Genomic DNA, 61,035 nt, shown 5'->3' with positions numbered 1-61,035 from the left:
CCAGAGAGGGCTTAAGGAAAACGGCCTTCTTGGACCCAGATACATGGTGTTTCTCCTGCCAGTTGGTCTGAGAAAAGATATCACATCTACCCAAAGAAGCTTGCCTGTATTACTAGAGTGTGGGTAGTGTTTAGAAGCTAGCCTTGCCTCTTGGGTGTGGCTCCAATGCCCCACTGGATAAAGGAGACTAACTTTGCACTTTGGCTGGGGGCAGCCTGTTTGGTCAGACAACCTACCCTACCCCTCTGCCTGAGCTTAGCACAATAAGCAAGGCAAGGCAAGCAAGCCTGGAAGGTCCAGCTCCTCCCTGGTCTGGTGGGCTCTGTCCTTGGCCTTCTTCTCTTCTCCTTCCAGGCCAGTGAGGCACCCTGAGGCAGCATTTCTCAACCTATGGGTCACAACCCAAAAGGGGGTGGCAAGAATATATGAAAGAGTTACAAACAAACTTTAAAAACAGATTTGCTTTTATAGGAGAAAAACATGGCTTTTCCCTTGCAGGCTGGCAGTCCCAGCCCAGCCTGTGAGGGGCTGCTTAGGACACCCTATGCCCCAGACTCCTCACCCCCCGCTGCTCCACACACTGGGGGGCTGGGAACAAGGGTCAGTGGGTCAGTACTGGCCATTGACGTTTACAAATGGGTCCTGGTACCAAAAAGTTTGAGAACCACTGCTCTAGGGTGCTTTGAGATCCTGGCAAGGATGCTGAGCAAGGTTATGCTGAGCATTGCTTCATCAAATAAGGCAGGATAGTTAGGTCAGAGCATCAGGTTCTATCCAGGTAAGCAAGAAAAGGGGCTCAGAGACAACCATACTGCAATCTAGGTAACTAATACAGGTGGGCCAATATGAGGCATGGAATAAGCCTGGAGGTTTCAAACAGGAATCCAGTGTTAAAAACATTCTGCCATACTGTGGGTTTTTGGAGTTCTTTGCAAGAGAAGAATTGTTCGTTATCTTTCTGAGGCAAAAATGAGTGAAAACAAAGAGCTGGGGTGTCTTCAGTCCAAAAAAGGGTTGAGAACCACTGCTCTAGGCATTAATACTGGACAACCTCTTTAACAAACTAATCATGCTGCCCACACTCTTCCTCTCCTTCCTCTTCTCTCTCAGCTTCCATTCTCAATCGCTGAAGGTAACACCATCATCCTGATTGTCACTTTGGTTTGTAATGTGGGCTCAGACCAGTCCCCATGCTTTCACATCCAGGATTTAAGTTCTTTCTGCATGATACCTCTAAGATACAGCCTCCCTCATCCTTCCACATAGTACTACAATTTAAGGTAGTGATTGTAGTGAATTACACTTTGTTACAAAAAATAAGCCAGGCAGGGAAAATGAGGGGGGAAAAAACATTTCTTTCTTTCTACATTATTCCAGTTAATCGCAGCCCATCACAGTGATGTTTTTCATTTGTGAGGTGGGAAACTATTTTTCTTCTTAGCATACAACTGCTGTAGAAAGTAACACAAGTCTTGCTTTTGGGTTACAAATCAGAATACCCAGTGACACTTCTGAGCCAAATTCATGTATCTCAGTAAAATAGATAAAGAAAATATTAACAGATAAATCTGTAGCAAACTGGCATCATTTGGAACATATGTGAGTAAATATAGCCTCAAGCCATATAGCCACAATTGCAACTACTGCATTCAGGTTTATCATGTAAGCCCAACTACTAATATCTGTGGAATATGAGGTCTTGGTCTGTCTGAAAATACACCTTTTCATACGAAATTTAAATCAAGGCAAACTCTCACATTTCAAAATTCCTCTTTATTGTTTTTTATCCCTTATTCCAAAATAAAACTGGTTATGAAATCCTGAATCTTTAATTCTACCCAGTTTTGACAATCATTTAAAGACCTCCTTACCTTCATTCAAAAGTAATGCAGTTAAATGCTGCACTTGTGGTCGCTGAAAGATTCCTGTATTACTGAAACAATATTCATTACTGGTAAGAGAAAACATAGCAGGAAACCCCATCCCCTTTGTTGTCCTTTATTAAGAAAACCTTACCTTCTAAAATATGTCTTATATCTTTTTTTAAGGATTCATTCCTCCAAATAAGCCATGATTAGCTACAATGTAAGGTACCTTATATATATAATAATACCTTTCAGAAAACAACAGGTTGTGAATTTTGCAAATCTTGTGTTTTGTAAAGTGCAAAGATGAGAGAGACAGACTTTCCCTCTTAAATAAAAAAACAAACTCAAGTGCCATAAAAAATTATGAATCCAGTTACATAATATTAACGCCTTTTTTTCTTGGCTTTACACTTTTTGTATTTTTGGTCATGTTCTCTTTGGGTTTTTTTGTCATTTTCAAAGCTGCTATCACTATCACTAGTTTGCTGCTCTCTTTTTCTTTTACGTGGGCTTTCATTAACTTGGTACAGTTCACAGTCACTTGATTGTGGAGGGACCCATTCAAAAGAGCTCTGCCCAGCTTTGAAGTCCTCAGCAGTAGTCAGATATGGTGAAATGGGCAACTCTGAGGATGGTGGAGGTGTCATCTGATAGTAAGGATGTTGGTACCCCATTGGATTGCACGCAGCATACTGTTGTGCTAAAAAATGGCTCATCTAGAAAAACAGAAACTTAGTTATTAATACAATACTTTAGACTAAGTTCTGACAAGGAATTGCTGCATGTTTAACAGCATTTCTATTTAAATTTTTACTATGTTACAGCTTTAAAATCTGCAGTGCTTTCCCATTTTCAAATATCTATACAATATGAATATTATGCCATGGTGGAATATTTTAATAATATCTTCAGTCAGGGCTGGATTAACCCGTTAGTGGGCCCTAGGCAAACAAACTCATGGGTCCTGGGCAGGTTGAGATCCCTCTCCCCACCCCAGTGCTACTGCTGGCAAGGAGCAGGGCTCTGAGCCACTGCTAGAAAGTCAGCATCAAGGCCCGAGGAGGGGAGGGGAAGGGTAGGGAAGCGGGGAAAAACAGAGCAATTTGCACTGCCACCACAGAGGGAAGAACTGGGACCCCCCACAGCTCAGAGCCCTAGGCATGTGCCTATTTGCCTATGTGTTAATCCAGCTCTGCCTTTAGTATCTTCATATCTTCATCAAATTAGGCAAGAAAGTTAAATCAAAGCATCAGGTTCTATCCAGCAAGAAAACAGGCTCAGAGACACTACGGCAATATAAGTAACTAATATAATAATATAATCACTAATGCCTTGTGGGAGCAGGGAAAGGATGGTAGGTTGAATGATGCGACCTTTGCTCCTCAAGATATATTCAATGTGATTCCAAACTAAAGGCAGCTGTACATTACCAAGTTTTGCCAACTGTATTTATGTTAATCAGATGTGTGAACAGGAGCAACATAATTATGCCACCCACAGGCATTACTGCACACATGGATACATTAGCAAAATCACACTTTTGCTGATATAAACTGATTACATTGAAAAGGCTACAGTAACAAAATGTTCCTTGTGTAGGCCTAGCTTGCCTAAAGGTAATATCAACGTATATCTAGAAAGGCTATGGAAGTTAAACTGATGCAGCTACACCTTTCCCTTGCTTATGATTCCTCTACCTCATCTGAACAAGCCTGTATAATTTAGGATTTTCCTTGGTTTGGGAGATCCATTGCTCTTATGGTAGCAGACTGACAGCATAAAGTGGCCGTAGAAATTGACCCAAATGGTAAAAGTTGTCAGCTTAAAATCTATACTCGGGTCCATGGACAACTGGTGCCTCCCGAGTCTGTGGGGGCAACAGTGGGGCACAACCGGGGGGCGGTCCCCCAGCAGCTGGTTGCCAAGCGCGCCGGCAGCACAGTGGCGATGGAAGTGATGGTACTTCTGTGTGCAGCACGGCGGAGCCAATTGGGGAGGGGGGGCACAAGTGCCCGCTGTGCCCCCCCTACCAGCCAGAGCACTCACTGTCAGGGGGGGCACAAGTGCTCTCAGGGGGGCACGTACCCCCCCATACCCCACCTCGTAGCCTATGCTCAGGCACCAGTTTTCTTCATAAATACAGGGTAACCTCAATGTCAGACACACAGCTTTACAGCAGTGGTTCCCAAACTCTGACAGATTGCATACCACCAATTTAAAACTGTACAACCAGGTAGGGTGTGGCAGGGTGCGTGTATGGTAGGGTATGGCTGTGGGAGGGGAGCACAGGGTATGTAGGGGGTTGTGTATATATGTGAGGTTGTAGGGGCAGGGTGTGGGTTTGTGGGGTATGTAGGGTGTGTGGGGACTCAGGATGTCCAGCGGAGCATGGCTCCAGCCAGCGCTGTACATCACAGCAAAAGACACATCGTCTGCTGGGCAGTCTGTATCGCTGGTCCTCCCCATTCTCACCGGGCATGGGAGGGAAGCCCCACACACTGGAGCCAGCTTCTTTCCCCACCCCACAGGGGAAGGCACCTGGGACTTCCCTCCTACCCTGCACAGCCCTGGCAGGGAAAGCAGCCGGCTCCAGCTCGCAGGGCTTCCCTCCCATGCCTTGTGAATGCAAGAGCTGCACATGCACACAGGGAATGCTGGTGATACAGATGGCCCAGCAGAGGCTGTGCCCCTCACTGCAATGTGCAGCGCTGGCCAGAACTTTGCCCCACCAGGTGCCTGTGCCAGGCACGAATGCCCTAAGCACCCCCTTCTCCGCTGCTGCCATGTACTGCTGACAGGTTGTCTACATACCACTGGTGGTACGTGTATCACAGATTGGGAGCCACTGTTTTAGAGCATGATTCAAATCCTGGCTTGGAAACCAGGAACTGAAATTCAGATCATGTTTCTAATGTAATCTGCTGTGATTTTCATTCTCCCTGATAAACTGAGAATGTGAAAGAATGATATATTAATACAGTGACCAGGAAAAAAGTATATTCAGAAAAGACAGCACATGAATTGTTGTCTTTTATTTCACATGTAAGTCATTTTGCTTGCATTAAAGGAATGGCAGTAGAACAGATTTGTAACCTTTAAACCAAACTTACCATCTTCTGAAAGACTGAATAATCCTGAGGTAAATTATTGCTCATTGGAAAAGGGGTAACAGGAAATGGAGGACTGCCATATAACTCTTGATTTCTATGAAAACAAACATAAAGCTGTGACTTCTGCCAAGACTGCTTATTTTTGAGGAATATATAACTGGTGAATAAAATGTTAAAAGTTGAACAAACTTCTGTTTAAGAGCTATCGTTTCAATGAAAGAAATTAAACCAGGGGACTAGAGACTACTTGATCCCAAAGCCCTTTGAAGTTCACAGATTCTAAAGACCTTTGGATCAGGCCTGGGAATGTCTTTTTTCCCTAAAATTTTTTTCACAGTTTTAAACAAAAACACTGAAGAATTTGGTAGAGTTGTTAGAGGTAAGTGCTGGTAATTTAGGATTATGTGTTCTTATATTCAGGTAATTTAGGATTATATGTTCTTATATTCAGGACTTCTATTTGTACATGAACAAGCAAAAACCACCAACCAACCACAAAAAGCCCTAACATCTCACTGAGAGTTTAAAAACTGATTCCCTTTATGACAGTCTTTTCCTAAAAATTCCCACTCTAAATGTCACTCATGTGAACACAACTTCAAAATTTTGCCACATCTCAGTTCTTGTGGAAAAAGAGAAGCATAAAATTTGTGCTACAGTCGTTTTGTGAACAACATAATATTCATTTTAAACATCAGAATATTAAGAGTAAGTAATAGGAACCAGGCCTAATGAGTCAGCAGAGGGAGTCAAACACATTACAATTTTTATTTCTGAGGCATCTACAGATTGATATCATGTTCTAATATTGTTTGCAACTCTTAAAAGCAAACATGCTTCACCCCAACAGATTCCCCATCTACAATATACTAGAAACAGCAAAGGTCTGGCAGAAAGAGTTTCATATATCTTGAAACTAGTTACAGCAATAAATTACATGCTTGGGTCCAAAACCAATGCCACATAAACATCATGTCAAAAACTGAAATCTTAGTATTCTAGGTATCTTTGGTACTTAAAAGTAAGTGATTAGGAAAGCTATTTCAGATTCCTCCTTTCTTCCCCCACAGATCGACTTAAGCTAGTATGCCAATTAAGTTTTAAATTACATTTTCTTTAACACTATGCAATGACTATTTCAAAGTTCTTTTTTGTTACCTATACGTTGGTGAATGTATGTCAACACAGTTCTCAAAGCCTTGGATAGGGCTGTTTACCTCTGGTGAGTAGGAACTCCCTGTAGAGAAAATAAAAATGCAATATTTGTTTCGTTTCCTGTTATGAAGTAAGAGCTAAAAATTAGTAAGTTGTGAATCCCATCATAGATGATGAAAGCAGTTAAAAGATTAGACATAGAATGGCATTTTACTGACTATAAACATTACAAAGTATGGTTCTGCTGCAAGGAAATAATTCTGACACTTACGTAACTTCATTTGTTTCATTATTTGCATAAGTGTAATTGAAAGCAGAATCTATAACACTTACAAAATGAATTTTTTCTGTTCATTGCTAGGATTTTTAAAAGTCCTTATGAGAGTTCAAAGCTTACATCCCATTTTCAAAAGAGACTTCTGCACCCATGGACCCATTTGTTAAAGACCCTTAGGCTGTGTCCAGACATGCATGAATGTTTGGTTCCCTGGGGACAACTAGTAGTGGTGCACCTTGTGCTGCCACTAGTTATCCCCAGGAAATGCCTCTGCCACACACCCTCAAGTTACCCGGTGTGGGGTAGGGGAGGCTGGAGTCAGCACTGGCCTGGCCGCAGCAGCCTTACCTGGGGTTCTGCAGACCTCTAGGGGCTGCAGCAGTGCTGGCAGCACAGTGCAGCTCTGGCTGGCCAGGCTCTGGTTTTGGGCAGTGCACACTGCTACTGCATGCTCCGCTCTGCTTTTTTTTCCATGGTTTTTTTTGACCCCTGGGTATCCATGCTGCTCCACGCTGCTCTCTTGTATTGTGGAGAACAACTGAATGTGCAGACATGTCTGCGGGACCAGATTCTGCACAGCCACGCTCGTTTGGACACAGGCTTAGGTGTCTAACTCCTTTTGATTTCAACAGAGGTTTTAGGACCAGAGGAGATGAAATTTCATTGATGGTCTATCAGACTATCACTTTTGAAAATTCCACCTCGTGCCAAATGCACTGTTTAGATTTAGTAGCTCATACATTGAATATAATAACTCTAATCAATGCCAGAAATATATTAGGATTGTAATTGCATAGTGGTTCGTTACTAAGTGCATGCTGGCTAATTATTCTGTGTTCAAAGGGAACAAGAAACACTGTGCTTAAACTGCAAGGGAAATTTCAGTCAGATAGTATAACCCTCATACTCTGAGAATGGCTAAACACTGCAACAGAATATCTAGTAAGGCTGTGGAACTGCAGTTATTTTTAAGTTCGGCTCAGTCAAACATTTGTCTGGGATTGTTTAGATTGGGGAGAGCCTACCTTTCAGTGTGGGTTTGAAGATGACTTTTAAGATCCCTTCCATATTCATTTTTCTATTATTAGAATTTATATGCATACAGTCTACTTCTAATTATCCTTCTCTTTCTACTTAGGGTTCCAATTATTTTTGCCTTCATTGTTTGTAAACACCATCATAATGTCTTGAGCATCAGAACAGGGAAAGCTAGTTAGAGACATCTATTTGCCAAATATATATTTTTCTCTTTTTTATGCCCTTTCTGGAGTCAATAAATATTTTGTTTAATGTACGTACAGTCAAGTCCATTACAGCTTTCAGTTTAGTTTATTTATAATACTAAAGAACCGTGCTGTTAACATGTCATGTGTAGATGGTTTAAGTTTTGGTAACTTATACAAAAGATGACTGGGTAATAGATGTCAGGTCTTCTGGAAGGAAATGTCCCATTGTTAGAATATTCTCTGAAATACATTTTAGAATATTCCATTTTGAATATGAACTACTGAAAAGTCCATTTCTATTCAGCATAAGAAAATTAGAAAATCCATTTGAACTCATCATGGTACAGAGTACAACGTAAATTTGAGCCCTCTGACTGACCCAGGGTTAAATCCAGATACTACTGAAGTCCCTGCCAAATCTCAGTAGAACCATAGTTTGGGCCTATATAAATAAATCCTATGTACTTGCAAAAGAATATAGGGTGAATGCTAAGGGGAACAGAGAAAGGGGCCTATGAGATCCAGAACTACAGTTAGCCACATTTTGAAACACTGCCTGGAAATGCTCATTTATTTCACTGGGCGGGGGGTGGGGACAGAAATCAATCAAATGAGTAGAAGCATTTTACTGATCCCAAACTTTATTAATTTTTTTTAAAAAAACAAACAAAATAAAATATAAGTCTAACTTAACTATATTCTTCCAACTACGTACTTGATTGAATGCTTGCTTTTATTTTACTTATGGTCATTACTTCCCCCCAGTATAAAATATGTATAAAACGTGTACAAAAAAGGTGTAAAATGTCTTAGTATAAAACTTGGTGTACAAACAACTAGTAAAATAGTCCACTGTATGCACTCATAGTCAAGTTCTGAGTTCATTTATACATCTCCAAATTCAGGTTGACAGCTAGATGTTCACTGCTGCAATGAGAATTTGTTGCCAAGCTGTTCTTAATGTATTCTCTAAGGTCTTTTATCAGTTACATTCTGAATCCTCCCATCTTCCTTATTTCACTGAGAATACAAATATTTGCTCCTTTACTATATGGCTAGAGATAGGCACCACAAATAAAGCTGATTGGCTGTGCCAGGATGTGTGCACAGAATCTTTGGGATGTGTCTCTTTTAGTAGGGAAGCTCCAGTTTTCCTTGCTTACAGGAACATGTCCTGGAACTGCACCAGAGTGAGCTAGACACTCTGGTGCAGTCCTGGGAGTAGGGCTGCCAATCAGCTGTTTCGTGGTCCCAACCCTGGGACTGCACTGGAGTGTGGCTGAACGCTCAGGGAATCCCAAACATGGGAACCTATGCAAGCACCCCCATGGCTTTTTGAGCCTGATCCTGGGGTGCACAGGATCAGTCCCCTAAAGCCCTGGGAGTGCCTTCCTGGGGCACTTGATGGACATGGGTAACTCCAGCTGATTGCACTCTCCCTTCACAAACCTAACAGGTATCTGCCTCAATTAAGTAGCACTAATTGGTACCATCTATATCACAGCCAGAAATTTTGGGTGTTTATGGTGTGACAAATGTTATGGATGCCTGTTTGCTTGGCCTTTGTGACCATAATTTTTATGGTGACAGAAAGGCGACATCTGTTTCTACCCTTTGAATATAGAAATGCTATTTCTTTTTAAGAAAATATGATAGATTGTAACACCCACAAGGGGAGTAAAATATTGGCAAGTTACACAGCCACTAAATTCATTTTATAGAGAAAAATTGCATTAAAGGACAACTAAGTTGTTAATAACTGAAATTATTAAACTTACCAAATCGATACTGTACTTTAATTGGTCTTCCATATAAGCGGATTCCATTCAGCAAAGCTATAGCATAAGGCACTGATTCTGTGTGCTTAAAGCAGACAAATCCAAATGATTTTGGTTTTCCTTCTTTGTCCTTACAAATGGTCACTTTGGTTAATGGTCCAGCCTGCAAGAAACTTATATTATTTTTTTTCATAAATCCTTAATAGAAAATCATTTTTTACTCATCTTGGAATTTTTATTTCACATTGATGAGTATTTCACCATTGCTTGATTTAACAGAGTACAAGTGTTTCATGCCTAAGACTCTACACAATTTAACAATGCAACTTGTTCTTTACTGGCATCACCCAACAAGTTTAAGTCTCCCAGACTTTTGGCAAGTGAATGATAGCTGTGCACATTTTAAACAGTAACAAAGCACATTTTACATATGCACCTAGCATCTTTTTGATAACCTCACATATTAATTTACCTTTTTAAATTATAAACTTGTCACGACAGGGACCGTTCTGTGCATATGCAACAGACAGCCAAATCCTGATGAAGGCCTTTGGGTGCCTCCAGCACAATTCAAAATATCAGTAACATAACTCTGCAAAAGTGACCGGCTCGTCTCTAGCCTTTCATCTATGCTGCTAGCCACTAAAATTCAGATAACAAGAAGTATCATTAGATTTTTTTTTAAGCCAAACAAAACTAATGGTAAAATAGGTGGATCCGTTCCTATCTGTGATGGAATTAACATGCAAAACTATCAGTTTTCTATAAAGTACTGCCCATTCCTCATCATAAATATGTAACCAGAAATTAGTGGACACTGCCAGGTGATTAGGCTGTATTACTGCTTACAAAACACATTGGGTCCATATATCTCCATTGGGAAGGGATCCATCTCTGTGCCATTTGTACTGCTTCAGTATTGGGGTAGATTTGTAGCAGAACCAAATTAAAAGTGGTTCCACTTACAGAAATCTTGACTCCATTTTTGAAAAAGTAGTAATTTTCATTATACAGTATCCAAGACCATAGGTGAAGCAAGGCAAAACTGAATAAGCCAAAAGAGCGTGCTATTTTTTCATTGTCACTACATAATGAAGACCAAGAAAAGCTGTCCTGTGCAGGAGGTCTCCAGAGAGATGATCTTGCTTCTTCAAATATCTTGAAACATTCGGTTTTACAAAGAAAAGAAAATTCTGCTGCAAATCATGTGCACTCTTTTCACCCAAAATATAAATGTGCCATTTTTTCCTGAGTTATTTGACTCTTCAAGGCAGTATTTTTCTTCCTAATCTGCAAGTGTCCTAAAAGTAACGGGTATCCGTCTGCTGCTTCATTTTGACTAGCGAAGATAACCTGGTTATTCAAGGTCTCTGTGTATGTAAATAAAAAAAAAATAATTTGATGCTGAACCAAGTTCACCATTTAAAAAAGTTAAAAATAAACAACCCCATTTTTATTTGCTCCTTATCTGGTAGGAAAAATATTATGGTACAGAAGAACTGTTTGGGCCTTGGAACTTGCTTTGGACTCTCAGGTACAAGAATATAGAAGTCTAGTCAGCAGAAAAGAATTGAAGACAGCCTTGAAGTGAGAAGGATATCCTATACAACAAGAATAAGAGAAGGAAAGGCATGTCTGGATGAAGATAGAATAAGTATGGAGAGGAAGGATATATCAATTTGGTATCCTAAGGACAGGAATGATGGAAGCTAAAGTGATGAGGTGAATGCAGACTGGATCAGATCAAGATTCATAAAAGACTGAATTTTGGGAGAATCATCCTGTTTTTTTCTTTGGAGAGAGCACATTTGTTTTCATTGTCAGAACACAAAGTTCACAACTTTTATAGGGAATGACATATTTATTTATAATATCAGACAATAGAATGGCTTATACTTCTGGAAATATGTAAACCTGACTTGACTTCTCTGTATAGGCCAACAAAAGTTAAAGACAAAAAAAAAAGACTTTATTAGTCTACATAACAAGGCTATAATCCAATGACTGCTGACATCATGTCTGGAAAACAAGGACGTGTGGGACCAGTAACCAATGGGAATCAAAATTGGTGTACCAGAAGCTAGACCTAATTGATGAATAAAATAAAGCTGAGATATTGGGTTTATTCATCACCCTTTTTTGGTATCCAGAATTTGGCATCACACCAGCCACATGAACTGCTTGCTGGGACTCTGGGATCCACGTGACATTGATAGGCCTTCACTGCCCTCATTCTGCAATATATCCTCGCCAGGCATTCAGGGAAAAGGGAGAAATGACATCATCACCTTCTCATCATTGACTTTGGTTAAATCTTGAATCCGACCTAAAATATGGGCCTTGCCAAATAGGATATTTAGTATGTTTTATTTAGACCATAATAAGCATTATCGTGCTGTACTAAAAGCTAGTATGTGTTTTGTGCAGTTACACAGTAATCTGATCTTGAAGGCTAGGGACAGACATTACACATAAATCAGTTTAAGTGATCAGAAACTGGTTTAAACCTGTAACAGATCAGATGTTCAGTGCACATAAACCAGTTTGAAAATGGCTGAAACAAATTTAAGATAAACCTGGTTGGATGTAGTATCAAGACTTAACTGATTTCGCTCAAGTTTATTCAATGTCTGTCCCAGATCGCTTGCTGGTTGAAGTTAAACCAGACTCCCCCAGCATCCTGACATGGTCTCTGGGCTGGGCAGGGCTCTCTGCTCCACAGCAGGGCTGGCCTCTCCCCTCTGCTCCCTGGCTGCAGCTTTGCCTAGATTGCAGGCATTTGTCTGGCTTCCCTCTGCTGCCCCTCTCACCTCCCCAACCCTCTGCCTTACACAGACACCTCTCACCATTAGCTAACAGACCACATGCTGGCTACGGTCCGTACTGTGGCAGACAAGACAAGGGCAGAATCAACAGGTAGCTGGTAATGTCCCTCTGTTGTTTTCTTAATGAGGTGATAAGCACTGAGTTAGGAGTGATAAACACTGTGTTATCAAGTCCCTGCTGGGATGGAGGTGGGGCAGGGAGAAGAGAGGGTCCCCTCGCTAATCAGAGCATCCTGCCAGGGCCTGGCCACACCCCTCTCAGTTCAGCACTGTAGAAGGGGAGGGAAGGCTACTCTAGCACCCCCTGGCTTCTAGCCTAACCCACTGCAGGCATATGCCTGCATTTCTGGGATGTCTGTGCCTTTAGAAACTTATTTTAGCCTAGCCAGTTTAGACTAACCTGCAAAGATTGAATCAATTCAGGCTTTTTGAATGTCTGTTCCTAGCCTAATTGTTAAGTGCAACACAGTGCAGGGCCCTAGCAAGACTGGTGTGGTGCTGGGGCCAGGAGAACAATCTGCTGATTGCTCGTCACAGCCCCAGCCCCATACCAGAGCTGATTGTCAGTCCCAGCTCTGGCACTGCATTGGAGCTGTGCTGATATTATCTCTGTAAAGCAGTCAGACAATAACTGTGATCATGTATTCCTTAATATATAATCTGGAGATACTCCTCCCCGAAAAGGTCCCAACTTTGTCACGATACAATTACATTTACTGCTTGAACACAGCAGTATTTTCAGCATCAAAAGCAGATGCTTGTATTTTAAGTGCAGTTAACATATCCTAAGTGTAATGTGAAACAATTCCATATATATCTTTCACTCTTGCAGTTATTCTCATTCTATTGCATCTGCTATGTTGCACACCTTATTGCTTCTTTCTTCCCATCTCTTTTTGTCTTCAACTTAGTAACAGCCTTGCTAAGATAACCAAAACTGAATCTTATTTCAATTCTGCTACTGTGACTAAAAAAAGGCAGTTAAAAGCAAGGTCTTAAACAACTAAATGCTGGTCTATGTTTTTCAGATCTCCAGGCACATCTACCCATGCACTTTAATGCACAGTAATCTATTTTACTGCACATTAAAGCACACGTAAAAATAAAAGTAACATTATGCTAATGTTCAGTAAGAATCTACTGCGCATTGAGTCACTAAAAAAGTACAAATGCATTACTGCATGTTAGCACAACCTCATGCACATTAATGCATGTGCAGACATACCCTCTGAGTGGCTGGCTCACAGGCTGTGTGTTATATTTGTCTTTCTCTAGCAGCAAGGCTGCAAATAAAACTCAGCAAAGTGCCTATACATTCTATCATTGCTGCTTCTCCCTCTCCTCCCGTTTTATGTCTATATCATCAAGGGAGCAGGACTAGACTCTAACAAAAGCCTCAGAAATAAGAGCTCTAGGGTAACTAAATCTGCCCCCTTCCTCCCCACTCTCCTCCCTCCAGGACCATCTTTAATACCCTTTAAGACTATCTAATGTGGTTTCTTTATAAAAAATGTCTGCAGCTAAAGGATAAACAAGCAAATATATTTTTTTAAATTTAAAGCTTTAATGCTTAACATTTTTTCAGTGTTTCCAGTAAGTTTTCCCCTTTTCTAATAAAAGTTTAACGTGTAAGTGGTAACTGTTGTCTTGGGAATCAAGTTGAAGTCACCATGTATATCACTCTGATCTTCATTTCACTAATTTTTGTATGCTGATTGTGACATGTGAATCTCTGTCTCTCTGAACCTATTATTTCAAAATTAATATAGAGTAAAAGAGAAAAAGAAAAGTTGGAGATGAGTCTGGAAAAGGAAAATGAAAGAGACAATTTCATTCACCAGCATCTCTGGAAAAAGCTAATTCAAATATCAAGCAATGAGACGAGCAATGACAAAGGATTCAACTTCTTGATATCCGAAAGAGCAATACTCATCTGTAATGTGTTCTTCCATAATTAATCTTTTTTTATTGTGAGAAGGCACACTCATGCCCGTGAATTTATCATTTATCTCTTCCACCAATAGCAGAGATAACCACCACCCATCCAGCTTAACATTTAAAATGCCAGAAGTACTGAATGCATTTACAATAGACAAGCAAGAAAAGAAGCTGCTTAAGACGCTCACTGGCAAGGCAGGCAGTCATTTAAATGTCTGTGCTTCATTACGGCTCACTCCTTGTTACTCCACAGCCTTGCCTCTACAGCAGCCTCAAAACTGATAGCACCTTATCCATTTCAGAGCTACGAGCGAAGTGGTTGTCCCAGCTTAGAAATTACCTCTTGGGAAATTTTCCGACTGGCCAAATGAACCCACTTTGACTTTATTTAAAGAAACATTTTAAATTGTGCAGCTATCAGCATGACCCAAATATAAGAACCATCTCCTTTCCAGTGCTTTGAAGTTGGGAGTTGAGACCAAGGTGTCACCAAGGTCTCATGCACAACCCAAGGATTAATGAGGCTCCAATACTGTTGTTGCAGTAATGGTCCAGGAAGTAGGAGAAGCAATGATTTTGGGGAGGTGATCAACAGCAGAAGTGGGAGAGATGTTAGACAAGCTTCTGGACACAAAAAAAAGCCCTGAAGATGAGCACCCTTGGGGTACAGCTCCCAGCTGTAACTCAGAGTGCTTTGCAAAAATCATTCTGGGTTACAAGTTACCCCATACCAAACAGAAGTTCAGTGTTGGTTGCGGGGGAGGGGACGGGGAGAGCGAGCAGGGAATCTAGCAATGGCCAGCTCTCTGCCAATACTCCCTGTTATCAGAATGGGAGAGGGGAAAGACAATTGAAGGAACTCAAGTCTTGGGGCTCCCCAGCTGGCGCTGAAGAGTAAGATGGGTGAACTGCAGTCCCCTTACCTGGGAGGAGGCTCCATTATACCCAGCCCAACCTCCAGGGAGGCTGAACTCCCTCAGCTCCCTTTCCCCTCTCCCATTCTGAAAACAACAATAGGCTGGGAGCTCACAAGCACAAGTCACAGAGGATGCTGCATTTTGAAATGTCTTTATCTGATGCCTCATGCAATGAGGGTCCAGATTTTCACATGATCCTCTACTTTCAAAGCTGCATGCAGCCGTGCACTTGTATTTGGTCACAGCTATAGACTGCATCCTATGGCCAGACTAGGCAACAACTGTCACTTCTGCCTGGACCCTTCCTTCATGCCTGACAGCTCATCTTCTCTCCCAGTTATGCAGCCAGCTCAGCAAAACCCGATTGCTGGAACAATCCCTGCCCATGGGGTAGCATCACTGGCTCTCAATCTCAGCAGGATGCCTGCCAGCGCTAGCCTTCTGCTCCATGCCCACAGCTCCTGGGACTCACAAGGATCACGATTGCAACTTTCCGGGAAGAATGGACCCTCAGCTCTCACAGGGAAGAGACCACAACTCTGGGCACCTGAAGATTTATTCCTGGTCTCATGCAGGTGGGTAAGAAACCAGGGCGAAGACTGTGGGTAGGAAACAGGACAGCAAGGGGGCACCTAGGGGTCCAGAGGGGCTCATGCCATGCAAGCTACACCACGCCTCTACCCTACAGGCCAGGAAGCCTAGAGGCACAGCCCCTGCTCCAGGCAGCACCCAACCACTGCAGCCACCCCTAGACCTGGCCCCGCCCCCCTTCACACCACTGGCTGATCCTTTGTGAGGCCCCTCGCCCCTCAAAACCCGGCTCTAGCCCACTTATAACCCTGTACTGGCATAGCTCCGCCCTCTGTCTTGGCCCCACCCTCTTTGGAACCCCGCGTGGAAGCAGCCGCTTCCCTTCCCCCCCCCGGTTTCCCTCAGACACCTGAGCTGACGTAGCCCCGCCTCTCCCTTGGCCCCGCCCCTCCGAACCCGCGCACTCCTGTGGCCCCACCCCCTCGGACTCCTTGAGCTACCTGGCCCCGCCCCCGCTACAGCCCCGCCCCCTCCCGGCGGCGGCCCTGTTCCCCGCGCGCCGCCGGCTTCCGCCACCTGGAGGAAGAGCTCGTAGAGAATCTCCTCCCGCACGCGGCCCTCCAGGTTCCCCACGAACAGGGTCCGGTCCGCCTCCCCAGCCCGGCCCGGCGCCGACATGGCGGCGCAGCCCGGGATCACTCAGCCAGCGCAACAACCCCGGCCCCCTACCCCGCCCCTACCCCACTCCGCACCGGCGCGGGGCGGGGCCAGAGGCAGAACAGGAGTGGGGGAAGCGTGTAGGTGCGAGCGACCGTAAAACACCGCCCATGTCGCATCGCTCCGGCAGCGGGACCGGGGGTTGCTAAGAGACGGGGTGGCCACGCTCTACGGCAGCAGGGCGCAACGAGTACCAGCGTCGTAGCAACGGCGCGCGCCGCAGAAGCGGGCAGCGCTTCCTCCTCGCGGGCGTAGAGGAGGCGGAGCTAAAGCAGGGCGGCTTCTTGCAGGGGGGGAATGAGAGGCAGCGCGCCCTCTGCTGGGTGATTGCCAGCGTACCGATTAAAGGGGCAGCGATATTAAAGCCCCTCCGTGCCCCCAACCACTGAAAAGGGGGAGGAGAAGGCAATCAGCCCTTGAGCTTTATTCATCATGGATCTTGGTTTTCTCTGATAAAAAAAAATAAAATCCGCAATTTTTGGATGAAAAAAATGTAACCCCAAATATACATTTTTCTGTGATTAGAATCAAATACTGCTGTATGTTTCAGTGATATTTCATTTTAGTTGTGGGAAAAGGTGGATTTGGGGTTACTGTTTGAAATCTGAAACTTGGGGATTTTTTTTAATCCACAGTTTCCAGGATTAAAATGAAACACCTCTTTCTCTATATATATCTATATATTAGTGGTGTTTCATTTTAATTGCTGAAAAGTACAGATTTGGGGTTACTTTTTTAATCCAAAAATTGGAGATTTTTTTTAAATGGGAGACAACCAGGATCCCTAGTGATCATGAATGTGGACTTAATGATCTAGAGCTTAATGTGAGTATTTGTCCATAGCCTTTGTGGGAGACTTTATCCCGTTGCTTTGCCCTGTGTATTATTAATAAACCTGTGTTTCATTCCCCCTCCACCAGGATGCTGCACAGAAGTTGGCAATATGGCAGCATTCATGGGCTCGCATGACAACGGCTTCCCTCCTCTGGTCGGATATCACATCCTCCTCTCTGCAAGGCATGCAACGTGTCCTGAGAAACACGTGTGAGTAGGCTTACACAAGAGCCACCCTGCTTGTGATAGCATCGCCATGTTCAAGCGAGCGTGTTTCATGCTGTTGTGGAATTGGGCCTTTGTCTCTTTCATGCTTTGGGGCATTTGGGTCTTCTGTAGGTCACAGGGCTGTCATTATATAGTTCAGTGACAGTTCAGACATTTGATAGATGTGAAATCTCAGAAGCTGCTCTCAGGGATGCAGGTTGTAGCCATCTTGGTCTATAGGCAAAAGGAATAAGAGCTCTGTGTAGAGGTGTTTTCTTTTATTAGACCAACTAGATTATTTGCAAAAAAAATTCTTTATTTGCAAGCTTTTGGGCGCACACACCCTTCTTCAGGCATAGGAGAATGCAAAGATTGTAAAATTTCTCCAAGGTGGAAATGAAAATTCATATTTCACAGGAGAGCTGAAGGTTTTGTATTATCTCCTGATTGGAAAAGTTCATTATGGGCAAATTAGGCTCAGATAAAAGTTACAGCGTTTTTCACTGATGTCTGGCTGACCTGCTGGTGCTGCCCCACAGCTGGTTGGCCATGTCGGTGGGGGGAAACTAAGGCAACTCACAAAGCCCAACACATTTTACATTTATATTTCAGAAGAGATCCTAATTAGTGTCCTTCTCTCTCCTCTCCCCCCTGTGAAGGGAGTGATGCCTTCACTATCAATAGAGAACCTTTAGCTCAGGATGCCCAACTCAATAAAGGTTGCTTGTCTGCCCATCTTGATTTACTGATCTGAGTGAGGGGCAAAAAATAATAATGTTCACAAAGTCAATTGAACAACAAAACCAGTTATTACTGAAAGATAATCTGATAGAAGAACACCACGGTAATAACATCAACCAGAGAAAAGAGTAGAGGAATAGCATATAAAGGGTTAACTAACAACACAATTAAGTAGAATATGGCTATTTACAATAACGACTATATATACATACAAGCTAGAACCAAAACACAAGTAAAAGTGAGAAGAGTGTTGCACCTAAAGTGAATATAGCAGCAAAGCTTTTGTCTTTCATAGAGCTGGGTTTGGTTGGCTGCCTAGTAACCACAGCGTTCACATAGTTTCTAGGGTCGGAAGGGACCTCAGTAGATCATCTGGTCCGACCGCCTGCCATGGCAGAAAAGAATACTGGGGTCAAACGACCCCAGCAAGGTGTTCATCTAACCTCCTCTTGAAAACCCCAGGGTAGGAGCCTGCACCACTTCTCTTGGAAGTTGGTTCCAGATCCTAGTCGCCCTGACCGGGAAGTAGCGCCTCCTGATATCTAGCCTAAACCTGCCCTCTGCCAGCTTGTGACCGTTATTCCTGGTCACTCCTGGCAGTGCTCGGGGGAACAGGGACTCCCGCAATGCCTGCTGATCCCCCCTGACTAGTTTATAACAGGCCACTAAATCCCCCCTCAGCCTTCTCTTGTGGAGGCTGAACATGTTCAGGTCCTATAGCCTCTCCTCATAGGGCCTGCCCTGCTGTCCCCTGATCATGCGAGTGGCTGTCTTCTGGACCCTCTCCATGCTGTCCACATCCCTCTTGAAGTGCGGCGCCCAGAACTGGACACAGTACTCCAGCTGCTGCCTGACCCCCACATAGAGGGGGAGGATCACCTCTCTGGACCTGCTCGAGATGCATCTGTGGATGCATGCCAAGGTGCGGTTGGCCTTCCTGACTGCCTCCCCACACTGCCGGCCCATGTTCATCTTGGAGTCGATAATGACTCCAAGATCCTTTTCCGCCTCTGTGCTGACAAGAGGGGAGTTCCTCAACCTGTAGGTATGGTGCCGGTTATTTCTCCCCAGGTGCATCACTTTGCACTTGTCTGTGTTGAATCCCATCCTATTCTCATCCGCCTACCCCTGTAACTTGTCTAGGTCTGATTGTAGCCTGTTCCTCCCTTCTAGCATCCCCCCCATCTTAGTGTCATCAGCAAATTTGAACAGGGTGCTTTTTACCCCCTCGTCCAAGTCACTGATGAAGATGTTGAACTGTGCGGGCCCGAGGACAAAGCCCTGCGGAACCCCACTGCCCATGTCCTTCCAGGTTGAGTAGGACCCATCCACTACCACCCTCTGGGTGCGGCCCTCCAGCCAGTTGGTGACCCATTTCACTGTGTGGGCGTCGACACCACAGTCCCCCAGTTTCTTAATGAGAACGGGGTGATAGTGTCAAAAGCCTTCCGGAAGTCCAGGAAGACTATGTCCACTGCTACCCCTGCATCTAATGATTTGGTGATCTGATCGTAAAAGGCCACCAGGTTGGTTTGACAGGACCTGCCACTGATGAACCCGTGTTGGTTGCCCCTAAGCATGCAGTCACCTGCAGGCCCCTTGTGGATGTGTGCCAGCATAATTTTCTCAAACAGCTTGCCTAGGATTGAGGTAAAACTAACTGGCCTGTAGTTTCCCAGGTCCTCCTTTTCCTCCTTTTTGAAGATGGGAACCACGCTGGCCCTCTTCCAGTCCTCTGGCACCACACCAGAGCACCACAAGTGCTCGTAAAGCTGTGCCAGGGGTCCCGCAATGACCTCGGCCAATTCCTTTAGAACTCTAGGGTGGAGATCGTCTGGACCGTCTGACTTTCATAGATTTCATAGATATTAGGGCTGGAAGGGACCTCGGGAGATCATCGAGTCCAGCCCCCTGCCCAAAGGGCAGGAAGTCAGCTGGGGTCATAGGATCCCAGCAAGATAAGCATCCAATTTACTCTTGAAGGTGTTCAATGTAGGTGCTTGAACCACCTCCGCTGGCAGACTGTTCCAGACCTTGGCGGCTCGGACAGTAAAGAAATTCTTCCTTATGTCCAGTCTAAAACGGTCTTGCAGGAGTTTGTGACCGTTCGACATCGTCATCCCTTGGGGCACTCTGGTGAACAAACGTTCCCCCAGATCCTGGTGGTCACCCCTGATAAACTTATAGGTGGCTATCAGATCACCCCTGAGCCTGCGCTTTTCCAGGCTAAAGAGTCCCATGGCTCTCAGCCTGTCATCGTAAGATCTGTTTTCCTGACCTCTGATCATGCGCATGGCTCTCCTCTGGACTCTCTCAAGCTTCTCCACATCCTTTTTGAATTGTGGAGCCCAAAACTGGACGCAGTACTCCAGCTGCGGCCTCACCAAGGCCGAGTACAAGGGGAGAATGACGTCCCGGGATTTGCTCGAGAAGAATCTCTGGATGCAAGCCAGCGTTTTGGTCGCTTTATTAGCCGCAGCATCGCATTGCAGGCTCATGTTCATCTTATGGTCAATGATGTACCCCAAGTCTCTTTCTTCTGTAGTGCTAACCAACGTAGCACTGCCGAGCCTATAAGGGTGCTGCAGGTTTTTCCTCCCAAGGTGGAGAACCTTGCATTTTTCGGTGTTAAACACCATGAGGTTCTTGCCTGCCCATTTACTGAGCTTGTCCAGGTCAGCCTGGATCACCTGCCTATCTTCTGGCGTGCATGCTTTGCCCCAAAGTTTGGTGTCATCGGCAAACTTGGCCAGTCTACTCAATGTCCACATCGTTAATGAAGATGTTGAACAGTATGGGTCCCAGGACAGAGCCTTGAGGGACCCCACTGGTCACAGGGCACCACGATGAGTGACTGCCATCAATCACAACCCTCTGGGTCTGACCACGGAGCCAATTTCCCAGCCAGCGGATCGTGGTGGAGCCAAGGCCACAACTGGGCAGTTTGGCCAAGAGGTGATCATGGGATACCAGATCAAAAGCTTTTTTGAAGTCAAGATATATGACATCAATCTCTTCTCCCTTGTCCAGGTGATAGGTCACCTGGTCATAGAAGGAAATGAGATTGGTCAAACAAGACCTACCCGCAACAAACCCATGCTGGCTATCCCTTAGAATGTTAGCCTGGGCCAGTCCCTCAAGGATGGCCTCCTTAATAAACTTTCCTAAGATCTTCCCAAGGATAGAAGTCAGGCTAATGGGCCTGTAGTTAGCCGGATCCACTCTCCTCCCTTTCTTGAAGATCAGCACCACATTGTCCTTCTTCCAGTCTTCGGGCACTACAGCAGAGCGCCAGGAGTTTTCAAAGACCCGTGCCAGGGGCTGGGCTATGACACTCACCAGCTCCTTGAGTACCCTGGGGTGCAGATTGTCAGGGACGGCTGACTTGAAGGTATCCAGCTTCTCAAGGTGTTCCTTCACGAGGTCAGCATTGATGGAGGGTAGGGGATCCCCCTCACCCAGATTTCCCTGTCCCATAGCAGGCATGGGCATCCCATGTGACTGATGAAAGACTGACGCAAAGTACCTATTTAATAGGTTGGCTTTTTCCTGGGCGTCAGTTGCCAGTTGCCCCATCTGGTTTAGCAGGGGTCCAACGTTGCCCTTGCTTTTCCTCCGGCTCCCCACATATCTGAAAAAGGACTTTTTGTTGTCCTTGATGCCTGAAGCTAGTTGGAGTTCAGTTGCAGCCTTGGCTTTCCTGGTTTGCTCCCTGCAGGACCGGACCAGCGCGGAGTAATCCTCCTTGGAGGTGAATCCCATCCTCCATCCTTTGTAGGCTTTTCTTTTAAGCCACAGGAGGTCCGCTAGGTCCGTGGAGAGCCAGGGGGGCTGCTGTGCCTTCTTGCTGCCTTTCCTCTGTGTTGGAATAGATTTAGCTTGTGCATTGAGGATTGCTTCCTTGAGGAGCAACCACTCTTCTTGAACTCCCATCACCCTGGGGTCATGGTCCCTAAGGGCCTGACCGACAAGCCTCTTGAGCTTGTCAAAGTCGGCTTTTCTGAAGTCAAGGACTTCTGTGTTGCTGACTGACTTGCCAGCTTTACGGCGGATGGTGAAGGTGATCAGCTCGTGGTCGCTGTCACCCAGCTTCCCATCGATCACTAGGTCGCCGATTAGGTCGTCCCCCGTAGCCAGTACCAGGTTGAGCAGCGCTTTGCCTCTCATTGGCCCATAGACTTCTTGAGTCAGGTAGAGGTCACGCACACATGAGAGAAAGCTTTGCGACCGCTTGGATTTAGCTGAGTGATCTTCCCATGAGATGTCCGGGTAATTGAAGTCACCCATGACAACCAAGGTCCTGGAGCAAGCGGCCTCAGTCAGTTCCCGGGCGAACTCCTGGTCAAGCTCAGGACTTTGAGTGGGAGGTCTGTAGTAGACTCCCACCATTGTGTCCCCTGTGCCGTATTCCCCACGAATTTTTACCCAGAGGGTCTCTAGCTGTCCATGCCGGTCGCCAACATCAGCTTGCAGGGACATGTAGCTTTCCTTCACACAGAGAGCTGCACCCCCGCCCCTTTTGTCAATACAATCCCTCCTGTACAGGGTATAGCCCTCTATAGCCGTGGTCCAGTCATGGGTGGAGTCCCACCAGGTCTCTGTTATCCCAATGACATCGTATTTCTTTGCACTGAGCAGGAGGATGAGCTCGTCCTGCTTGTTGCCCAGGCTGCTGGTATTAGTGTACAGGCAGGCAAGTGTCCCCTTGGGGGCTCTTGCCTTGCCCACAATTGTGCCAGGGCTGAGGCAGGGGTGGGCTCCCTTAAGTGCCTTGGTCTGCTGGCTTTGCAAGGGTCGCTCAGCGGGCCAGCAGTGGCAGTAGTCCCCCCATCTCCCAGCTGGCTTAGTTTAAAGCCCGGTGGAGCAGGTCAGCCAGCCTGGCTGAGAAGAGCCTCCTCCCCAGGGGAAGAGAGGTGGAGGCCATCTCTTCCCAGCAGCTCACTGCCTCTCTCGCCAAGGAGCGGGCTGTGGTCATGGAAGCCAAAGCCTTCCCGATGACACCAGCGCTGCAGTCTTTGGTTCACTGCGTGGATCCTCCTCTCCCTCCTCAGCCCATACCCTGAGGCTGGGAGGATCGACGAAAACACCACCTGAGCTCCCAGACCTCTAAGCCCCGCTCCCAGCTCCCTGTAGCGCCTCATGACCTGGCTGGGGGTGCTCCGAGCCATGTCATTGGTGCCCACGTGAATAAGGAGCATGGGGTAGTGGTCTGTGGGCCTGTCTCACCAGGCACTCTGAAAATGCATCATAAAATATGACTTCCTCCACAAAGCATTTACAATCTGTATAGACAAATCAGGCTAAGGGACTATTTTCATCTTCATTTCGCCACTAAAAATGTGTTTCAAAGACATTCAGGATCATGTAACCTCCTAGCATGATCAAATAGATTTCTCTGCAAGAGCAGAGGGAAAAGCATAGACAAATTGCCCTTCAAGAGAGTGTAACAGGCCTGTAAACTCGTGATTCCAGATGCTTAGTAATATCTATTATAATTTACAAGCATTTTTTCAATGAGTAGCCTTGTAGAAGTAGTGATCAGGATGTGCAATCCATGGGAAATTGAATGAGCATAATTTTGGCAATTATATGTATTATCTGCATAGCAATGGAGTAAAACATGGCACATTACACATTACATCCAGTCCCTCCAGAAGTTCCCTAACTAGTTCCTCACTAACCCGTGGCCCAAGTGTGCCTCCCCAGGGCCCGAGGGGGCCCCAGCAGGGAGGTGACTGTTCTGGTCCCTACTTAGGAAGATGGAGGCAAAGAAATTGTTAAACATTTTAGCTTTGTCATCTGGTGTGACGACCAAATTCCCCAATGCGTCTTGCAGGGGCCCCACATTACCCAGAACCTTCTTTTTACTCCCTATGTATTTGAAGAAGGACTTATTATCCTTAATCTGGGAAGTTAGCCCTAATTCCATCTCTGCCCTGGCCTTCCTGACATTATCCTTAATCTGGGAAGTTAGCCCTAATTCCATCTCTGCCCTGGCCTTCCTGACTGCCCCCCTACATCCCCAAGTGACTGAAGTATAGTTATCCCTGGTGATGTTCCCTTCTTTCCAGTGGGTGTACGCCTCCCTTTTAGCAAGGAGACATTCCCAGATGCTTTTGGTGAGCCATGGAGGCTTGTGTGCCCTCCTGCTCCCTTTGATCCTTGTTGGATTACCTTCCTTTGGGTTTTGAAGATTGTCTCCTTAAGGAGTGACCACTCTCCCTGGACACCTGGCTCCCCTCCCCTCTGGGACCTCAGCAGTCTAATTGATTTCACACAGACGGCTCTCTTTGAGGCACTTAACTTCTTCACTTCCACATGAAACTTCTTCAAACACAACTAGGGCATGTCCAGACAAGCGGAAATGTCCGTTTCCCAAGAGACAAGTAGTAGCCACACACCTTGTGCCACTGCTACTTCTCCCTGGGGAACGCGCATGCCATGCGCTCTGGTGTGGTAGGTTACTCTGGGTAAGGTAAGGGAGGCTGGGGCTAGCAACTGTGCTGGTCCCATCAGCTTTACCTGGAGTGCTGGGGGCCTCCAGGAGCTACAGTTGCAGCACTCCTGCAGCACGAAGCCTGGCTGGTAGCTGAAGCATGGCTCTGGCCAGTGATGCTCCAGTTTTGGATGGCGTGTGCGCTGCCGCCACGTGTGCTGCCCCACTTCTTTTGACATGCGTTTTTTTTGACTGCCTGCACAGCAAAGTAGCAGCGCAGGAAACACTTGCATATGCAGTGAGTGGCATTGGAGATGGGTCTGCAGTGCCACATACCACGTGTCCGCACTCGTCTGGAAGTGCCCTTATAGTGCTAAATGAACTTAAAACACCACAATAGCCACAACTAGCCAGTTTTGCCAAGAGGTGATCATAGTATATCAGATCAAAGGCTTTTTTGAAGTCAGGATATACAACATCAATCTCTTCTCCCTTGTCCAGGTGATAGGTCACCTGGTCATAGAAGGAAATAAGATTGGTCAAGCAAGACCTACCTGCAACAAACCCATGCTGGCTATCCTGTAGGATGTTGGCATCAGCCAGTCCGTTAAGGATGGCCTCTTTAATAAACTTTTCTAAGATCTTCCCTGGGATAGAAGTCAGGCTGATAGGCCTATAGTTAGCCAGATCCACTTTCCTCCCTTTCTTGAAGATAGGCACCACATAGGCCTTCTTCCAGTCTTCAGGCACTACACCAGAGCACCAGGAGTTTATAAAGGGGTAAATCACCCCATCTAAACTGACCAGTCAAACAACACACACAGCTCCTAATCATGCATCAATCACTCGAAAAGATACTTTTTCAATAATGGACCCACTTTATCTTGAATCACCTCAGGAGTGGGACAACTTCACAACTGTCACTCAACCTCACTTTCCTGCCACTCCTGATCTTACACCCACGTGCGCTCAAACTTGTCTTAAGCTCATTTACTTCAGTAGGGTTGAAAGTTCAGATTTTATTACAAATTTCCTTCACACTTAAGCAAATCAACTAAAGTGCATTAACACAAGAGAGGGGAAACATAACTCAAACAGTGTAACAAAACTACTGAAGAGCATGGTGAACCAACTTTCCATTGATGCATAACACTGAAGACCTGTGAAGTTGACAAGAATATTTCCAGTGACTTAATAGCCTTCAGAACTGTCTTCTGTTGCTTTCTGCTGGATCACTGACAAAAATGGCAGATTACTTCTGAATTTATATGCACTCCATGGCCATATGTAATGCTGCTACTATCCTGCCTGTTGTTTTGCAAATGCCTTCCATTTCTACCAGTGCATTTCATAGGGATTTCTAATATTTATTGCACCTCACTTGTTTCACCATGATTTGTAGGATGAAGATTGTATTGGAAAAGGAGATACACTAGGAAGAAATTATGGGAGACTGTCTTCACAGACAGCAATTTTTCCTGAAACTTACACAGTAAAAGAAATCGAACATAACAATATAGTGTTTGAGTTAGCAGATTTGTAACTAAATGATTTTGTTGAGCAGGAATTGAAACCTACTTAAAATAACTCATTTGTGCTAAACAATGGTTTGAGATGGAGGGGAAACAGGAAAAATAAGGCAGACTAATCAACTTCAGTGACAATAGGAATTTGGTGGAGATATCTCAGAAACAGAGAACAAAGAAGTTGGGAAGTCAGGTCATTCAGGAGAAACCCTGTGAATATTATCAAGACTTCCAGTATCATCTGTCCATGTGTGATCTAGGACAGGAAAAGGTTACATTGAACAGGATTCATATTTTTTTAAATGATAAACATGCGTGCATGTCAGTGCACAAAGGGTCCTTCTGACTGAGACCCTTTTGCATTTAGAAAATTTAAAGCATAAACTGCAGACATTTCCCCATCTTCCAGACATGAGTAGTTCCATTTGCTATCCTCTGTCCATTGTGTTATTTACAATAGAAATGTAATGTAACTGTAGAAGGGATTCTTAGGAGCAGCTACCAGTGGCAGAAATCCAAACAGTATAGCTTTGTTAAGAGTAGGAGCCTTTTCATGGACATCAGGCCGTGGTTTCAGAGATGTGGTTTCTCATTGGACTTTAATGAATTGTTCCTGTGGCCTGTTGTAATGACAAGAAGAGGAGGCCAAGAGAATAAACATGAAGGAATCTTCACATGGAAAATGTAAGTTAAGATTTCTCCCTGTGCACATACTTTAGCTGGTTTTATGAGTTTTCCTGAAGCCAAAAGGCTTAACTAAGTTCCACAATACCCTCATGGGATGCATATATTTTATCTGTTTTATAGGTGGAGAAACAAACAGAATGATGTTAAATGTCCAAAATAACATGGCAAATGATTATGTCAGAAATATAAGTCCGAAGTTCTGACTTCTAGATGCATGCTTTATATTCTTTGAAAATGTATAGGATTAGATTAGAGGGAAAATCTTCAGAAAGATCACAAGGCAATCTTTCTTAGGGGGCATTTATAGGAATGCAGTTACTAAAATTCCATTTTTAGCCCTAAGAGAGAAACAATTTCCTAACCAAAATAACATTTTTCTGCTTGTTTCTTTGCCCATTGTATAACACATCTTCAAACACACCACAGGGTGGGTTGTCTTGGCATTTCATCAGAGCAGAGAGGGCAAAAAGAGTGATGTACATTTAGTTCCTCTCCTCTCAAGGATTCCACATATTTGATGGATGGCAAAGTAGAGACCCATGTTCAATAGTTCCTAAGAACAGAGGACAACTGATAATTAAAAAAAAAAAAAAAGGAAGAAAGAGAAACTGCCTTACCTCCTTAGTTATGTAAATAGGTGGAGCCATGAATTGCAGAAGCTTAAATATAAGCTCGGCAAAGTAATTTCCTGCTCTTCGTCACATCTAGTTTATCAATAGCATTTGTCACAGTAAAGGGAAAGCTAGTGTGTTCTAAAGGACAAGTCAAATCTTCTCCGTTCCATTGTGAACGTTCACTATTTCCATATGCTGAGGTCCTGTTTCTTCATCTGTTTGATGTGCTGGGTGAGATCAGGTAAGGGAACCAGTAAGAGTTACTTCTGACCATTTTCCAAACAAAGAACAATAACTTTTTAAACAGCAAAATATAAATGATCAATTATGATTAACTATGACAAACCTTCCAATTATAATTCATATAGCAAACTTAGTCAAGTTAACCTGATTTCTTTCAATTATTACAGAGGTTTTCAGCTTAAAGTAAATATTGAAAAGCATGATACCTTATCTCTTTCTGTACTTTGTACGCAAACTGGTATGACTACATATGCTTTGTGTCCTGAAGGTAGGTGAAAAGTGTTTTACTTATTCTGAAGTAATTTGATATTAATCAGCAGTTGTTTACTAAGGATGAAGACTTTCAAAGTAGATAGATAGATAGATAGATAATGAGAAGGCAGGAATCAGTGTTTTTTTATAAGCACTATACATTTGTTTGTTAAAGTCCATTTGATCAAAATATGATTAGTTTAATTAGTTATGAATTTCTTTGTCAGACCTGCAAAAGTTATTACCCGTAAATGAACGTGAAGAAATATCACTCACAGAACTAGATGAAATGATAGATTTATAAGAATTAAACTAATTGCCCAACTGATAGCTCTAATTTTTTCTTCTATAAAAATTCCTGTTTGAGTACTCATGTGTTAAAAAGCAATGTAAGCAATACTTATCAATGAATGTTAAAGAATTTGAAAAACTTCCTGTTTGCTTAGCTGTTACTGCTGAACAGTTAAAATTATTTATTCATATTTCAAAACCACCTGCTGTAGTTTTCATTTTATTCCACTATGTAAAGTACATATCTTTGTACAAACCAGGCAACATATTTTTTCTCTGTTTACTTTTCAGTGAATACCTTTGTGTTAATTTCATACTTTTAAATAAACACCTAAGTTATAAGTACCTTTTGTGTAGCATGCTGCTCAGTTCTTAGATTTCAGCTATATCTGATTGTCCCAAAAGGAGAGACTTTTATATTTCCATAGACCTGTTTTCTAAGCCTATGCGAAGCAGCTAGTATTGGCTTTGGATTCAGGGGACAGGGATTCAATTCAGTGATTCCAATTACTGTCCTGAATCGATTCGGCCAAATCTGATTCTGAGATTTGCCAGCAGCCAAATCTCCAAATCAGCCAGGCCAGGCCTGTCCCCCGCCCACTCTCTCAGCCCGGCAATGGCTTGTATAGACATAGACATTAGGGCTGGAAGGGACCTCAGAAGATCATCGAGTCCAGCCCCCCATAGGGATAGGAATAACTATAGGAATACAGTTCTCTACAGGTAAGAGCAAACTCATCATCACTGACCATGGCTGTATGTGCAAGGCAATTTTGGCACAAATCTCCATGAAGGTTACACTTCTGCATGTCCATTGCCTATCACCTAAGGTGGCCAAAACAATCTGCTCCTACCAGTTGCTGCTTATCTCCTTGGCCCAGAAACACTGCTTCATGACTTGGAGTCGACCCCCTATCCGCTCAGCCAGATGCCGAGCTGCAGCCAAAACAGCTTTAGGGGAGCAGTATCTACTGCTGCCCAGTACAAGCCAGATGTAGACACAGCCCCACCCACTGTTTGGCAGCAAGTACACGTGAGCTTCTCCCCTAACCTTTGTTCTTGAGGGCAAATGAAAGTAGCAGCAGCCATTGAGGTCCCACAAGTTAATGACACTGGGCCAGCTAGGCTATGACTGTATACAGATCCACAGCAGGTGTTGCTGGTGAAAGCTCTGACTTATGATCAGTGATGGCCACACCAGTGTACCAGAAATAAGGGCAGTTATTCAAAGGCACAAGCTACACAGTGACCAACACGAAAGTCAATCCTACCAAAATGTCACCACCTACGCAAAATGTAAAAGCAGGTGCTCTGTCAGCACTTGCAGTCAAGGGATCCTATGGAACTTGACCAGGCACGCTGCGATGTGTGCTCTCTCCAGTCACCTACTGGTGGAAAAGCAGCAGTGCAATCAGCCACTTGGAAGGGAGATGTGTAGAGATGTCAAACCCATACCTTCTCCATTCTAGATGATGGGGCATAACCAGTCCCACAAGAAATACCATGTCTTGTTTATAGCTTTAGTTACTTCTCCATGTGGCATGGGGCAGTGGGGGACACTGGGAATTGTCCCACTGCCCAGGATCACCCTCTGAGTAAGCGCTTTTTTTTTTTTTTAAATCACTGGGAGCAGGGGCGGGCGGAGCAGCCATGGCAGGGCTGGGGGAGAAGGCACGGGCTGGGGGCTGGCAGAGGTCCCCCCATGGTCCCCTTTGCCCCCCTTCAGCCCCCTTACCCCACCCCTACTTATCAGCTCCTAGTCTGGCTGCAGCTCCCTGCTGCAGCCACCAGGGACTGTCCGAATCATCAAAGCTCTCTGAATCCTTTCTGAAGATTCAGAGAGCTTCAAATTGATTCAGACCTTTTAATTGGTACCCTAATTCGATTCAGATTTGGAGATTCAGCCACCAAATCAGGCCAAATATCCTCCAAATCGAATCAGCCCCCAAAGCTTCGTGCAGCCCTACTGATTTCCTACTCATACGAGGTCCCTGTAATTCCATTTGCTTTAGTGAAGTGAATCTTGATTTATACAAACAAGTGAGGCAAGACTTGAGCTTTAATGATTAGAATGCAAAATAAGCCCACAGATATCAAGAAGCATTTAAACTTTTAAGGTGTCTTAGCTTAATTCACTAAGTTAGTTGAAAAATATGCAATAAAATATAACGCTAAGGTGCAGCAATACAGAGAGAGAGAACAGTTGGTTTTTGTGCATAGTAGAAAAAGGTCATCTACTATTTGTATAAATTAGGCATGAATAGGGAATATGTAATGAAATGCTTAAGTAAAATTACTCTTCAGCATGTTGCTGTGGGTGTGTGAGTGGCATGTGTGAAGGAGATTTTACATTTAGTTATCTCACCTTGTATATAACATTAAATCATGATTTGAAAGCCGGAAATTAAATTTTACATGATATTAAAATTTCAGGATCTTTTTCATTGTCAGATTTTTTTCCAGGGTCTTTTGATACTGCTAATGCAAAGTAACTGCAAGAGAACAGTTCAGAATTCCTGATTTGGCTAACTCTCAGCTGTCCATCAGCATGCTAAAGACTACATGTGGAGTTGTCTCCTCTTATAAATTAATCTATTTAGTGAGTCATATTATCCCAGAAGGAGGTAGCTTGGTAAATCATTACTTTAAAAATAAGTCATTTTGAATTGAAAAAAAATAAAACATTCAAATGTCTTCATTCTAAAGAGATTATATTTACTTAAAACAATCAGGAATCCGTAGTATTCCAGATGTACAATATTCATAGTTACAGTCACTTTTATGAATAAAAGAAAGAGAAGGTAGAAGTTTTGTGTCTTCCCAGATATGTTAGGGTAGAAAGTTAGAGGACATTTTCTGAGTCTGTTCTGTCACTTCCACCTTCATTATGGTTTTCACTAACCCTGAAAATATTCATTTCTTTTTGCAGTGTTAAATCTATTTCTTGCAATAAGATGGCTTTGTCCTGGTTCTCATATATTCTACAAATTATCTGGTCTCGAATCTCTAAATTGTTTAAGTCTGCATGATTATCTTGATGTAGATTTGGAAAATAAGCTCTCATCATCAAAATGGTTTCTTGCCTTTCCTAAGTGACATTTTTTTATATGGATCAAAATATTCCTGTAAATTTTAATACCTTTGTAAGATGGCCTGTTATCTTCATGATTCCATGCAGTGCACTGGAGATTTTCAGTACCTCTAGATTTGTGTCTAACAGTATGGAGGATATATAATCCTGTGCAGTGTCTCAACAATGCACTTGATTGCAAGATACAAAAGTGCTGCCACCACTTCTTCCAAATGTCTGCTACATCCTCTCTGTTTAGGGTAGTTTTTTTTGTTGTCAATTTACAGAATTCTAAGTAAACTGATAGCGTGAGTAATTCACGCGAGCTATTTATGGGAAACTTACATGAGAAACTACCATTTAGGAACTGAAGAGACACTGTTCCTTTTTCTGCTTATTGGAAGAAGGATTTGACAGTTTGTGTTCTTGCTGCTCTATACAAAGCTCTTGTGACCAAAGAAACTGAGGAAAACTTGTTTAAATATAAGGGGCCAGATTCTTAGGCAATATAAATTATCTTTGCTGAAGTCAAATTATATAACAAATAGCTATAACAGATGATACTCAGTAGGTGTTGGGCCTGAGGTTAGCTTCTCAGAACTTTAACACAGTTGAAATCAGGATGTTTCTCAAATCTGATTATGAATGTGTGCGCCATTAGGTCAGTGATTCTTAACCGGGTGCTGAGAGCCCCTTCCAGGGGTGACAGGATGTGGGTGCCACTGCAGCCGGGGTGAAATGCCCTGCATTTCCTCTGGAGACAGATTGGGGAGCAGCTGTGACTAGAGTCAGCGCTCTTTTTGGAGCCCTTCCCCATCTGATCCCACATGTTCTTCCAAAAAATAGAGGTGCGCTGAGCAGGTGGGACCAACTGTACCCTCCTGTATCCAGAAGGATTGTACAGAGTCAGACCAGAAAGGGCCATGGCAAAAGCATGTGTTCCAGCCAAGGCTCCAGCCCTGTCCATCAGGAGGGGTCAAGCTGGACTGCAGAAGCCCTTTGCACTGCACATCTAGAGGAGTCCTGCTGTGCTGAAGCAACTGTTTGCACTGTCCAGCTGGAGAAGCTGGGTGTGGGGACACAGGGCAGAAAAGACCACCCTCTGTTCCCTCACTCCCCATACCCCAGCGGTACAGGGCACAAAACTCATTAGTTACATGTCTGCTCCTGCCTGCTTTAGATTTATCAGAAAAGCCTAATGCAGTCAGGAGTGTGGGGCAACAGCCTAGATGAGAACCACTGCAGCAAGCAGAGACAGAACAAGAGTGGTTTTCAGTTGGGGTGCTGCTAAATTCAAAAAAGTTGTGGAGGGGTGCCCTGACTGAAAAGGTTGAAAACTACTGAATTAGCTTAAAAGAGACCATGATGGAAAGTAGAAATGAGTCCACATGATTCTCCTGCTTGTTTAGATTATCCTTGCATACATAAAACAATTTCATACTTAGGCACTTTTGAAAATCGTCTTTGCAGCAATGAGTGTTTATTTAAGTTTCTGGGGTTTAGTGGTGTGAAAGATTTACACTTAAACCACCATACTCAGTATACCTAACACCACCAGCTGACTTTGAATTTGTAAAATCTTGTCTTTCACTGTTAGGTTCATAAGTTGATGTCTGCATTCAGTCTTTTAATTCTCAAAGTAGACAATACATAAAAGTAATCTACAATTATAGTATTAGATCACTGTTTAGGTATTTTGCTAATCTGTTCAGCTGGAATTTAAGAACTGCAGTAATGTTCCAGAAAAAGGAAGAGTCAGGCAGTCTACTCACAGTACATGCACTCTGAGTTCATTGACTTGCAGGTTTCTTGGGAACAGGCTGAGCAAGAGTTCAGTTTTTCACTTTCAGGCATTAATACAAAGAAGTCAACACGTTCCTTTTTTCCTGGGAAAAACTATTTGAAAATAACACTGTACAGGAACTACTGAAGTAATTTAAGAAGTGGTATCTTACTTATGACTCCAATTATTATAAATTCCACACTCAAATGGAAAAACCAGAAAGTGCCCTACCCACCATGAAGGACACTCAGGTTTGCTCTGCCTGAATCAGATCAAGAACTGGAACTTTGGTCTCACATCTCTGGGAAATTCTGAAAGAGTTAGGTCTTACTGTTACTAGGATGGGATGTGAGAAATCTTACTGGCCTTACTTCCTAGGACCCTGGATGTGAGAAATCTCTCTCAACAAATCTTATGTTCCTCTAATAAGTTTCAGATTCTTGAACAGGATTACTAACAGTATAATTATTCCCAATTTACACATAGGTAACAGTATTTTAGGCAGAATGACCCGGTCTACATGAGACACTGAGTGCACAGTTGTTACTGTGTTGTAACTTGTGTTACATACACAAGTACTAAATGACTGCACAGTAACCAGAGTTACTGTGAAGCAGCATGGCTTTTTGGTGATGCTGACTATGCAGTAGCTCCTTACTACTGTGCAGTAGCATCACATCATGCTTTGTGCCATGCAATACTACTGTGCAGTAGTAATGAACTACTGTGCAATCAGCGTTTCGTGTAGATGTGGCCACTGTGAATTGCCAGAATCATACTGGGATCTTGTGATAGGGTTAGGAATTATACCCAAAGCTCCTAAGTCTCATTCTATTGACAGAGAACCATATAGATTCAGTTGCAGCAGGTGATTGACTTGCTTAACTAAAAGCTACTGAAGTGCTGGGCATTTCATATTGATATTGAAGCATACAGCAAAAAATGAATGGTTCAACTCTCTTGAAGATCTTGGCCATCGTTTAGAACCTGAGCTAAACTGCACATTGTAGTACTTCCCTACAACTGCATCGTTCAAGCAAAGAAATTACAAACATTGCCATTTTCTCACATCTTTCATTCACCTTTCCAGACTCAATTTAGGATCCTTTTGGATGTTCTGCATAACAGTGGGATTTTTATCTCAAGTCCAAAACCAGAAAGGAACAATTGATCTGTAGGTGCAATAATGGAAAGTTGTCTGGTTTAACAACCAGATCTTATTTGTTTGGGGGTTTTTTATTTGGCCAAGTGACAAAGGATTTTAACTCCTTAGTTGGAATTAGAAGTCAAGTTCAGTTATCCTCCAGCTTGTGAAATAGACATTGGCTTTGCAGGAATCTAGAAAAGCCAGCACAGTAGAGGTGCTACTTGCCCATGTTTCATAATTAGGAAATGCACTGAATTCAGAATGGTAGAGTAAGTGGAAATACTTTATTCTTTGTGAACAACAGGAAAGAAAAGGGTAATAGAAAGAAAGAAAGGGTAACAGTCTTTATCATAGTCTAACTGGTTAAATAGTTGTCTGATGTTTTTATATTTTTCAGATGCAGAGAAAAAATGTCCTGAATTTACAGATCTTAGTATAAGCAATGCTTTAACTGGAACAGACCTGGAAGTGCAACTACTGTTGTATACAAGGCAAAACCAAAATTGTTCTGAGAATCTCAGTGAACATAATGTAACAGCATCTACTAGCCTGAATACGACCAAGAAAACTGTCTTTATTATCCATGGCTACAGGCCAACAGGATCTCCACCAGCATGGCTAAATGACATAAAGGAACTTCTGCTGGCTGTAGAAGATTTTAACCTCATTATAGTAGATTGGAACCGGGGTGCTACTACTCTAATTTATCCTACTGCTGCTCATAACACCAAGAAAGTTGCATATATCTTGAAGAAACTTATTGACCAGATGTTGGTAAGTCAGACATTTGCCCTGGAAGTAAATGAATTAAAATAGCATAGTTTTGGTGTCTTATAAAAAGGTTTGATATAGAAGGAACTGCAGGAGGAACATAGTAAACACGATCATTTTGTCTGAATCAAGATGTGAACATTGTATGTACTTATGCTGTATATACTTTCTGCTGTATCATACATTCCACCTTTCTTCTCCCATCCACTGAAGTGAATGACAGTTTTATTTCAATGGAACCAATATTGTGTCTTGAATCCCTTGTTTTGCAATGAGTTTTAGCTATGTCAAAAAAACAGCCGCTCTTTCAAATGAGTGGCCAAGTGAAACATACAAAAACTGGTGTCAATATATTGTTTAAATAAAATATTGCAGATGTTACTTCTCTAACTACTAAATAAGGTGCAAAGAACATTCACTTATGAAAATAACTCATAGGAAACATTTATAAGAAACAACTGACATAAGACATTTAAGAACACATCTCCATTGTAGAAAGCATTTGATAAATCTGGTGCTAACAGCAGCTGAGAAAACAGTTTTCTGACTAAGGGTCTAAGCCAAAATCAAGAAAGTCAATGGAAAGGCTTCTGTGGATTTAAATAGTTTTTAAACAAATGGACAAATAATTAGAATGTTATGTAAGGGAGTAGTGGGGACCATAGGAGACCACAAGAGGGCATATTATAGCTTGGCTGTTGGGATCAGCTAGTATTGACTATAGCTATATTTCATACCTTGATAGATGTTAGGGGCTGAAAGGGACCTTACAAGACCATTGATCCAGCCCCCCTGTACTTGGGGAGGAAAGACTGTTAATTTATAAAAATATAATGGAAGACTAAAATAACTTTAAAAACATAGTTCCAACTCTGATGAAAACTAATGTTAAGCACTTACATTTGAACGTAGTAGAACTGTTGCTGCCCTTCATGTGTATAGTTCATCTTCCTCTGAACTTGTTCCTCTACCAGTCCCTTCTTGGTACAAACCAGATCACAGGTCACAACAAACCAGGTCACAGCAAAATGATCACAGAAGAGGTGAAAAGTCAAGATGCAAAACTTCAAATACCATATTTGAAAATTGATTGTCATGGAACTGTCTAACTATTACTTCATCTCCAGACTTAGAGTACTATTTCAGATTCCACTTGCCTTTGGGACTGACAGAGAGGCTTCCAAATCATGGTTGTAGATTTCCTTACACTGGCTTTGTGTCCTGCAGTAGCTTTAATGAAAACATTATCTATTACACATGGTAAGCATTTCCTCCCTTCAGGATTCACTGCAGGTATAGGCTTGGCAGCCTTGCTCAGTTAGCTGTGTTGCTTAAGTGCTTGTAACTAGAATTTTTTTATTTTATTGAGAGTAGGGGAAAGGGTTGCATTTAGCTGACAGTTATAGTTTCCTTTCCTGTATTTTTGTAGTACTTTCTATCTTCTTCAAATAAATCAGTGAAGAAATACCATATTTACCCAAATATAAGATGAGGTTTTCTCTCACCCCATTCAGCATGGGGAAAATAGCTCCTTGTCTGATATTCAAATACAAGCAAACTTCATTAAATACATTATCTGTTACTGAACTGCTGCCAAAAGCAGCATGTGCTCAGTAATGGCAACCACATGTGAAGTGGATTAAATGCAGCCAACGTTGAGCATGACTATAAAACACTCATAGCAGGCAAGCGGATTGATGGGAAACTTTGTATGTATGTGTGTGTGTGGCCTTTAAAGACAGGTGTTCCATCTTCAGGGAACTGACACCAGACCTAGAGGTACTGCTATACTAGGCTGGCACTGGGAGGGCTAGAGCCATCCCCAATGCCCTCCCCTTGGTGCCAAAAACAGATTTAGCTTTATTAGGAAATGTTAAGGATCATAGAAAAAATGACAGAGCCATAAGGGAAATAGAGTGCCAAAGCAAAGGACTAACATAAGACGGATGGGGGTGGGGAGGGGAGTGCAACTAGGTTACATACTTACAATGTTAGTCAGCTAAGCCCAGGGGTGGGAGGTGAGGTAAAGGAGGGGGAGGGGGAGGGGAAGGGAAGGGGTCACTATACTGAGAAAGAAAGAGAATAGATACAAGCCAAAAAGACCTACCACAAGGTTAAGTTAGCATAGCCCATCTGAATGAGATGCATGAAAATGTCTGTTGTGCTGACTCCTGCTTAGTGCCAACTCTTTCCCAAGTCACGGTGAGCCCATTACACTGAATATGTTTTGATATCCTCTTTACTCCCACAGCTAAGCTGTGCTTCTCTTTCCCATTTCCAATAATTTCTGTTTCTTCACTAGCCTTAAGTGTTTGGCGAACATCACCAAGCAGGGCCCCAAACAGTTTACCAAGAAGGCCTCTATTGCCTCCTCTCTCAGTCTGTCACTGATGATTAGTGTGGCTCTACCATCGGGAGTAAAGCCATACCAGGTTGACCTGCACCTTATACATTTTTGGAGGATCCCAGGACTCATAATTAAAACACCTGGCTCCAGTCCTGAGTGGGGCTAATTAGCACATGGATCCTTTATAAACACATATTGAGAAGTGCTGAGCTGTGGAGTTAAAATGCCATTGACTCTGCTGGGGCCCTACCCAGTGAACGATATGGTAAGTCATGAGCCTTTTGGCTTTGGGCTAATATAATGCATAGTTTATACTATATGTAAGTAGGTACAAAAGCGTTGTTTAAAATTGTATTTATGGAGTACCTATGCTATAAATTGCAGCAGTTACAAAAGTGAAACGCATCAATCCTGGATTAACTTAATCTATGGGAACTCATAGTAATTTGCCTATATGCAAATTACCACAAGCAAATTTATTTCAAAGTTAGTGGGCACATCCACATGAGACGCTTATTGCAGTTGCCTAATTAGCTCCACAGTGAAACGTCACAGGTCTACACATGTGGAGCTATTAGGCTGGAGTAAACTAATTAACTCTGTCATAGGTTAGTACTGCCAGATACAAGTACTGTCCTACAGAGGAGTTATTTACTCCATTGCAATGCACATGTAGACACTGACAGACTGGCTAGGGAATGAGGCTAACCCCTCACTGAAGTAATCTCGTCCCCCAGCCAGCCCTTCCACAGCATGATGTGCCAGGTTGGAGCAGCCCCAGGCTGGCAGGCTGATCTGCTGGGCTTCCCGCCAGCTGGGGCTGCTCTACTCTGCTCTACTCTGGCTCAATGTGCTGCAGTCCCAGGCACATGTGTTAATGCTGCACCTGGGATCAATAAACTCTGGCACAAAGTGCACCAGAGTTTATTGTGTCCCATTAATATTCACATGTAGACATGTCCAGTTTTTCAGATTTTCCCCTCATTCCATGTGCTTGTGGAGAGAAGGGTCTGATAGTAAGAATGGAAAGAAGAGGCTGCGGAGGGAAGAAGGCAGGCCAGGACAAGAGCTGCCACCCTGAGATTTATTTTCCTTGCTGTAGCAGTAGGAAGGGGACATGTTCAAGGTCTCCAGTAATTAGATTCAATACCTGGAAAATTATATCAAATTTATAAATTTCCCATATATAGAATCTAATTAGTGCGGAGGTGGGGCGGTCATCTTTCATTTAGGGTTCTCTTATATTCAAGCAAATATGGTATTACTCTATCCTTCTTCATGCATTTATATAGTCAAAAAGTTTCATAACTGCTGTACTGTATGTCTACTATAGAAAATGTAATAAAAAATATTTTTTTGGAATTTCCAGGGGGTTTCAAAGTCAGAAATAAAACTTACAAGTCTGAGGAAAAAGTGAAGAGTAAATCATAGTTTACTGAGGTCTGTTCAACTAACCATATTGCAGACATTATGGTTAACATTTCTATAACCCATAATCACTGGCTTTTTTTCTTTCACTGACAGGCAGATGGAGCTTCTCTTGACTCTATTTATATGATTGGAGTTAGCCTTGGGGCTCATATAGCTGGATTTGTTGGACAGATGTATAATGGCAAACTTGGCAGAATTACCGGTAAGGCTTTTAAACTTGGTATGCATGTTCTTGTGTATATTTTCATCATTATTATAGTTACTTGCATACCATATGGGTGCCAGGATTTGAAAATTCACAAATCTGATGTGATAAAACTATATGGTAATAGGGAATAAGCCAATGCATTCTTGATGTAAATCTAGAGAGGATTTGATATGATAGGGAAGCATCATAACAAGTATTTAGAAATACCTGATCTTTCTAAATTTATTTAGTCTAGCACAAAAATTCTGCTTATACTTTTAGAAAGAAAATTGGCTAACATTTTCTAATTTGATTGTCTAAAGCTAAGTTCCTAAGTGAGAGTTACAGAGATCTACCATATTTGCTTTAAGAGGTTTTTAAGTGTGGATTTGCAAGTCTAATGTTAGGTGCAAGGTTTGTACTTAACAGTTTTAGTCCTACGGCTTTATCCAATATTTCTTACAAGCTTGAAACATCTGTTGTCTTCAGTGAGAATTTTGAATACAACAGGAAGTGGGGTGCATAAAGAATACAGAACCAAGGCAGGGTCTGGGGGAATTTTTACATGTGTTCTGGCATGGGGAGGCACTTTAATTAGAGTGGATCCGTGAAGTCTCATGTACCAACATCTCCACACTTCAAAATGGCTGTGGGGGTGCTTTAACTAAAGCTCATTGAACAAGCTTCAGTTAACGTGCCCTCACTGCCATTTTCAAGTGCTGGGACACTGGTGGAGGAGACATGGAAGCTGGCTGAAGCACGCTAATTAGCATGCTCCAGCAGACTTGATGAATTAAGTACATGCCAATGCACTGTAATTACAGCATGCTGGAGCAGCTTCCGGCCAAGTCTACAGGTATCTACAGTGCCTAACTTTAGAGGCCTGGTTTCAGGGGCAGAATCCACAGGTCTGGCTTAGATACATGGTATATGGCAAGTACGCGGCATGTGAAGAGTTAAGTGTTTCAGAATAGGATTCACTGAAGCCAATGTACAGAATGAAATTGCCTAAGATAACCAATAGGAAATGCTGATTGGGGGTGAAAGTTAAATCCTACCATTTTCAAGAGTTGAGGTGCTTAATACAATAGTCCAGTAGGACAGTCAGAAAACATATTGGAGATCTGGTTTCATTTCCCTTCTTTTTGTGAGGATATTCAAACCCTATTTCTTCCGTCTGGCCAGTGTCCTAGTCATCAGAGAAGAGGCTATTCTGGATAAGGGCAGTGTTACAAAAATGGCATAATTTTGGGCTGCTGCAGTTATGAAAACCTAGCAGCTTTATATCAGTTGTTATGTCAGCTGAGGGGAAATAAATGAAAGTGTGTAAAGAGTTCTAATTTCCTTCAACAACAGATTTTGCTGAAAATAATTAAAGAAAAAGTCTTGAATAACTGGATTACTAAAAACAAAATTAGGCCCCTGGCATTTGATACGTGACAGGACACTGAAACAGGAAATTGGGTTAACAAAATTTGTTAGACTGTACTGATACCAGGAGAATGGGTGAACTGAATGGAGCAATCTTCTTCATCATGTTTGTCATGATTATCATCTTTGAGACCCCAAGATCCACCATCTCACTATTGGACCCTTTTTTTTTTTTTCTGGTTCAGAGTGATAACATGACCCGACTAACATAGGAGATGCTTACACATTACAGGGTACCTATACATGTGCCCAATGCCTGCTAATTAGTATGGGGTGGAGGAGACTCAATTAATCAAGTCTGCTGGAGCATGCTAATTAGCATGCTTCAGCAGCCTCAGCATCTTGTGCATTCAGCATCCTTGTGCTTCAAAATGGTGGTGGGGGTGCTTTAACTAAAGCTTCTCGAATGAGTGTTAGTTAAAGTGTCTTTGCCACCATTCTGAAGCATGGGACGCTGAATACACAAAGCGTTTCAGGTGCTTTAATTAGAACGGCTTCTGAGAGCCGCTTTAATTAGAACGGCTTCTGAGAGCCACTTTAATTAAAGCACGTTCACCCCAGAGCATGTGTAACGGTGCCCGCAGTTAGCACCTGCTAACTTTAAGGAGTGTTAGGGCTTGCTATAGTGATCATATGTTGTGAGCACATTTTGGGTTAATACCTTCTGTAATGTGCACAGCTCTGAGATGCCACCAAAGGGCTGGCGAGAAGGGGTGTGGCAAGGAAGTGACAAGGCTGCTTCATGCCTGCCGGCTCTCTAGTGGCAAAACACTCCATTATCCCTAGCACAGCATTCCTTCCCTGCCAGCACAGCATGCACACACACAGAGAGCCCTCAGTACAGCCCTGTACCCCATCCACAGACTTGCCTTTGGCTGCCACCAAGCAGCACAACTAGGCCACGTGTGCAGCAGTGGAGGAGCAGCCATCTCTGACTGCACGGAGCTGTGCAGAGCCTGGGCATGTGGAGAGCTCCCTTATTGCTACTTGGCAGCAACTAGAGGCTCACCATGTGAACACCACCCCCCCCCCCCACCCTGCCACTCTCGTGTGTGTATTTTGCTGTGATGTGGGTGGGTGTGTTGTGTTGTGCTGTGTTGTATGTGTGTTGTGCTGCGTTCTGTGTGTTGTGCTATCAGTGTGTGTGGGTTGTGCTGTGTACATTGTATTATTATGCTGCGTGTCTTTTGTTGTGCTGTGTGTATCCCCCATCCCAGCAGCCCAGCAGTTCCCTTCCTTCCTCCTCTTCTTGACCCACTGCTCGCCCTTTTTCCTCCTCACTCACCAGCTGCTGCTTCACTGTTCAGGCTGTCAGGGGGGAGGCAGGAAAGCGTCAGAGTCCAGAAGGACAGCTAGTCTACCTGGGAGCAATGCCTTCTGGCATACTGTGCATTGGTCATTTGATCTCCTATAAAGAATCGGAAGTTAGGCAAAGCTGAGCTGACTAGCACAACTCAAAGAAAATCCTCACGTCAACTTGTGTAATTTTAAGATGCCTAGGGGGCACCTACCACTTGTTAACAAGCATGAATGTGTGATGCTTCATATTTTAAGAGTTGTTAATAAGGTACAATTGTAACTTCTAATCTCACCCACAGAAAGAGGGTGAGAATATGCCACTATCTCACTGGATCCAACTAGGTTTTGAACAAAACTTGGAGTATGATACTTGGATTCTTTCTCTCAGCCTCTCATGTCTCCTTTTCCTTTACGCCTTTTACGTTCTTTTCTTTCTCTGCCTTCTTGCCTTTGTTTAACACATCCTGCTTCATTAGACCAGAGTGAGACTTTTGCAGCACTGCTGTGAGTGTCATCAGAAAGGTTGCTAAAAGTGATGTTGTCAGTAGTCCAACACCACTACAGATTAGGTCTCAGAGCAGCTCAAGGGTGACATGCTGTGCCAGTTTTTGCTTACAGGTTTATAAGCAAGATTCAGCATGAGACACAGAAGATGCATTTTCTAATTTTGCTGCTGTTTTCTCTCTAAGTCTGTTTGTCTTATGTTGTCTTTGGGAATACAAGATTGGACCCCAATAAGTAAATTCTTCTTTTTACCCCCATATAAAGGACATCTTAAAAACTATTTACTAGGAGAATTGCCCTCATTAAAATGCTTTACAGGTTTGGTGAAAGAGGACAAGGACGGTTGTTAAAATTCCTGAAACAAATTATTTTGTCTTTCTTTTCTTGAGATGAGGGAGAGTTTCTAGGGTATAGGCTAAGTAATCTTCTGGTAGATGCTGCTAAGCTTGGCTGAATGTATGAGATGAATTAGTTAATTTAATGTTAATTTATTTATAAAGGGTGAGTCATTGATGCTACGCTGTGTATGAACATTGTTTTGGAGTGGATTGTAGATGCACCTGTTCAAACTGTGGTTTTGATTATAGAAAGAGACCTCTCAAAAAGTAATTGCCACATGACTTTTTTCAGGTCTTGATCCTGCAGGCCCTTTGTTCACTGGGAAACCTCCAGATGAGAGGCTGGATCATACAGATGCACAGTTTGTTGATGTCATTCATACTGATATTGATGGTAATAACTCAGCTTTTGTTTTCCTTTTTGTACTGAGGTGGAAACAGAAAAAACAGAATGCAAAAGTGAGGGAGGAGGTAAATTAGGAAAGGAAGGGAGGAGGTAGATTAGGATCACCTACTTAAGATTGCCTTGGTTCATCCTGTTAATAAGGAGAGTTTGTGTTGTATCCTTAAAAGTGTCTGACCGGTGCCTGTTGAAGTCAGTGGCAAGAAATAAGTCTGATGAGGCTATTTGAATCTAAAATGGAATTGAACTAATGACAGTCGTTAGAGGTGAAGGACCTATTCCTTCTGCTCTTACATGAGCAGTTATACTTTCATCAGTGGGGTTAAGTAAGTTAAGAGCTTCAGCATTGGGCCTACAGATAATTGGAATCGCATTCTTAAATTTTAAAAAATCAGTACATTTGTAGAAATAATCATTTCACACACAGCTCCACTCGAGATTACGATTCACTGGAGTGTAGACCTCTTTCAGTCTTTTACTTGTAGAATGAAAAGAATATAATCTCCCATTGCATGAAAATATATGTGACTATGCAATCAGTTAAGTCAAAATAGGGTTCTTTGTGGAATAGTTGAGCATGACTGTTAGTTTACAGTACTCACATGCTGTCCACACACACTTTAAGAATTGTGAGCACTTTCATATGAAATTATTTTGTCAGAAAGGCAACTGCAGTTCCACCATTTTAAAGGAGTAGCTTTTGTACATGTGAAGATAGATTTAGGTCCACTGTTTAGATTCTTGTGTAGAACCGTATTCATATGATGCTAAAATTAATAATTTCATTGTCAAGAAAATGTCTTGGTATTGGCAAGAAAAATCAAATCAGGATTCCTTTCACCAATACCAGAATTCTGCCAAAATACAATTCTCATGATTTTCAGGAGCTCAACGTCAATGGAAATATTGTACAAATATCTAGTTAGGACAACAGATATTTTACATAAGATTAATTCTACTTTTTAAAAAATAAATAGTATATATTATAATACAAATATATAAATTGCAAGTCAAGTGCCAAGGGATTGGAACAGGCCCCCCCCCCAGAGGTAATACAGTTGCCCACCCTGATGATCTTCAAAAAGCATCTTGACATGCACTTTGCTGGGGTAATCTGATCCCAGCAGTCTTTCCTGCCCAAGTACAGGGGGGCTAGACCTGATGATTTGTAAGGTCCCTTCCAGCCCCTAACAACTATGAAACTATAAAAATTACACCAAGGCAGGAGGGATTCAAAACAGTCCTAGGGCTACTATGGTTGATTCATGTAAGGTTTTATTGGCAGTGGCATAAAGGGACTGAAGCAGGTGGCACCACATTTAGCCAGTTTTTATTTCCCATACTAGCTGACTTGACTGCTGGTGATGTTTAACATCAGTCTGGACTGAAGCTCAAATTTAAGCCTCGGGTACCATATGAAGTCACTTTTGTCATTCTGGGCACTTATATATATACATTGAGATTGCTCCGATGCACTGTAATTGCAGCGCATCAGATCAGACTCGATTAATCAAATCTGCTGCAGCATGGTAATTACTGCACTCCAGCTGACTCTAGCATCACATGTATCAGGGTCCTTACATTGAAAAATGTCAGCAGGGGCACTTTAACTGAAGCTTGTCAAACAAACTTTAGTTAAAGCGCTTCCACCACCATTTTTCAGTGTGGAGATGCTGATACACATGATGCTCTGGGTGCTTTAATTCACCCTCTCCCACCCTCCAGAGCATGTGCATAGATGCTCTCTATGTTTTTGCAGAACAGGACAACTAGAAAAAGAAAGAACATGTTCATCTGATTTTACAGAACAAAAGGAAAAGAAGCTCAAAAGAACTTTTTTACCTTTTGAGACTGTATCTTCATCATTTGAAAATTCCCATTATGTACTTTACTGTTGTTTATGGTGTTTCTCCTTTAGCTTTTGGCTTCAGGAAACCCTTGGGAAATATCGATTTCTACCCAAATGGAGGAGCAGATCAACCTGGCTGTCCACAAACAATCTTCAGCGGTAAATAAAGATATGTTCATTTAAATTAGGAGGCGATCATGTAAAAAGTTATCTATCACCAGTAAGGGAAGGACTGAATTCAGTAGAGACTGTATGTATATAGGCTGCATACATTCATACAGATAATCTGGGAGAATTCTCCCAGGTTTTTTATCTTGGTAGAATAACTTACCAAGAGCTGAGTGTACAGACATTCAAATATTGAGGCCTTGAAGAGTGGCGAGCTTGCAGTGTTGATACTGTGCTGCCAGGGGAGGCCGTGTGCACATTTCTCAGTGTACTCTGCAGACTCCTTTATTCTGCCTAGGGAGAGATGGCTGCAATGAATAGGGAAGCTCTGATTGGCTGACCAAGACTGTCCATGATAAGCTTGTATTTCCCTGCAGTACAATGTGGGAATTGTGAAGGGAGTGTATTTTGCTCCCTGTTTGGAGAAGCAGAGTCCACCAAGTGAAACTTTGTCTCCCTGGGGACTTGTGGGGGTGGTTCTGGGTAAAGCTGCTGGAAGACTGTTATCTTCTGAGAGAAGCACAGGAAGTACAGACACTCACTCTTGCAGAAGAGAATCTCTCAGGAGTTTCTGCTAGGAGTGATTTAACCCTGGTTGTTCCCAGGTTATTTTTCTCCTGGAGTGACCATTTTTACTCTGAGAGAAAAAGCTTTAATATCTGTACACTCATATAATTAGTGCCTGATAGAAACCAATGCATGCTCTCTGTTTCTTATCCACGTTGCTATTGAATGAATGAGAATCAGTGAGTACACACTACTGCTTAGATTTCACAGAAATCCTTTTCGTATGTAGATGGATATTTTGTCAGCCTGTAGGTGATTTCAATACTGAAAAATATATCTCCCTGCTATAACTTATCATTATCCTACATATAACTATTTATGGAATGTATAGTATGCATATGACATTAACTATTTGTGTATGTGGAGAATCTATGTAGAAAAAGGCATTGTATTGTATTGTAATATTACAGACTTCTTTTAAGTTCTGTCTACAGTAACTAGAGCAGTTGTGGGAAGAAGAAAAATTCTGGGTAACATGATTCCAATACACCCCTGTTTTGAAAGGGTTGGGAGATCAATAGCAACTAGAATTTGCTGTGAAGGATACAGGGCATCTGTCTGGATGGTCCTGCAGGATTCCTGGGAATCTGAAACCTGTTCTGTGGGGAGAAGCAAAACTTCTTCCGCAAAAGAGCTATCTGAAGGAAATCCCATGGAGCAGTCCTCATGGAAGATCTCTCCCAGGGGAAGGGTGGTTTGTCGTATCTTACCATGGCCTTGTATTTGGTCATGGTGTCCTTGTAAATTTGTGGGAGTATACAAAATGCCTCACTATGTCATTGAGCAGTTCTGTATTTTGACTCCTATTTTAATTCCTTGCCTTTTCTTTCCTTGCATAAGTGTAAATCAGGTACTCGCCTTTTCTAAAGTTGATCATTTGGTGTATGTCCTTCCCCCCTTTTTTTTGTTAAAGGAAGTAAATATTTTAAGTGTGACCATCAGAGATCTGTTTACTTGTTCCTATCATCCTTGAAACAAGATTGCAACATAACCACATACCCTTGTGATTCATACTCAAATTTTAAGAAAGGAAAATGTGCTAACTGTGAAGATTTTCATCTAGCATCATGTCCAGTTCTGGGTAAGTGTTATTTAGCATGTATTTTGTAAGAGGGAACAAAATAATAAGATTCTTCTTAGAATACAGCTGCTTTTAAAGTGGATTGTACTAACCATAAATATTGCAGGACCACTGCCAAGAATCTGTGGAAAGTGCTTGTTTGAACAACTGCCTAACGTTCAAAAGTAATATCAAGTTTTAATGCTTTGGCTCATTTTTAAAGGTTTCTGTGTTGGCAAGTGCGTTAAACTCTATATAACTCTCTTCATTGGGTCAGAAGTAGATTCACAACATGCTTCCTGTGTAAGCACTAAGAAGTTGCTTCTGTGTAACCTAATAAATCATCACAGTAGTTTATATTGCTGCCTATCATCATATTCTCTAAGTGCCTTTCACATAAAATCAATAGTAATACTGAAATCGCTACCACACTTAATGGACACTCTGGCTCTTTTCCCCTTTTAAGCTGAAAGGTCTGCTTGGGAAACATTTTGTTTGGTTTGGTTTGTTTAAAGTAAGTAGTGGGAAGCAGTGGGAGACTAAGGGAGGAGTGTTTGAGCAGAGCCCTTCTGCTGGAAAAGTTTCTCAGAGAGAAATGCTTCCTGAAGGTGGGAAAACTCTGACTCCACTTGATGTGTTGTGATATAATATACATCAAGAGTGTAGCCTTACATTAGGGTACAATTAGGGAACTGTTTAGTTCCTATTGCCCTACTTCAAAAAAATACAACAGAAAGAACAGACAGACAACAAACTAATGAGCAGCAGTATAATGAAGATGGAGCAACAGGGAAAACAGTGGGGGTTTGGGAGTGAAGAAAAAAGATAGCTTTTGCTGTGGCTGTCCAATCATGACAGCAGTGGCAGCCAGAAATTGCTGCTGCCCCTGTGTGTGGCAGTCAACCCAGGTGCCCAGCCTATTATTACATGGCTGCTAATTAGAGACCGGGGAGAGATTTAAAATATTTGAAAATTTTAGTTTAGAGCAGACAGGAATTAGAGGGGATATTACTGAAGTATGCAACAAATTAAAAAAGGAGACTCACATTGAGTCTGGGGATTTGGCAGGATTGAAAGAGAATTAAGCACATCACAAAATTAAGAGAACATCCACGAATATATTTAAAAAGAGCATGGCAATGATGGTAATTAAAAAGGGCACATTGACTTTTGCACATCAGTGACAAGTAGGAGAAAATGTAACCTATAGATATGTTATTCCATAACAGCTCATTATGAAGTTTTTTGCATCTTGATGTGAAGCAGGTAACACTGTTTGCTTTTAATGTTTGGATGCCAGATGAACCACTTTACTCCAGTGTGGCAATTTGGATGATTCTAGTACAGCAAGAGAAATTTAAGAAGTCTGTTGGAAACTGAAGAGGGTAGGGAAATATATGTCACCTGCCAGACTGGCTGGATTATTCCTATATTTTCCATTTCATTTCGCTTTCCCAGTGAATGCACTAAAAAACTAAAGCAAAGTTTATCACCCTCTGTAGTTTCCTGAAAGGGCAATAATAATAATTTGTCATTATTTTGCTCAGTTTCCTCATGTCAAATGTACAAAATTTGGATTTCAGGTTATTATGCAGATCTGTGGAAAAAACAGCTCTGCAAAAAGAACCCTCCAGAAACAACAGCTTTTTTTGATACCTTGGACCAAGAACCATACTGCAGTGAGTGACTATCTTTTATCTATTTCCAACTTACCACACTTCCTTTAATATTATTATTATTGTTTATTAACAGAGCTAGAAATGATAGTACATGCTTGATTACATTTTGAATGTTGTTGCTATATATACCACATAAAATAATGAAACAAAAAGACTCTAAACAATTAGTTAAATGCCACTGTATAGTGTAACGAACACAGAGGGATGGTCTCAGCAGAGTGGGAAGTGATGAGCAAGTAGAACTTGAGAGAGAAAGAAACGAGGCTGCACTCGGTGAGAGGCATAGCTGGACTGCCAAGAGAAAAATGGGAGTCACTGAAGAAACTAGTTAAAGTAAGAAAGAAGACGCTGAGCTGAGAAGAGACCCTCTTGAAGTGGGAAAAGCAATGTAATATGTTTGTGCAGGAAAGACAAACGAATGCAAAGGAATAAACAGTCTGATATGACAGGCAGAGTGAAAAGCTAATAAAAATACCAGTTAAGAAATTAGATCAGTAAGCAAGTCAAGAAGACAGGGTAGTTATTGAGTGAAGAAGGGTAAATATTTAATCCCTAGGATTTGAAATAGGGAGAAATAAAAGCGACCTTAAAACCAAGTAAAACCCAAGACACTCCAGGGTTAAACAAACTAAAGGCATTTATGTAAAGTTTGGCTTGGTTTCTGAGCAAAGAATAATTAAAAACAAAAAAGAAAAAACAAGCAAGCAAACACAAAAAACCCTGTCTCTTAAGTAGAAAAGTTGCCTGACAGTGCAGGACACTGAAGTCTTCTTTTGGTTAGCCATAGAACAAGCATGGTATTGGCATGTTAGCAGCTCCTCGACTATTTTCTGGCACTCATTTTCAGGAATGACATGATTGTTTACAGCTCTGTCATCATTGTCTTTGAAGGCTGCCAAAAAAACAAAGGGCAATTAATGAATGCAAAATCCTACCCTAGGTAGGGTCCTCAAACTCTTAATTTTGTTTCTAAGAGTGCTCTGTGATTGCACACTGTCCTGCTAAGAACTATGAGAAGCCATGAATTCACTTCACAGATCGCCAGATAGCTGTTGTATGGAAACTACTTTTAGTCAATAGCCTCTTACCTCTGATTTGAATCAGTAGCTGAGACAGGAAGAGAGGTAATGAGTCATCATCATTATGATCCAATGAGTATTTTTAATGGGGAGATAATGAGAACTGTATTTGTCCTATTGAATTCTGTGTTTGAATTTTAATATTTTCTGTGTCTACTTTGCAGTGTACAAATACTTTGTAGACATTATTACCTGGAACAAAAGCATTAGGAGAGGTTTAATTAAAATTAAGATAACAGATTATTCTGGAAACACAATAGTCTCACAAATGAAAAGGTAAGTCATGTTTTTTCCCCGCAGTTTCTAAATCTTTCATTTATCTAAAGTAGCTACATATATGAGTGATTGGAACCTGGTTCAAATCTTTAACACAACAGAAGTATATAAACTGCTTTCAGAATGGCCCAAACCAGTTTAATTTAAATCAGTTTTGGTCATGTAATATGAAATATCAAACTTAACCACATGTAGTATCAGACTTAACTGATTTAGGTTAAAGCAGCCTATTGAATTTCTGTCCCAGATCCCCTCCAGATTCAAGTTTAAATCATAGTCCCTCAGCACTCCAGGCTGCTCTGTGTGCCCCCACACACACACACAAGATAGGCCAGCTAGACTTGACCCAAGCTGGTAGCTCCAGCTAAGCAAGGAGGTTCTGGCACCCCTTGACTTCTGGCTTGGGCCACAGCAAGCATGTGACTGCATTTCTGGAACCAGAAGTTAATGTCTGTTCACTTGCATATCACAGAATCATAGAAAGTTAGGGTTGGAAGGGACAATCTATGCAGCTAACTTGCAAAGATTGAATCGATTCAGCCTCAGGCTTTTTGACTGTCCATACTTAGTCTTTGTGTGCTGTTACCATTTTCACACATATAACTGGGGTAATTATCTACCTAATGGCCAATTAAATAATGGAATTGGCATTTTTTGGCTTCAGTGGTAATCAGAAATATATGAAAGAGAAGCAAACGTGGTATGAAGTATACTTTATTGTGTCTGTGATGGCATGGACCTAGTTTTGAATATCAGGCCCTAAATGTTGCACACCGTCACAACATTTGTGGCAGAAGCAGAGGTAGACTAAGAACCAGCAGCCAATGCTGAGTCCAGCTTTTCTGTACAGTTCATGGAACATAAAGAATTCTTGCCTACTAAAAGGTGGATTAAAGCTTAATTCTGGGGTGCATGGCATCTATTGCAGCTCTGTGCAGGATTCATCATAGTAGGACAGATTAAAGCAACCTGAGAGTTGCTCTAACTAGCAGCAAGTGTGAACTGTCTCATGTAGTTGATAACTTCATTAGTGATCAGTGTGACATAGTGATGTCTTGGCCACCTTCTCCTCTGAACACAGCTCATTTTTGCAGTCCCCATGGTGACCTTTATTCCACAGGAATAGAGCCTCCTAACACTGAGACAATCCTTCCCAGCCACATGCATACAGGTAAGGGCCCGTTAACACTGATAGTTTATATTGGGCTCAGGGTCACCAGACCCCCAGTTACAAATATTAACCACCAGACAGCACATCATATCTAAGCCTAGTTTGTTAATTATATTGCATTTGACTTGACTAACAAGACATTTATTATTTTCTCTTTAGTGAACCCACAACTTTTCTGCAATATAGACAAGCCAGCGTACTTGTTGGATTTAACCAGGATTTTGATAAAATATCAAGAATTTCCTTAACATTTTCTACTGAGTCTTTAATAGGCCCCAGATATAAACTCAGGATTATCAGGATGAGACTAAGATCTATTACAAATCCAGCCAGGTAAGTGGGCAGCTTCTAATAAAACTTTGTAAAAATTCTATTTTTTGAAGTGTTTCTGGACAACTATATATTAGGCTTCTTGTAGCAAATGGTTTGCTGTGCCTATTCCTATTTACATTAATATTGGCATCCAAATAAATTACTTCCTCAGATTACTGAGATTTATATCAGAATGTGAAGACTTGCACGTAAGAATTAATTGCAGGCTGTGTCCAGCAGGCATCACCTTCATATTTAAATCACAAACATATGGCTTGTGGTCAGAGGCGACCCGAGCCCTGTGTGGGACCCAGGGCAAATCAGCCCATGCGAGCCCCTGCCCCCGCTCTGATCCCACAGGCCCCAGACCTGAAGAAGCTGCCACCGCCATCGGCAGCATCAGCATCAGTGGATGAGGGGTAGCGAGTGGCTGGATGCAGAGCCACCACTCCGCCCAGCTCCAAGGGGTCCCCCAAAGCGTGGGGCCTGGGGCGGTCACCCCAATTTGTTCCATCCTAGGGATGGCCCTGCTTGTAGTGGCTTATTGTCCTTAAGCTTGTGTGTGTGAGGATGACTTAGCAATGGAGGGATTGCACAATTCAATTATTTAATGGAAGAGAAATTTTAAAATCATTACTGAAGCACTCTTCTTCCTTGGACAGTCTTATACTCAACTCTGGACTAAATCTGTTGACTTCAGTTCTGCTACTTGTAGGAGTAAAGCAAACAGGTTTTGTCCCTGCTAAGTAGAAGAGTAAAATGTGTATACAGTGCTTACTGATACATGCACACAATGTTTAAATGCCTACATTTCATTACCTGAGAAGCTCCAAATATTATTGCCATAGAGGTAATCTTAAATTGTCCACAGAAAAGTATATAACACCATGACATAGAAGGTTTGACTTTCCATTTTGTGAAAATAAAACATTCACTAGCAGGACATTTTACTTCCCAATTCATCCCACATTCAGTTGAGCAATCTTTTTGCATTTAGTATATCCTGCACATTAATGCCTGGTCCAGCAAAGCCAGAATTTCTAATATTGGTAACAGAATGAGTAATGAATAGGAAAACTCCAATATTTTATGAGTTGCTATCAAAATCAGACTATTATAATAAATTAACAAAATCCCAAACGCTCCACAACAAACAGGTAATTCGCTACTTTGCTCTAATGAGTGGGATACCCTTTACAAATTACTTTGTGCTTTCTTTTGTGTTAATGATTTGTCTATAGAGACCCAACTCACAGTTTACAGAAGCCTGTCTCAGACTTGCTTTTCTGTTCTTATGCAGTCTTGAGGTTCTCATTAATTTTAATATTTATGGTATATTTTGCTGTATTTGGTCTATTGTTTTAATGTAGAATCTAGTATAGTCCCATTTCCAGATACTTATGCCTGCCAAAAAAATTAATTCTTTCATTATCTTAAAATATTTAGTGTTGAATTAAAGTGTCATAGGAAAGATTTAAGATTTCAAAATAATTAAAATTCAGACTTTATGACACTATTATATGTTATAATTATGTAATTGTGCCTCGTAATTCCATAAATTCATGCAATTAATGCAACTACACATATTCACCTTATGCAGTTAGGGATAATTACAGTAATTATATAAATACACAATAATCAGCTAAAAAACACAGGGGGTAAAAGAAAGCTCTAAATTATTCATGTAACAACAAAAAATAGATTAAAGGGCACAGGTGCAGTAATGAGAGATAATAGCAACTTGGTTTCCCAAGCCAGTAGCATTAGTATAGAGGGAATATCACATATAGGGTGGATTGCTCTGGAATCCACACAGATGGGGTCTAAACCTACACATCCTGCTAGACCTGCTCAGGTTTTAAGCCTCTTCCTCTAGCTCTGTGTGAATCTCCAATAAATCTCACTTGCAGAGAAGAAAATCCAAAAGCAGCATAACCATGTCTTTGCAGTCCCATGGGTAGGCTAATCAGCATAGGGCAGGGCTAACTGGTACTGTCATTTAGCAGTGCTAATTAACTTGTCCCAAACCCACCTAGGTAAGCTGATTCCAGCAACTTGGGTGCATGTACACAAGATATTTACTCTGTAGTAGACTATACAGTCACCCCTTTTAGGCTGGAGTAAACTAGTTTACTCTGCAAAAGGATAGAACTTGTAAATACAGGTACTATCCTCCTGTGGAGTTTTTTACTTTGCAGCAGCTCATGTTAAGATGCCAATGTGGCTGGCTGGGGCATGAGGGTGCTTTAGTATGGGGGCCACCTGCTGGGTAGCGCTGCATTGAAGCACCTTTGTGCCCCAGCCAGCCCATCTACAGCACGTTGAGCCGGGGGGAGCAGCCCCAGACTGGCAGGCTGACCCCCAGGCCTCCTCTCAGCTGGGGCTGCTTTGATGCATCTCAACATGTTGCAGTCCTGGGCACACATGCAAATGATGCCCCCGGAGCAATAAGCTCCAGAATTTGTTTTACATTAATATGCACATGCAGATGCAACTCTTGTGTGGTAACATGGCCAGCATAAAACCATCATTGTCAAGTGTTCCTGGTTTATGTAACTCTTTAGCAAGGGGAACAGTGCTAATGGCTACCTAAGAATTGGTTACCCTTTTTGAGCCAGTCAGTCCAAGACTCAATCTAAATCTATTACAGACTGAATAACAGGATACTTTTACTTTGAGATAGGCAAGATACTTGTCTCACTTACCATCCACTTGATGTCCTGGTTGCTACAAAAAGCCTGGCAACATTTTTCTGATGATCTGTGAAACAGGGATTAAACTAAGAAAAAGAAAAACCTCTCCCTTTGTCCTGATCATCTTTTCTTAAAGATTTCAGATTTTTAATTTAATAATTCATAATCTACTGTATTTTGTATGTGAATTAAAAATGGAAAATATTTTTATGCTGAGATAATTTTCTCTTTCTTTTTTCTATGTAGATTGCACCTGTGCAGATATGATTTTGTATTACCAGAGAACACTGAAGTCACCTTCAAACCGATTCCATGCCAAAAGAAGGGCGTAACAGCCTCAGAGAAAGAGACTTTACTGACTTGATTTCCTGTATAGAAAATCGAACATTTAATTCTTTTTCTGGACAAGGAATGCAGCAGGAAGGGAAAATTATATAAATCAGGCTCATTTTGAGAAGTTTATCTTTCGTTACTTTGTCTGAGTGACACTGAGTGAAGGCCAACAGGAAGTTCAGATATCCATGTGCAAATAACGTTGACAGAGAAATGTAAGACAAAAAAGAACATGCAGTAATTTATGAATTATTACTTTTAGGCAGCGAGAATATTTCAAGGTACCACCCAATTAAATGTGACTTACCTCCTCTGATCCTGGCAAATGAGTTATGTAATGCATATAGTTAATTATTTATTCTTTAGAATAACTTTCTTGTCAAGGTATAATTATCTGACTATTGAATGAATTTATTATACTATACATATGATATATAGAGTTACTATACAATACTTTTGGCATAACACATTACTTGAATAAATAAATTAATGCTATTTCATTATATGATGCTTCTGCTTGTGAGAACCAGAAAAGTAAGATATGTGAATGCATTGGTCAACTTGTTGTTTGAAGCAATAATCTCCAGTGTCTGCCATAAAGGAATAGTACTAGAAACCACTCGGTCTGTTAATAGACCATGACAAGGGACTGCCATATCAGATATAAAGTTGCTGGATAGTCTGTTCTGATAGGGTTTGCTTTTTTTGACATCTGTATAATTTTACAAGAGCACAGGCCTTAATCTGCTCACACTGAAGTTGATGAGAAGTAGGAATCAATCCTGCCTCTGCAACCACAACAATAGCTAAAGTATTCCCACTTGCTGTAATATGATTATATATAATATAATTATATATTATATTCCACTATAATAATGGGATTTTATGAATTTTTCTGTATTTTTTTTCCCCTTTTCTCACCCTGCCTCCTTAGACATTTATCTTATATTAGGTAAAGGCCCCTTCAGGTGTTCTTCCTTCATTCCATGGTGTTCCTTGTTCCTCTTCTGCATTCCTTTCTCTTCTAAGAGAGTCATTTGGTTAGGTATGGAGTTTTGTGGGTGGAGTTGGAAGGGACATCCTCTGTATTGTTTTCCCTTTAACAGTTTTATCTTTTTTTCTACTTGCTGCTTCTTGCTTGCTCTCATTTTGTGGATTTTTTTCTTACGTTGCTCCTATCCCCCTTCAATTCTCCTTTTACAGGTCTGATGCACTCTTCCCTGCATTTTCTCATGCCCCCAAAGTATTTGTTATAATTGTTAGATTTCTTTCAAATTTATGTACGAAGCGATAAGTAAAGAAACCAGGATTACACAGTCAGTAAATTTTACTTGAATTAGAATCCATGCCATGTTTGAGTTTCTCACCTGGTGTTTTCCAGCGCTGAGTTGTAAAGAATAGTCAGCAGTATAATGACCTGAATTTTTCTTTGACCTTATTCTCTTTCACTTCTGCGCCGACATTCAGTTTCACGTTGCTGTCAAATGAAATATGTGACAATGTATTAACTGTAAAGTGCCCAAGAACACAAAGGGCACATGTACCACTTTTACTTCTTGGATATGTTATTTTAGGAAAGCTCTAACATACCTAGAGCACTGGGAGGTATGTCTTTAATGACCAGATTTCATTAATGTGAAATAGGTATAGAACACTAGATAAGCAAAGATTTCTGGGTACCAGTCTTTGCGAATAATGGTCACTGAATGCCTGCATGTGGCTGCTATGATTAATATTATGAGTTAGTTAAATAGCCTCAGTTTTTTTGGGTGCTTTGCAGAGGTCAGGCTAAATTAATCTATGGTCTTATTTTACTGAAAGTTAGGCTGCACCCCCTGAGTTGTGGCTATGAAAGGCACCTTGAATGGGAAACACAATTTCTTCCCTGCTCCTCTTTACTGCAGTGGGTAGGCTAGAAGGCAGTTACAGTGGGCCATGAAAGGATGAAATGTATGTTGTTAGTACATGGTGTATATGAGGAGGAGATGACGGAAGACCATTAGTTATGGTGAGGGGAAGTATCTCAGGACCTTTGGTGCTGTGTACCAGACCTGGCCCTGACATCCTGGTAATCCAAGCAAGTGGATTTATTCACCTTTACCTCCTGGCTATTTAGGGAGATAATTTATTTCTAATAAGAAATGCATCTTATAAACTTTATTTTAGGTATTTGTATTTCTTTGAAATAGTCAGGCACCAAGGCAGGTGGAGACAACATGGGAGTACTTCCCACTTTTGTTGATATGGCCTATATCATATGGGTAATATGCAGGATAAAAGAAAGGCTGTAAGTTTAAATTTGAAGAAGAAGAACACCATGATCTGGCTCACAGAAAAGAGGTAGCTGTTTTAGGTCTGGTGGGTGGTACCAAAAAAAGAAAACACATAGTGTTATGAGCTGAAGGAGCCCAGTAATAGTAACTCAAGAATTCCCACTTGGCAGTACAGCACCTTGTTGATTCTTAAGGTAGAGGATGAGGAATTTGAACTATGATAAGATATAAAAAGCATACTGAGTGACACGTGACAATGTGAAAAAGGGGAAGCAATTTTGTTGCAGTGTTTTGAGTGGATTCAAGGAGAAACAGTGAGGTAATTGAGGAGATTCCAGTAGTTAATGTGAGAGAAATCTGAAACGGGTGGGGGTGCTTCTAATTTTCCACTTTAGTTTATAATTTCTATTTCATAAGACACTGTTCCAGGCAGTACATTTCTAGTACATAATTGCACTTCTCAAGTGGCTAACCACTTGGACTCTAGCCTTCTGCCTTGTGGCATTAACCAAAATGAACTGTAATTGCTCAGAAATGCACCGCTTGCTGTGGCCTGATGCCATATACCACTTTATGCTGATTCTGTCTGCTCTCATGAGCTAAGCAGATGATACTTGGGGCCAGTATGAAGACTGAAAAACCTTCAAGGAATTTGAGCCAGGCAAAGGATACTGGGGACCAATATGAAGACTGAAAAACCTCCAAGGAATTCCCCACTGACAGTAGAAAACACTTCACCTTCTGGGTCTGTACTATCCATACTGAAATAATGCTCAGTTCTGCATTAGACTGTGCTCTTATAGGTGCTCTCTTTCAGGTAAAACAAAACCCCTGGGCTGTTGGCTTCTGATCATTAGCAAAACTATACTACTTCATGTTAAAAAATATTAATCATGATGATTTAGCTAGACGTTGAATTGGGTAATGTAACTTATGTATGCCTTCACTTTTCCTGCAACTCAAGGAAGATATGGAAGTCTTTACTCCCTGTCTGATGTGCTATGTAATGTTTTGTATGCTGTTAAACAGTTGCCTGGTTCCATATACCCTATATTCTGGAGGGGGAACCCTGAATAAGTTGCATATCAGTTTGTGAAGCACTTTCAAGTATGAAGCACAGACTCTATTAATACATTTCATTATGTACCTGCATGCCTAATAACTTAATGGATTGATACAACAACATTATAGGTAAAGCAAATAGCATATTTTTTCTGTTGAAACAACTTATTTAACAGAAAATCCAGTGTCTGCAAAATACAAATTTTCCAAAAAAGAAAACTTAAGCATTGCTGAAATGTTATGGCTTTCCTTGGGAAATGAAAAAAAAAATCATTTCATGTCCATTTGACCCAAATGTAACATTTCCATTTGTTGAATAACTGAAGTGCTTCACTTCAAGGCAGTTCTAAATGATACTGTATGCACTAGTCTGGTGGGTGACCAAGTGTGATCACGACATCTGAGTTTCTCCATTTGTAAAATGGGAATAATGATGATAACCTCCTTTATAATGTACTTGTACTCTGTGGGTGAGAGGTGCTGTGCAAGAACTAGCTAGTATTTGTCTCTGGTGCACATTGTCTCCTGGGAATTTAGGTTCAGATGTTTTAAGCCTCTCCAGTCTCACTTATGTGCTTGATTTATTTGCTGGACTATATCACCTGTGGTAAACTGTGATCCGAATTTTGACTGAGCTCAGCAGCATAGTGCATCATAGTCACCTGACTGAGAATGCATAATATGAAATATTGTAATAAGGCCAAGTCAGAACTTGACCCAGCTGGTCCCAATCAAGACTTTAAGGCAAGACATCCCTGGAACAAGCACCACCTGCAGCAAGCCCAGAGCAGCATTGTGGTCCTAGCTAGGCTGAGTGAGGTTATCAGGGTAGCCAATCCCTTGAAGCCACAGGCAGTGGGCCCCACCCTCTCCAGACCTTAAAAGCCAGACCCAGCTCCTAGTATCCTAGTCTGAGCAAAGGTGAAAGGTATTTCTTCTGACTGGTTGTGCTCTTTCTTGCAAGTTTTCTAGAGTTTGACTCCTGGTTCCAACTCTGGCTGCTGATTCTGGTAAGCCTTTTGGCATTCCCTCATTCCAGTTCTCATCTCTTACATTTTTTTTTTTGGCTTGACTTTCTAGCCTTTGCCTTCTGATCTTAGTTAACTCTTGGCTTACCCTGTCTCTGGTTTCAGCTTCTGATGCTGGCCGTTTCTAATTTTGGCCCTGGCTTTCTAAGTCCACTCCTGACACCAGACTATTGCAGCCCCCCAGCTCCCTGGGTGCTTCAGATCTTTACCCGTGAGACAAGATCACCTATACACCAGTGCATAGCAGATATAGTCTAGTCAGGAGCCTACTAGTAAGAGGAGGCACTCAAAAGAATTCCAGATCAAAAAGCTTTGGGATGTCTTGCTCCAGAAAAATGTTGGTATTTCAACTTTCCTGTACAAATATGGAAATGCCAATGCTGGCTCCTACCCTGGGGGTCTTTAAGACAAGGCTTGACAATCACCTTGCTGAGATTGTTTGACCCCAGTACTCTTTCCTGCCATGGCAGGGGGTCAGACTTGATGATCTGCTCAGGTCCCTTCTGACCCTACTAACTATGAAACTATATCAAAAAATGTTGTAGACAAAAACTCAAGTGTTTGTTCCATTAGTAGTGATGGGTCATGCACTTATAAGGATCCAGGTGGGGAGGGAATACTTAACCTCTAACAGCTTGAGTGAACAAACCTTATGGAGAACATGATCCTGTTCCAACCAAATTCAGCAGGTATTTTCCCACTGACTTCAGGGAAAAGTCCCTGGTTGGAGGTCTACATGTGCACTGCTGCACAGTTACTAATCTCAAGTAAGTTTGTTGCTTGCATTTGCAGGTAGCAAATTTACTTATGATTAGAGCCAATAACTGAGCAGTAAGCATCTACATGTGCAGATGCTTACTGCTCAGTAATTGGCCCTACTGCTCTGTGAAGTCTCATATAGATGTACCCAGGGATAACTAGTTTGGGCACTGAGATGAAGCAAAAAAGGAGTAAGTATACAACTGGCAAACCAGCATTGAGCCTACAGGCTAGAGACAGACATTACACACAAACCAGTTTAAGTGATCAGAAACTGGCTTAAACCTGTAACAGAACAGACATTTGGTGCACATAAACCAGTTTGACAATGGCTGAAACCAGTTTGAGATTAAACCTGGCTGAATGTAGCATCAGATGTAACTGATTTGACTCAAACCGGTTTATGCAATATCTGCCCCGGACTCCTTTCTGGTTTAAGATTAAACCAAACACTCCCAGCATCCCAGCATGCTTTCTGGGCTGGGTGGGGCACTCTGTTCCACAGCAGAGCTGGCCCCTCCCCTCTGCTCCCTGGCTGCAGCTCTGGCAGAGACTTGTAGGCTGCTTTCCTTCCCCCACATCTACTCCCTGCTAAGCAGGAATTCCATCCCACCCCCATTCCTCTCAGCAAGGCAGAGGGATTTGTGTATTAGCATGCTGGCTCTGGTTTGCTGTGACAAAGGCAGAATCAACAGGTAGCTGGTAATGTTCCTCTACTGTTTTCTTAATGGGGTGATAAACACAGAGTTAGGGGTGATAAATGCTGTTAAATTCCCTGCTGGGCTAATGGGAGTATCCTGCCAGGACCTGGCTATCCCCTCCCCCGCCCCAGCTCAGTACTGTAGAAGGGAAGGGAGGGTTGCTCTGGTGCCCTCTGGCTTGTAGCCTGAGCCATTGCAGTCATGTGTCTGCGTGTCTGGAATGAAAAGAGAATGTCTATCCACCTCCAACTAAGTTCAAGCTTTCCAGGTAAGACTAACCTGCAAAGATTGAATCAATTGAGGCTTTTTGAACCTGTCCCTAGCCATAAAGTGTGCCAGCTCTTGGAGAAATGAGGAAGCATAACTAAACAAAACCCTCACAATGCAACTGTACCCAAGCACACAACACAGTGTTGGATTTGAGCCTTTGATTATTACAGAAGAATGGAACTACTTTTACAGCAGATTATAGAGCCTGGCTCCCACTTCTACTGAAGCTGCTTAGTTCTATCAGTGTAAAGGAGCCTTAAAGTGACTTACATTAGCCCCTTTGCCGTAAGAATCCTTCAGGTTCTAAGTTTAAAAAAAAATATGGTTTTATAAATAATGTCCTATCTTTATTTTAACAATGAAGGTTAGTGCTTTGTGTTTATATTATAAAAGAACAGAAGGCCTCTAGCTGAAGAAAGATATGTCCCAATGGTAAACTTAGAATCTGTAATTAACCAATATATTGCAGTAATACCAAAGGGACCTCATTAGCATGTACTTGTAGTAATGTACTTAAAACTGATTTATCCATAGGCAAAGAGCTTTAAGAAGTTTAATGCAGTGTTTATTTTTATTATTTATTAATTCATAAGGAAGCAGAAATGGATAAATGAACAGTTTTCTTGCAGCTATGCTTCTGATGTCGGTTTCCGTTCTTGAAATTTATCTAAATGTAATCTGAATGTGATGGATTGGATTCATGTTACTTTTCTCTACCTGTAAGTTTTGAGCCACACTGTGACAATGACAAATTTATTCAGCGCTGCTGGGGAATCAGAGTTGACTTCAGGCAAAAGATGGAATGTAATGCAGAAGATACTCTAATACTTGTCTTGCTACTATAATTTCATAGTGCCTGGGAGTATTTTGT

At 42.0% G+C, this 61,035-nt stretch overlaps 2 protein-coding genes across 9 annotated transcripts; one reads left to right on the top strand and one right to left on the bottom strand.

Annotated features, from left to right (window-relative positions):
* Positions 1-1,753: 1,753 nt before the first annotated feature.
* RBM11 (RNA binding motif protein 11) lies at positions 1,754-16,550 on the bottom strand. Of its 6 annotated transcripts, XM_090059990.1 has the most exons (7): positions 16,202-16,318; positions 15,567-15,693; positions 10,264-10,784; positions 9,415-9,577; positions 6,137-6,215; positions 4,979-5,072; positions 1,754-2,584 (listed from the first exon to the last, which is right to left on the bottom strand). In XM_090059990.1, the coding sequence occupies exons 3-7, from the start codon at positions 10,315-10,317 to the stop codon at positions 2,252-2,254; spliced, it is 723 nt and encodes a 240-aa protein (XP_089916116.1). In that variant the 5' UTR covers positions 10,318-10,784; positions 15,567-15,693; positions 16,202-16,318; the 3' UTR covers positions 1,754-2,251. The 6 variants fall into 6 exon arrangements, with proteins under 6 accessions (XP_089916116.1, XP_089916098.1, XP_089916107.1 ...); XM_090059972.1 differs by lacking the exon at positions 15,567-15,693 and having other exon boundaries at positions 16,202-16,360; XM_090059981.1 differs by lacking the exon at positions 16,202-16,318 and having other exon boundaries at positions 15,567-15,940.
* On the top strand, positions 16,315-54,966 carry LIPI (lipase I). 3 transcript variants are annotated; one of them, XM_090059939.1, is made up of 11 exons: positions 16,315-16,422; positions 17,263-17,386; positions 34,571-34,947; positions 38,816-38,924; positions 42,774-42,875; positions 44,803-44,892; positions 46,382-46,549; positions 48,112-48,207; positions 49,451-49,562; positions 50,893-51,066; positions 53,985-54,966. In XM_090059939.1, the coding sequence occupies exons 2-11, from the start codon at positions 17,308-17,310 to the stop codon at positions 54,100-54,102; spliced, it is 1,425 nt and encodes a 474-aa protein (XP_089916065.1). In that variant the 5' UTR covers positions 16,315-16,422; positions 17,263-17,307; the 3' UTR covers positions 54,103-54,966. The 3 variants fall into 3 exon arrangements, with proteins under 3 accessions (XP_089916065.1, XP_089916075.1, XP_089916083.1); XM_090059949.1 differs by lacking the exons at positions 16,315-16,422; positions 17,263-17,386 and adding an exon at positions 26,625-26,770; XM_090059957.1 differs by lacking the exons at positions 16,315-16,422; positions 17,263-17,386 and adding an exon at positions 27,537-27,628.
* The last annotated feature ends 6,069 nt before the right edge of the window (positions 54,967-61,035 follow it).

The sequence above is a fragment of the Crocodylus siamensis genome, chromosome 1 (genome assembly GCF_052110815.1).
Source record: "Crocodylus siamensis isolate JL-2025a chromosome 1, ASM5211081v1, whole genome shotgun sequence".
Taxonomy (NCBI): Eukaryota; Metazoa; Chordata; order Crocodylia; family Crocodylidae; genus Crocodylus; species Crocodylus siamensis.
Note: the sequence above shows the minus strand (reverse complement) of the source record. Positions and strands in the feature narration are given on the sequence as shown.

Excerpts from the sequence above, each read along its gene's own strand:
- LIPI (XM_090059939.1), top strand. The coding sequence starts at position 17,308 with ATGACAACGGCTTCCCTCCTCTGGTCGGATATCACATCCTCCTCTCTG. Across the intron at positions 38,925-42,773 it reads CAAACTTGGCAGAATTACCG|GTCTTGATCCTGCAGGCCCT; the intron begins GTAAGGCTTTTA and ends GACTTTTTTCAG. Across the intron at positions 49,563-50,892 it reads ATAGTCTCACAAATGAAAAG|TGAACCCACAACTTTTCTGC; the intron begins GTAAGTCATGTT and ends TTTTCTCTTTAG.
- RBM11 (XM_090059966.1), bottom strand. The coding sequence starts at position 16,303 with ATGTCGGCGCCGGGCCGGGCTGGGGAGGCGGACCGGACCCTGTTCGTG. Across the intron at positions 9,578-16,201 it reads TCTACGAGCTCTTCCTCCAG|GCTGGACCATTAACCAAAGT; the intron begins GTGGCGGAAGCC and ends AGTTTCTTGCAG. Across the intron at positions 6,216-9,414 it reads TAAAGTACAGTATCGATTTG|GGAGTTCCTACTCACCAGAG; the intron begins GTAAGTTTAATA and ends TTTTCTCTACAG.